The sequence below is a fragment of the Lycium barbarum genome, chromosome 11, assembly GCF_019175385.1.
Source record: "Lycium barbarum isolate Lr01 chromosome 11, ASM1917538v2, whole genome shotgun sequence".
NCBI lineage: Eukaryota > Viridiplantae > Streptophyta > Magnoliopsida > Solanales > Solanaceae > Lycium > Lycium barbarum.
Genome location: NC_083347.1, coordinates 52,008,085 through 52,080,173, shown reverse-complemented (window position 1 = coordinate 52,080,173; position 72,089 = coordinate 52,008,085). Strand labels below are relative to the sequence as shown.

The 72,089-nt window shown below is 39.1% G+C and overlaps 2 long non-coding RNA genes across 3 annotated transcripts; both read left to right on the top strand.

Annotated features, from left to right (window-relative positions):
- Positions 1 to 23,182: 23,182 nt before the first annotated feature.
- On the top strand, positions 23,183 to 25,936 carry LOC132619207 (uncharacterized). Of its 2 annotated transcripts, none has more exons than XR_009574613.1 (3): positions 23,183 to 23,630; positions 24,146 to 24,192; positions 25,126 to 25,936. It is a non-coding gene; the product is annotated as an uncharacterized LOC132619207 (long non-coding RNA). The 2 variants fall into 2 exon arrangements; XR_009574612.1 differs by having other exon boundaries at positions 23,186 to 23,630; positions 25,150 to 25,936.
- A 4,505-nt stretch (positions 25,937 to 30,441) lies between these two features.
- Positions 30,442 to 33,319, top strand: LOC132619209 (uncharacterized). The gene is made up of 3 exons (XR_009574614.1): positions 30,442 to 30,692; positions 31,207 to 31,253; positions 32,253 to 33,319. It is a non-coding gene; the product is annotated as an uncharacterized LOC132619209 (long non-coding RNA).
- The last annotated feature ends 38,770 nt before the right edge of the window (positions 33,320 to 72,089 follow it).

Below are 72,089 nucleotides of genomic sequence, written 5' to 3'. Positions count from 1 at the left end.
ATCGTGGAGGCGAATATAATTTTTTTTTTTGAAAAACACTAGAAAACTAGCGGTGAAATATTTTAGTAAAATTCCCAATTCTCCCTCATACGATGTCGAAACGCGACGATTCTTTTTGCCATAGTTCTGAAATTACGATACAGATCTAACGGTTCAATCCAAACCACAAAAAAGGTTGCTTGCTCAATATGGTATCCTTTTTGCTCAAAATGACGTCGAAATCGAAAACAAACACCATACAACCCAAACCCATCTAAAACTCATCGGAATCTAACCAAAATTTGTGTACAAGTCCAAAATCATCTACTAACCTAATCGAACTCTCAAAACATCCAAACGGGACTGTCTTGAACCAATCTTGATCGTGATCAACTCCAAATCCTCTCAAAAGCAAGTTTCTGAACCAACCACCTAAATCACACCCGAACCTCTCAGGAAGCGAATCAACGACTCGACTAAGTCATAAATCACATTCCAGACCTAATGGAATGTACGAAACTTCAAAAAAGACTCATGTACCCTCGGTGTCGACTTTGGTCAAACTTCTTCATTTCTTAACTTAATGATTTTCAAAGTATCATTTTTCTCACCCAAAACTCATCCGAAAGCCTAGGAAATTGCACCACCCATCCATGCAAGTCATAAACATCAATACAAAGCTAATGGAACAACAAAATATCGAATCCGGGTCTTATTTCTTCCCCTGACCAACTTTTCACCATAAATAGGCATATTAAATATTAAAACCATTTTATTATTAAAAACTAACCAAACGAACTCTAAAATTAGCTCCATCAATTTCTATAGGTCATAAATAATATTTTAAATCTAACAGATCTTCATATCGCCAATCAGAGCACGTTTTCCCTAAACAAACAATTTATCAAAATAATTGAATGCTAGAATTTCTAAAGTGATACCTTCTCCCAAAGTGAACTAAATGATATCCGTTTGACTTCAAAATTTGTAAGCAAGTCAAAATAATTATTACGGAGCTTCTGGAGTAGAAGACATGCAAAACAAGGCATCGGTTCTCAAAAGACCGACCGGGTCATTACATCATCCACCACTTAAAGACACGTTCGTCCTCGAACGTAAAGAGAAGGAAGGTATCTGAACTATAGAAAAGCTGAGGATATCCACTCCACATGTATGATTCGGTCTCCCAGAATAACTTCGACACCGGATGATGCCTCTGTTTAACCTTCACTGAAACTAACTCTGTGAACTATAGAAAAGCTGAGAATATCCACTCCGCATGTCTGATTCGGTCTCCCAAGTAACCTCCTAGACTGGATGATTCCTCTATTTAACCTTCACTGAAACTAACTCTTTGGATCTTAACTTCTGAATCTGCCTATCCAAAATGGCTATTGGCTCTTCCTCAAAAGTCAAATTCAAATTAAGCAACACCAAAACCCATTGAATCACATGAGTACCATCCGAATGCTACTTCTTGAGCATCAAAATATGAAATATGGGTCAAATACCCGACAACAACAGGTGGCAAACCTAACTTATAGGCCACCTCGCCAATATGATGAACAATCTCCAAATCAAGAATCTTCCGATCGATATAACTCTTTTGTCTACTCTGAGCTGTGAGAAGTCCTTCCTGAGTCAATTTGACCTTGTCCAAAGAATCCTCCAATAAGTCTGTACGCCACAGCCTAACCTCAAACTCATCAAAACAACAATTGGAGAACGACATCTTCTACCATATAATATCTCAAGTGGTTCCATCTCAAAGAACTCTGTCAAAGGAAAGAACTAATCCCAATGACCACCAAGGTCAATCACACAAGTCCACAACACATCCTCAAGGACCTGAATATTCCACTCAGGCTAGCCATTTGTCTAAGGGTGAAATGATGTGTAAACTCCGCCCGAGTTGGAAGTAATTTGATCCGGTACAAAAAGTCGACTTAGTCAAACGGTCCACAATGACCCAAATAATCACCAAACCCCAAGTCCATGGTAATCCTACCACAAATTCCATAAAAATCCTCTTGTTCACTTAATTTGTCAAATCTTCCTTTAACTTAGCTCATTCGTATGATTCTCACAACTTTGATCTGACTCCACTCTAAATACCTGATTTTGATTATGACTATAACTCTGAACGCAATTGGTTGATTCCAAAGTTATCATCATAGTCGCCACGATCCTTTAGTTGAAGCCGTAACCCGTTGCCCAACCTGTACCAGTAGGGTATCCTGATTCTACTTATCTTTTATCCACACCTTCCAAAGTTGTCTCTAGTACCAGTAATCTGTACAAAACATGATGTAACACACCGCGAGTCTACATCATGACTCCTTCTGATCAGAAGAGAATTTGTTCTTGTAATAAGACAAACCCAAGCATTTCCACAAAAAACTAACCTTATCCAAGACCGATTGCACTAATTTCAAATCGTTTAGTTTTGTTTTGACGAGCTGAAACTATTGAGTCAACATTCTTCGTCCAATTCTTCTTAATCCTTCAAATAACATGCTTTGCCTAGTGATAATCATACCGTGCCAAATCTGTAGAAATCAATTGATCACCCCCAAAGACTTCTCATACCCATTTGTTCCTCCTCAAATATCACTAGGTATCCGCGTAGACCATTAGAATTTCCCGTAATGCTATCAATAAAATATTAACAAATGTCCTTGTAAACTCCAATAACGCTCGCGTAAACCTACCATCCCTCTATCCTAAACCGAAATCCATCAAATCTTCAGAGACGGGCTACTAGAATAACCACAAATCCTCTTAGTAATATATCCATAAGCCACCCGACTTCAAATAAACAACACTGACCCGGTTAAACTACACCATTCCCTAATTGTCACAAATAATTACCCGAAATGTTTCAAAATCTTTATAAAATGAACAGTAAGCCATCTACTCTGTTATTCTTGAATCCTCAACCTTGTGTTGTCGTTCCCAACCTCAAAAGCTAAAATTTCCCCGAGTCGTCAATCGTGCACCGATGAACTATACCTTATGACTTTAAATCTTCATGTTTGGCAACTCGCACTAGTCACCCAAATACCATAAACTTCATGGAATCTAATTACATTGAACTCTCCTCCTTATACTTTCACGAAACTCGCTAATCACCTCAAACACTCCAACGTAAGGCCTATGGAACCATACTTGACCCTCCACAACTATGAACCCTCTGAGCGCAATACCTTATTACACCTTTAGTAAATCCAAAATTATCAAATCTTACCATCCATGTGCCTTACCACACACAAATACTCTCAAGTCATTCATATTTGATGTACTCAACCATACTATCTAACCTTCATTTCGACACAATCTACTACTATCGACAAAGTCTTTGTCACGACCCAGCTAGGGCCGCGACGGGTACCCGGAGCAATTACCGAGTACCGCTTACTCTACTGCTTGTCTTGCTCATTTACTCTTTTATCAATTTTACATACCGAGTGTAGGAAAATCATATTTTATCAAAACATAAATACTTTATATACATTTGCCTCTCGGCCATCAAAATCATATACATACATATGAAAGCATCTTGTGAGACCATCTAACCCACACTGCGTATCTACGAGCCTCTACTAACATAATGAATACATAGACGAAACAAGACTCCGTCATGCCCAAAATATGCATATATGAATGTACGTCAAAAGAATAGCCATAAGAACCTCCGAACAATGGAGTGCTATCTATCAGCTGACAGCTACTGAGGACCTGGGCCAAGCTCTCCTCCCTGTCTACCTGTGGGCATGAACACAGCGTCCGAAGAAAGGACGTCAGTACGAATATTGTACCGAGTATAAGAGGCATACATAATGAAAGGAACATCAATAATATGAGGATAACATCAACATGAGACATCTGGATCTGACTGATAATCACAAATGAAGTAATGCATGCTATCTTACTCATACTCATCATCATAACATGTATGCATCATATGCAAGCTGCCCGTCCATGTCGGAACGGTGTGATAATCAGTAACATTAGCCCACGTCCAGGCCTCCCGCGTCTGTGGTACCATCTCATGCCGCCCACTAGTGGTGTCTGCCCACGCCCGTAGGTCGTGCTGTATCCGTATCGCCGCCCGCCGAAGCGGTGTCTGCCCGGCCAACTAGGCCCGGTGTGAAATGCTCATGACATGCTCAATGTAAATGCTCATAGTAATATGCTTATCATAAAATACTTATCTTATCATAATGCGTATATAAGACTCATGATCAACTTTACTCTATCGGGGTGACGTAAGGTCGTGATCCCCCGATTACATTATGGAACCATCATGGACATTCCGTCTCACCTTGAAAGGACTAGTACATAAGGTGAGTGTAGGCAAGGAATAACATCATCATCATTCTAGTGTCATCATATCGCATAACTTATCTCATATAGATATTCATAGGCATAAGCTTTTAACGTCTTAGAATGTAAGAACTCATGAAAGGAATAGGGATTCAAGCTAAAAGATTCATGCCATTAGAAAGAAGGACTAGCCTCACATACCTTGGTCGTTTAGCTAAGATATCGCTCACTTGTTCTCTGTCGATATCACTTCGTTACCTTCATAAGAGAATTCGTATCAACATTAGTAACTGACTATAAGAACGCGTCGCTAATTCTAGGAGAAGTCGGACAACGCTTCCTTCGCTCATACCACCTTTCTCATGTTCTATATCAACTCCCAATATTCATAGTATTATTCGCAATATCATAATCAACAATCGTCATTTACATACATTTGGCAAAATCCACCATTTTCCTCCAATTTTCCCTTATTTCTACTTCTAGCTCATCCTTGCGTTTTCATGCATTTAATGCTTGTTTCATGATATAAACATCATTTATAACGTATTTTTATTCACAACACTTCAATATTCATAGTTCAATTCCACTATCATTCATTTATGTCACTATTCACTCAATAATGACCCATTTCTATGTTCTTCTACATTTCAAGTGTCTAGGCTTTCCAATACTTCAAACAACATGGAAAAATCATGAAACTTACCTTGGATGATGGTTGAACAATCCTTAAGTTGAAATACTTCACTTAGCCAAAACCCTAGTTCCACCTTCTTTGAAATTTCTTCACTTAGATGATCCTTTATTGTGTTCTTACACTTGATTCCATGAAATTAGTGTTGTTGGTCTTGATATTCCCTTTAATTCTCTTGAATTCTTGTGGGGGAATTATTTGGAATGTTCTAGAGGTCTCTTGAGTTGTTGGATGAATAATGAAATAATATGAAGTCTAAGTCCCTTTTTAAAATCACAAAATTTGGTCTTTAATGAATTCTTGTCGAGATGAACAGTGGTCGTAAACCACCATATACGGACCGTATTTTGATTTACAGTCCATCCACTGTGGTCGTTTTTAAGCATCCCAGAAACAGAAAGCTTGGCTGGGGATTATGGCAATTTACGACTGAGGTTTATGGGCCGTCCTCCAAGTCGTATTTAACCATTTTAAAGACAGAAAGTTTTGGCTGATGGACATGGCAGTTTACGACCTGGTTTACGGACCGTAAACCAGTTTACGGGCCGTAAACTGGGTCGTATTTAACCATATCATCACTGGGCAGAACTTGAGATTTTTGGCAAGCTGAAGGACGATTGCACTATACGGTCCGTAAATCACTTTACGGGCCGTATAGTGCCACATACGACCACTGGACAGAAAATTTTCCGCGACTTTCTTATTTCCAAAAATTCTTAATTAGCCATTCCCGACTTAATAAAACATCATTCACTCAACTTTTCATCATTCCACTCATCATACAAGTACGGAGGAATTTCCGAGGTGTAACACTCTTACCTCAAAATTATGACTTCAACTTTAAATTGTAGAGATTCCTTCTTGTCAATCAACTCTAGTTTGTCCATTCAAGGATGCCATGATATTACCCATCTTGGTATTGCACAAGTTACCTCCACATCAATTTTCAATTTCAAAGTCCCATTAGCACTTGCCATGCACTAAGTCAAATTGTCCAGAGATTCCCTTCCTCAACAATACTTATCACTTTGCACCTTATCTGAAGGATGTAATATAATGTCACCATAGCCTATACATGATTCAAGTAGTCACGTTTCTTCAAATTCACCCAAACCCGCTCGTGGAATAGATCAAAATATCATAAATCCCTTAAAATATCTAAGTCAATCATGGAGGTTGTAGTAAACCACAACCTTGGGCGTCTAAAAGTTTCCCTTGCCTCACTCGAACCTTAAAACTAAACATTCCTCTAATCTCAATGTATCGCGTATACAGTACCCACATTTCTTCTCCAAATCAGGCACGACAACCGATAACTCTTCAAGTAATTAAATCTTCACATTCATTCATCGCTAGGGTCACATCTATTAGTCGATCACTATTCCCCAGAAGCCTACAACGTAGCCAAATTTATCAATCAATTCATGTTCCTTTAGCATTCATTTCATAAACATAGTAGTCTCACAAAATCACAAACTCATAGATCAAATGACTCCTTCTTATCACTATAACCCCGAGATATCAAGCGAACCTTCAACCCGACTTTTGCTAAAACACTACACCCGTCTATTCCCACAAGATTCAATCATCCATAGAGACTTTTTCCCAGATGAGCACTTCCACCACTTGTGCTCGTCCTATAACTGAGAATGATCCATTTGAATTACTTTCATTACATTCCTGTTTCGCCGAGTAACTAAAGGCTTTTCACACGCACCCCAATACGAAGTCCTACTTCCTCATTCATATCACAAAAGGTCATCTTTCATGTTTATAAGCTTTCCAAACTTCTCTTCATAGCCTCATCAACTATTCTTCTTGTCCGGTCCATTGCTTCATCCAAATTTTCCTTTTGTCTTCAGAATTATTAGTACGTGTCCCATCTCATTGCATCTCACGAACTCTTTATGTTGTGCCTAAACCTCTCAAGTGTAATCCTCAATGCCACAACACTTACCACCTAGTTATTCCACTAACCGTACCGTTTAAAATCATCAAATATCTCCCATAACTTGTTCTACCATAATGTACATCCTTGGCTTCCAAGAACCTAACCACTGAAACATGGCTATCTTATAGTCATTTGCGCTATCACTCCCATTTCCTAGGGATATCACTGAATTAGAGAATCTGAATCATAACCGCACTCAATCGAGTCTTCAAGTCATAACTGAAATATGAACTGCATCATACGCCTTCATTACATTGTCACATCTCTTACTATACCATGTGACGTTGCATTCACCAGCTCATGAACGAATCCTAGAATGTGTCCTCACCATTGGTGAGATATTAAAATAATGATGTTTAGACCTTAAACGAATCACATACACATGACTCTACTAGACATTTCTCTTGTACTTATGAGACCGGTGAACCCAAAGCTCTAATGCCAATTTGTCACGACCCAAATTCCAAAGCCGTGAAGGCACCTACCCCCACTCATAGGTGGACCATCCACAACCAATTAAGCTAATTTTAATAAGTATATTCTGCGGAAAGAAATTAAAAAAGTCATTTAAGGGTCATAAACTAAGTCTCATAATCATAAATATGCGGGATAAGTACAACCACCCAAAACCTGGTGTCACAAGTACAAGAGCTTCTAGGATAGTAAATACAAGTCTAGAATATAATCCGAATACACTGGCTGAATAGAAGATAAGACAGAATAATGTAAAAGAGAAAGAGAATCTGGTGCCACGAATCTGCTAGCAGCTCATCCCGAATCCTCCAAGACAGGTTCCACAATGATCAATGAAGACTTGAGCAACATTAGTTCTAAGGAAAGACTCTGCACACAAAAAAAAATGTGCAGCAAGTGTAAAGCGAGTACGGGAAATAAATGCATACTCAACAGCATCGCCGACTGATCCTAACGAAAACGGACACAAGGGTTGGCCTACGATTACTACTTCCACACTTAACTGCTATTAGACCACAATAGCTATATTCTCAATAATCTCAAGTTACAAGCCTAGGTAAAAGCTTCTAATCCACAAGTGTGTCAAGTTTCCATTAAGCATTTAAATCAGGCAACAACTCAAGTAAATCAACAACCAAGAAATCAATGAGAGAATGTGCTATGCAATGCTATGAAATGCAATGCAAGACCTTTCCATCTTCGGCACACACACGGTCCTTCAATAGGGACCGTGACCCATAGGGGACTCGCGAGGTCTATATACCACCCGAAATTATTTCCCTTCGGGTTTCTTACCCATATTTGGCTCTCAATCACATAATCTAGCTATTCTTAGGCTCACATTATTTGTCACTAGCCAATCAGGCTTATATCAATCATATCACTCGGCCAATTGGCCCATATACTCGCGTCAACCGTTCGGAATCATTTTTCTTCAGACCCAACATATGTATCCTCAAGTGTAATATGCATGAGATACCATATGAAAGCATAAATATGATATGCACAAAATAAGAAATCAATGCCAAGCAATAAAGACTCAATCCTTAGCCTCTTTTCCATTTTAATAACGAGTATTTCAAAGTGATAACAACATTTAAGCACATGAAAGACAGGTAGAAAGCATAGATGCAATAAAAAAAAGGCCTCATATCCCAATCACAAACGCAAATCAATCTACGCTATCAGCTAATGCCCAAAGCATGGCATTTAGACTGGACTATACAATGGAAATTATGCAAATACCCTTATCATGGCACAGATACCCGATACAAGGTCTTGTCCCCTCATAAGTATCGAGACCCCCTTAGTTACCCCCATTAACCCCTATTTATTAGTCCAATTAAACCAACCATGACACTTGAGTTAAGGTTCATAGTCTCAACATGCCTGATTTGAAGTCCGAAGCTCAAGCGATCACCACATAGCCTTGCCCTTATTTAAAGTCTTCGAATGATCCCAAACTATTCAAATATGAAATATACGTAAGTACGCGAGTCCGTAGACAACCATATTGTATGATAATAATTTGGGTCCAAAAAGTCACCCAAAAAGCCAATCTTGAGCCTCGGAGGTCAAAACTGTAATTTCATTGCAAAATCAGGTTTGATATAGTAAAAGTAGTACTCTACGAGTTTAAACAAGTCCAATGATAACCATATTGCTATACTTTGATTTGGAACCCAAAAATGAACCCAAAAAGGTAAACCTGAGCCCGAGAGGGCCAAACTGGAATTTCATTTCAAAACTGATATATCCATAGTTTAATTAGTCCAAATTCAGAAAACCCATTCAAAAAGCCATCATCTTGATCCTCAAATCCATACTTTACCACTTTTCAACTTTTGGGTTAAAACCCCAATTTTCCCCAACCAAACACGGATAAAAAAAGATAACCAATGGAAATAATCATGGGGAAACACCAAAATAAAGGTTAGAAACTTACCCCCTCGTTGAGACGAGAACAACTTCGCGAAATCACCTCAAACGGAGCTCTATGCTCAAAATACTAAATATTTTAGATTGCTCGTTTAATACACTGTCCAGGCATTTTCTTCTTTGTGATCGCAATGACACATGTCGTGAAGGACAATTTTTTTTTTTAGAAAACTAGCAGTGAAATATTTTAGTAAGATGCCCATTTCTCCCGCATATGATGTCAAAACGCGACGATTCTTGTAGCTATAGTTCCAAAATTATGATATTGACCTAACGGTTCAATGGAAACACAAAACAAAGGTCTTTTGCTCAATATGCTACCCTTTTTTCTCAAAATGACATCGAAACCTAAAACAAACAACATACAACCCAAACTCATCGGAATCAAACCAAAATTTGTGGACAAGTCCAAAATTTGTGGACAAGTCCAAAATCATCTTACGAACCTGTTCGAACTCTCTAAACATCCAAACGGGACCATCTTGACCCGATCTTGATCGTACAACTCAAAATCTAGTTTCTCAACCAACCACCTAAATCACACCCGAACCTCTCGAGAATAGAACCAACGACTCGACTAAGTCATAAATCACATTCTGGACCTAATGGAATCGATGGAACTTTGAAAATGACTCATGTATCCCCGGTGTAGACTTTTTTCAAACTTCTTAATTACTTAACTTAAGGATTTCGAAAATATCATTTTTCTCACCCAAAACTCATTCGAAAGCCCAGGAAATCGCACCACCCATCCACACAAGTCATAAACATCAATACAAAGCTAATGGAACCAACAAATTTTTAATTCGGGTCTTATATCTTCCCCTGACCATTATTTCACCATAAATAGGCATATTAAATACTAAAACCATTTAATTGTCAAAAAACAACCAAACGTACTCTAAAATTAGCTCCGCCAATTTCTATAGGTCATAAATAATATTTCCAATCTAACGGAATCATCAGATCACCAATTAGAGCACGTTTTCCCAAAATAAATAATTTATCCAAATAATTGAATGCCTAAATGTCTAAACTGAAACCTTCTCCCAAAGTGAACCAATTGATATTCGTTTAACTTCAAAATTTGCAAGCAAGTCAAAATAATTAATACGGAGCTTCTGGAATAGACGACAAGAAAAACAAGGCATCGGTTCTCAAAATGAGCGACCGAGTCGTTACATCGAATCAATGAGGTTTTAGCTCACAACAAAACTCGATCAAATTCAGGTTCAAAACTAACTCAATGCCAATTTCGTATTCAAAGTTGAATCCTTTAAGATTTTTAGCAATGGCTTCTTACATGTAAATTCAATCTCGAATTCTAATCCCTAAATACCAATGAAAAAAGACGAGCACCATGGAAATATATCCAGCACCACCCACTTCCTGTAGACCCACTACCAGCCATTCTCCTTTGTTCTTCTCTCTTCGCCGATCTCATAACCTCTAAACAGTTTGAATTCTGGCCAAGCACTAAAAATGTTGACAAAAAGTTCATGTAAACCCTTCGGAGTCTCCAGATCTATTATTTCATCATTCTCGTTGTTTAAAAGTGGTCATGCAATGTTAACATGAGAGAATATGTAATGGTGGTGGAAGAATGGTGGAGAAAGAGGTTGAAGAAAAAAAATCAAAATTAAAAAAATAATTGCATTCTCATGCGCCCAAAATTAAGTGTAGTTCACGTATTGGGCCACCTCAGTGGAGAGTGTCTAATAGGAACATATAGGTCTTAGTATAAGTGTCTAAAATAAAAAAAAATAAAAAGGGACAAGTTTAAGGGGCTGCTTATGGATTCAGCTTTCAATATATGTAGCTCATAAAATCAAAATAAGTGACAAAACATCATATGTATCTAATTAAACGTTGATTTTTCATCTTTGTAGATCTAGAAAACATCCATCATCTTGAACTCGACAATGTGTCACGCCCCGAACCTAGGTCAGGGCGGACCGACATCCCGTGCCTGAACTTGATCGAGGGAACCACCTTCATGACTTGACATAACGTGAAACATACACATGTGCAGAATATAAATCATAAACATGTTTTATATACTGAAAGTATAAGTCATGAATAGGTTAAATATGCATAATCTTGTAATGATCCGATTGGTCATTATAGTGCAAATGACCCTTTTACCCCTGTTGACCCTTCCCTAGGTCACCGGGCGGGTTTTAGAGTGACTTTTGGAGGTTTGAGTCTCAAAGTGGGATCCGTTTGACCCAAAGTTGACTTTTGGAAAAACAGACCTTTTTCGAAATTTCATTAATTTCGCGAGGTCCGGACAGTCATTTATGACTTAGTAGTGTGTTCGGTTTGATTCCCAATGCACTTGGAAGCGTTTTGGAACTTGAGTTGGGAACTTGGCTTTAGGCCATTGGGGGTTGACTTGGTCAAATAGACCTCCGTTGGGAAATTCGAGGCCATAGGTGAATTCGTAGCGCTTTCTTATGTAATATATATATATATATATATATATATATATATATATATATATATATATATATATATATATATATATATATATATCTGTGTGTGTGTGTGTGTGTGTGTGTGTGTATGTGTACATGTTTGTTGGGTATCTGTAGGGCCTCGAATGATAGTCGGATTCGGGATGAGATTGGTCAAAACCAAAATATTTTGGTTTTGTTGTAGGCGCTGCAGCGGTTCCTTAACCTCTGTAGCGGTCACGCCTGGGAGACAGCTATGGCAGACTGGGGAATTTGGCTGACCAGCTGCTGTAGCGGGTTCCTCTCAATTGTAACGACATGCTGATTTTTAATGAAGGCCGCCATGGCGAGCCTTGTGGCGTCGTAGTGCATGTGCTGCAGTGGCTTCTTGACCGCTGCAGCCATAGTCGGGCAGAATAATTTCTCTTTCCTCAAGTTAAGTCCCTCAAACCCTATCACTTCTTCTCATCACTCTTCTAAGCACCCTTTTGGGGATTAGAGTTATTGTGGACTGATTCTTCTTAGAGGTGAGATCTATGACCCTAACCTTTGTTATTTGCCTTTATAGATTCCTATTCCATGCTTAGAGTCACTAGAATCTAGATAGAGAAGATGAGTCTTGTGCTAAAATTCTTGAAATGGGTATAGACTTCTAAATAAAAATTGGTGGTGAAATTGAATAGAATAACCATAGAGTTTGATAAATTCCTTGTTGTTAAGTTATTTCTTCCATTATTAATGGTTAATTTAAGGATTGAAGAATTAGGGTTCATCCCCAAATTTGGGGGTTTTGCTTTAAAATATGAATTAGGCTAAATCTTGAGTTGTTTTAGCAAATGATTAGTAGGTTTGATCACCTAGAGCTTGAATTGCATGTTCCATCTTTCAATTTCCCGTTTTACCCTTCTGGTCCAATTTCCCCAAATTCCTTGGGTTAGAATTTGATCTAGCTAGAAGTGTAGCAATATGGTTGTCATTATTCATGGTTTTTAATATAGAATTCGATTATGAATAGACTTTGAGTACTTGGAGGCGTTACAGAAAGGCAAGGCCAAGGTGTGACAGTTCGAGGCTCCTGTTCGGCTTTCCAGGTAGGTTGCGGCTTACCTTTCGATTAGACTTCGGTTAGCGGATTATATGTATAGTTAGTGATTGTTGGAGGAAGCATGTAAACCTTCGGGTATGAAGTTGGGATGGATGACTTAGGTTGGTACTGTTGTGATTTATGGCTTGTTGCCTTATTGTGTTCCATTGTGTTGTTGCTTATTGTGAGTATTTGGCTTGCCGCCATGAAATTGATTCAATAGAGTTGATGCTTAGTGATTACTTGTGTGTTCGAAAATCATATTTATCATGAATGAGGTTGTTGGAAAGGAAGTAAGGATTATGACATTGTTATTGATTGTGAGATTCATGTCCATGTGTGCCATCATTGATTACATATTCTTTTTTGTATTATTATCATGCATTTACTCATTCATATATATTGTTGGGATCGGGTTGCGCGCCACAACACTAACTGGGATCGGGTTGCACATACCGCAACACTGATTGGGATCGGGTTGCACGTTCCACAACACTGACTATTGGATCGGGTTGTGCGTTTCACAGCAGGTACATGGACTTAGCGGTCCCCCATGAGTCAAGAATGCCGAGGCGACGAGATAATCCGCTCGAAGCGTGTGTGTATCATTGCATATGCATTGCATTCATCTCATTCTTATTATTGGTATTGTTTGGAACTTGTTGATTGATTCTCGGTGATACTTGTACTTGGTAGTAGTTTTGAGATGTGGATCAGAATCATAGCAGACTTAAGTTGTTGGACTAGACTTGGTGGTTTGGTATTGATTATCGGTAATTGGATTGTATTGATTATCAATATCTCTCTATTATATATGATTCTCTAACTGTCATTGGCCTATGATGCCTACTCAGTACGTGTTGTGTACTGATTCTACCTTGTTGCATTCTTTCTGAGTGCAGATTTTGTGACCGGATCGACTTCTGCCCCCTGTGACTAAGTTCCGAGGTTTTTGACGAGTATTCAACGGTGAGCATTGTTTGGATTCGCTGCCCGGATGCCTCTTCTTAGTTACTTGTCTTATTTGCTATTCTGAGATAGTATTACATTATCGGACATGTATCATATTCAGACTTAGAGTATTTGTGGTAGTGGCTCTTGTACGGCATTAGACAGTTTCCTTGGGATTGATGTATTATTTCCGCACTTATTCACTATCTTTATAATCTATGTTGAGACTTATATTAAGTTGCCTTGATTAATTTATTGTGTTGAATGAATGAATTAGGAAAGGGTTCGCCTACCGAGGTGGAAAATGGTAGGTGCCCGCACGATTCCCCAAGTTGGGGCGTGACAAATCTGATTAAGCCTCATAAATAAAAATACTAAAAGTAGTTTCAAAACATAAGCGTGGCGTAGCCACCTTGCTAAATAATATCTGGACATCTGACATGACATGCTAGTCTACGAAGTCTCTGACATGAACATGAATATTAACTAACTATTTATCTGGACATGTCCCCAGCGTACCTTAACCGTCTAACATGACATGACATGAAATAAAAGATAACGCCTCGAAGGAAGTTGGGCTCACCAACAACTGATACAAACAGTCAATCCTAGGAAAAGTCTTGTCGCCCTATATATCTATACCTACATCATTAAATGCTGGCCCCTAAAAAAAGGGACGTGAGTACTGTGGAATAGTACTTGTATGTAAATCAACTGAATGAAAAACAGTAATGGGGTGCTTGAGGGAATGGGCAACCCAAATCAATAACATCAGTCATAAGGTAATACTGAACTTAAACTGAAACTGAACATGACCATGAGCATAATTTGACATTAATATAACAACATGACTAAATCATTTCGTTTGGGATAACCTTAGTATAACCGACATGTAACCACCACGTGAGCACGTGGCGTCTTATCTCTGCCCGATCAGCTAAGAAATCTCGTATTTTGGCGGGATACGATACATGACATGACTGGATCCATAAATAACCTGCAATGTGTAACATGAAGGGATTGTACGAACCAACGGAATAACCCTTAGCCTAAGCTAGCATACTTAGTTTTAGGTGTTAACCCTCTAAGTAATCTGTACTACTCCAAAAATATGAACATGAATATTTGTGGCATATGCGCCCATGGTTTTCATAACATATGTCATAATATAGTTCATAACATGTATACATAATATAGTTTTCATGTGACATAAAATCATGGAGAATTTATAGAATGGGGCAATAGTAGTTCATAAACATTTTGTGTTTCATGCTTGAATCTCATGGAATCAAAAGTATGAGAATTCATAGATTACGTAAGCAGTTCATGATTTTCAAAATGATATACATGAATGAAATATGAAGTTTCATCGTTTAACATATAAGAGTGTTAAAGCTTTTCATGAAACTAGGGCATAATTCTGCTTTCAATGAGAAGTTCGTGATAATCATGGAAGAACATAGATTGGGGAAAACATTTATGTTCCCACAAGTAGAGATACATACATTAATCTTTCCAAAATTCCAAGAAAAATCCAAACTTTTGAGGAAGAACTCCAGTTCCTTCACTTGAACATTTGAGAAGGATTTTCATGAAAACTTCTAAGATTGTAGTGTAGAATGTTGTTGAGAATCCATGTATTAGTGTTAGAATTACTTAGGAATGCATGAGAGGGAGTTATATTGATGTGGGACGATGAGGATAGGAGAGAAAAGTCATGCTAGGGCTTGGAGAAATGAAAATGTCAATGAAAATTTGTGAAAAACGCAACTTTAAAGAAAACTAGACACAATCTACGGTTCAATATGCTGGGGCATATTGTGCTTACGGTCGCAAATATTAAGGTATATTGAAACATAATGTTGAAAATTGGGTCTAAAATTTGGTTCAAACTGCGGAGGGATATAGGAAAAAAGAAAGAAAGAAAGAAATTGGTACCACACATAGACACATATCACGAGAATCTATCAATATCAATGGTTCCACATATGGACACATATCACAAGAATATATGAATATCAATTATGCCACATATGGACACGTATCACAATAACATGAATAAATCACTTCCTTCCTCTTTACAAGACAATGCCCAATAAATGAGAGATACACTTGCACAATCATGATAAGGCAACTCAACCTCAAGTCTAGTATCACAAATGCGGCAACAAGCCAATAGATCACAACAAGGCAACAAGCCAAAGTCAAACAACAGTACCAACCTAAGTAATCCATCCTAACTTAATACCCGAAGGCGTAACATGCTTTCTCCAATAATCACTAGCTTTACATATGTTTTGCTAACCAGAATCTAACCATAAAGTAAGTCGTAACCTACCTAGTAGCCGAGCGGGATCCAAGAAAAATCACACCTTTGCTTTACCTTTTCGGAGAGCCTCCATATACTAAAAGTCTATCCATAATCGAACTCAAAGTTAGAAAATAGGAAGAACAATACCCATATTGCTAGGCTGTCATGCCCCGAACCATGGCCTGGGCGAAACACGGCACTCAGTGCCATACTGCGTGTGACCAAGCGAACCACATGGCTTGCTGAATCATCATGAGGCATATATGAGCTGAATCATCATGAGGCATATAGCAGAATCATAATTTATAGATTATGAGGCGTGGGGAAGAACAATGATGTTCCCACACGTAGATAGTAACTCTATATACCTGGTAATGCTCCAAAACTTGAATTAAAGACTTGAACTTTGAAGAAGATTTCCAAAATCTGAATCTTGAACCTTGAGATGGTTTTTCTTGAAAACCCTAGGTTAGGAATGATGATTTCTTGTTTAGATTACAAGGATGTATTTTAGAATTAACTTGGAATGATTAGAATAGGCATACCTTGGTGTTCTTCATGATGGGAGAGGCTAGGAGGTCGTTCTAGGGCTTGAGGATGTGAAGAATGAAGTGAGAAAGCCTTAAAACGAAGTTTTAAAATTGCTGTCGGACCTGTTTTACGCCCCATTTTACAGCCTGTAAAAGTTTTACGGTCCTTAGATCCCACCGTAAATTAATTATAGTGATTTGGGCTTTCTGGACCAGTTTTACGGCCCAAATCTACGGCCCGTATAAATTTTACCGCCCGTAGATTCCACCATAAATCTGCAGAACACTGTTTTAGTAAAACGGGCATAACATTTTGTACAGATGTCTGTTTGACCTCCTTAATATACCGTTGGAAAGGTATTTCAAAGATCAAGAACATTGAAGAGGAAATGTTCCCAAATTCCTTACAGTTTTTTCTGTATACTCATTTTAATTGAGACATGGTGCTAACTCACTTGAAAACACACTCTGTGGGATAGCTTCCAACTTTCCTTTGCTCAAGGACTCTTCTCATGTCTTGATTGGGTTTCAAACACTATTTATACGCTACTCAAATTGGGTTCATTATACCCCCATCTTACGAGTCAAATCTTAGCCCGAATGCACGAGGTGTTACATAGGCTATCTTTCGAATCAAAATCAACTATGGAAAAGAGGGAAATGGGTCCACAAGGGTAAAATGGGTATTTCGAAAGTGAAATTGGTGACTTAACGTTCTACAAGTTCAATTCCACTATTCAATTGCTTGATTAACCCAAGAATCGGTCAATTACATCATTCAAGTCCAAACGCCCAATTTGGGTATAAACCCTAACTTTTAATCTCCAATTTCATCAACAATAATGGAAGATTCAAGCCAATTAGTTACTAAATCATCAAATTCCATGCTTAGATTAGTCAAATCTACCAACAATTCTCATTTAGGAAGATTTTAACTCAAATAATGAAATAGACATCAAAACCCACCTTTCCTCTTAAGTTCTATAGAGATTACAGCATGGATTCAAGCTTAGGGAAAGATAAAGGAATGGATTTAAGGTTATGGAACTTACCCACAAGAGAAATCAACCAAGAACTCTCCAGATCGCCTCAAAGGATGCTTAGAAACAATAAATGAAGTGATAGGAAATGGAGGGTTTCAACTAAGCATTAAATAAGAAACTGGTCCCGTCATTCACTGCAGCAGGTGGACTGTCCACTACAGCGGGCCCACCACCGCCGTACCCATTCGCTGCCACAAGTCTGCCACAGCAGGCTACCAGCCGCTGTGGTGACTCTCCATAATTCCATCACCATCGTCGTAGTGGACCAGGGCCTTCCCACAGCGAGTCCGCTACAGTGCATCTGGTGCCGCTACGGCAGACACCAGACACCAGAAAATCCTGGTTTGTCACTATCTCAATCCTGAAATCCGATAATCACCCGAGACCTCACAGATACAAATCAGAGATGCATTCACTCATAAAATAATGCTACGGACTCACTCGCGGTCTCGGAATTCCCAACGGAATTTTGTTTGATCGGGTTAACACCCAATGGCCAAATACTAAGTTTCCAACCAATAACCTCAAACACTCCCAAGTGCCTTGGGAACCGAACCGAACATCCCACCTAGTCACAATCGACCATCCGGACCGCACAGAATTGATGGATTTCTGAAAAAGGTCTGTTTGCCTAAAAGTCAACCATTAGTCAAATGTTTTCCACTACAAGGCTCAATTTCGCAAAAGACATCATAAACCTCGTCGATCACCTCAGGAACTGTACCACCCATCCCTGTGGGTCAAAATGATACTAGTCGCTCGTCCAAATGGATCGTTACATCAGATACCAATTAAAGTCAACGGGCGTAAAAGGGGTCAGAATTGCTATAACGACCAAATGGATCGTTACATCAGATACCAATTAAATAATCGCTCGTCCTCAAGCGACAAGGGAAGAAGCGGGGGAAAAGTACCTGAGTCAGCAAACAACTGGGGATATCTAGAATGCATATCAGACTGAGTCTCCCATGTGGCCTCCTCAACAGGACGATGCTTCCATTGAACCTTAACAGAAGCTATCTCTTTAGACCTCAACTTTCTAACCTTCTTATTTAAGATAGCAATAGGCTCCTTCTCGAATGACAAATTCTAGTCAAGCAACACAGAATCCCGAATGATATAAGACCGGTCTGAATGTTACCTCTTCAGCATAGAAACATGGAAAATCGGATGACCACCTGACAGGCCTGGTGGCAAGGCTAACTCAGAAGCAACATCACCCACACGACAGAAAATCTCAAACGGACCAATGTACCTCGGGCTCAACTTGCCCTTCTTCCCAAACCTCATAACACCCTTCATGGGTGAAATCTTCAGAAGAACCTACTCACCCTCCATAAACTCTAGATCGCGGACCTTCAGGTCCGCATACATCTTTTCTCAACTCTGAGCTGGCAGAAGCGTTTCCTGAATAAGCTTCACCTTGTCTAAAGACTTTGTAAGCAAATTTGTACCCCAAGGTCGAGCCTCAAGAGCATCAAACCATCCAATAGGAGAATGAAACCTCCTACCATATAAAGCCACGAACGGCGCCATATCAATACTCAAATGGTAGCTATTGTTCTACGCGAACTCTGCCAAGGGTAAGAACTAGTCCCAATAACCACCAAAATCAATAACACATGCTCTCAACATATCCTCGAGCACCTGGATAGTCCGCTTGTACTGACCATCAATATGTGGATGAAATATGGTGCTAAGGTCTAACTGAGTACCCAACTCTTCCTGCAACACCCTCCAAACTTGGAGGTAAACTGAGTCCCTCGATCGAAAATGATAAAAATATGAACCCCGTGCAATCGCACTATCTCTCGGATATAAATCTTGGCCAACTTCTCTGCATGATAAGTAATATGAACTGGGATGAAATGAGCAGACTTAGTCAATCAATCAACAATAACCCAAACTAAATCGAACTTGCCCAGGGTCTTCGAAAGACCCATAACAAAATCCATGGCAATTCGCTCCCATCGCTCCCACTCCCACTCGGGAATGGGCATCCTCTGAAGCACCCCACTAGGTCTTTGTTTCTCATACTTGACTTGCTAGCAATTCCCACACTGAGCAACGAAATTAGCAATATCTCTCTTCATTCGACCACACCAGTAGTGCTGCCTCAAATCACAATACATCTTAGTCGCCCCTGGATGAATAGAATATCTGGAGCTTTAAGCCTCCTTCAATATCAATCGAATCAGACCACCCACACGAGGAACACACATGTGTCCCTTGATCCTCAGAATCTCCTCAGCATCAAGCATGGCCTCCTTGGCCTCCTCTCTCAAAACCTTATCACTAATCTTACATAACTTACCATCCTCGCACTGCTGAGCACTAATCTGCTCAAAGAGAGACGGCCTCGCCTCAACACACGCTAAAACTCTGCCCGGATCTGAAATTTCAAGTCGCACAAGACTGTGAGCCAGAGTCTGGACTTCCATGGCTAAAGGATGCTCAGAAGTAACCAACCAAGCTAAACTACCCATATTCATTGCCTTACGACTTAAGGCATCAGGTGCCACATTAGCTTTACATGAATGGTAAAGTATAGTGATATCATAATTTTTCAGATGCTCCATCCATCTACACTGTCTAGAATTGAGATCCCTCTGATTGTACACGTGTTGAAGGCTGCTATAATTGGTATACACCTCATAATGGACCCCATATAGATAATGCCTCCAAATCTTCAACGCGAAGACTACCGCTGCCAACTCCAATCATGAGTAGGGTAGTTCTTCTCATTGATCTTCAATTGCTTAGAAGCATAGGCAATGACATTGCCCTCTTGTATCAACACGGTGCCCAAACCAACACGAGACGCATCATAATAAACTGAGAAATCCTTACCCTCCACGGATAATTCCAAAATCGGAGCAGTAGTTAACAGATTCTTGAGCTTTTGAAAGCTCTCCTCACAAGCATCGGACCACTGGAAAGGAATCAATTTCTGAGTCAATCTGGTAAGGTGAGAAGCAATAGAAGCTATGAATCTCAGTCACAGTAGTGGGCCTCGCCCAATCCCTAACAGCCTCAATCTTCTTGGGATCAACCATAATCCCGTCCCTTGACACCGCGTGGCCCAAGAATGCTACAGAATCAAGCCAGAACTCACATTTTGAAAACTTGGCATAAAGCTCTATCTCTCTCAATAACCCAAGGACAATCCTTAAATCACGCTTATGGTCCTCTCTACTCTTTGAATACACCAAGATTCATCGATGAATACTATGATAAAGGAATCCAAGTATGGCTTAAAAATGCCATTCATCAAGTCCATGAAAGGTGCTGGAGCATTTGTAATCCCAAATGACATAACAAGGAACTCGTAATGACTATAACAAGTCCTAATGGCTGTCTTCGAAACATCCTCGGCCCGAATCTTAAGCTGGTGATGGCCTGACTTCAAATCGATCTTCGAAAACACAGAAGCTCCATGAAACTGGTTGAACAAGTCATCAATGCAAGGAATATGATGCTTATTACGAATGGTGACCTTGTTCAACTTACGGTAATCTATGCACATCCTCTTCGTCCCATATTTTTTTTCACAAATAACACGCGAGCGTCCCAAGGGGAGATGCTCGGTATAATGAACCCTTATTCAGAAGATCCTACAATTGCTCCTTTTAACTCTCTTAACTAGGCAAGTGCCATCCTATATGGCGGAATGGAGATAGGGCGAGTGCCCAGCTCTAACTCAATGCAGAAGTCAATATCGATATCGGGTGGCATACCCAGCAAATCAGAAGGGAATACCTCCATGAAGTCGCATTCAATAGGTACAAACTCAAGGGGCAGAGAGTCAACACTAGTATCACGAACATAGGCTAAGTAGGCCAAACACCCCTTGTCGATTAATTTCTTCGTGCGGAGATAAGAAATGATCATCTTCAGAGCGTGGATCGGAGTACCCCTCCACTCAAGTCTAGGAATCCCAAACATAGCTAAGGTGACTGTCTTGGCGTGACAGTCCAAGATCGTGTGGTACGGGGACAACCAATCATACCTAATATAATATCAAAATTTACCATATCTAATAGGCAAAATACATCAAATGACCCCTGAACTATACCCGAAAAGTCGAGTTCATACTCAAACTAATCGGGTGACCTATTAACTCCCTGACCATCTTAAAAGTGAATTTATTATCACCCTAGAATCTGATGTGGTCACAGAAAAAATTATAATTAAAAAAAAAAAGTGAAATGAAATTTTAATTAAAAAAACTAATTTTTAAATTTTAATACTGAAATGAAAAATTTTAATTAAAAAAAAATAGATTTTAATTTTTTTAAAAAAATTCTCTCCTTCTTCTCCATTTCACCACCCACACCCTCACCCGCACCCCAAACCCCCCTTCTTCTTCTTCATTTAACAAGCATCAACAGCCCCCCCCCCCCTCCTCCACCCTCACGCCACCCCCACCCCCAGCCTAAACCCTTCTTCTTCTAAATTTGACCACCACCACGCCGCCCCCTCCACCTTCTTCACCATATATATCACCACCACCAACACTGCTATCACTCCCAAACCACCACCAACACCAGATTTCAATAGCCACCACTTCCACTGATTTCAATAGTCTCAATCAATTTTATCTACCATTACCTCCACTGATATCAATAGCCACCACTAAACCCACCACCACCAAAATCAAAATACCACTACCAATTCCTTTTCTTCACCGTTCACCACCAACCCATAACCACCAATTCCTCTCCTTCGCCGTTCACTACCAATTACACTGTATTTTGACTTTGATTTGAGAGCAAAGACTTTTTTCTTTCAGTTGCACTTCTATTTTTAAAATTTTTCTTTTCATTTTTTTTGTTTCTAAAAAGATTCTTGAATTCTGATTTGGATTATTCTGCCTATAAGGTTTGTAGGACAAGAATCTTCATTGTCATCATATGGAAATAGTGTAATAAATCTTGGCCGGAATTTTTTTCCGGCAAGCTTCCATTTTTTCCGATCAATCTTCAATTTCTTTTATTTTTCTCTCTCACTTTACCCTGTCCTTAATATTACATTGTTAAAAATCATCAATAATGATTTGTGTTATACCCCGTATTTTCATACGTCGAATTGTTCGCAAGGAATCGACGCGGGTTAAGAACGGAACCCCAATTTCTTTTAATTTCTAAATTTGTATTAATTGTTAGAAATTTTATTTAGTGTAAAAAATATTATTATTTGAGGTTAGGAATCAATTAATTGTGTTTAGATTATTAAGTGGAATTTAGTAATTAATTAAATTAATTAAAATTAATTAAACTAGTGGGCCCCACCCGATTTATTTATATATATATATATATATATATATATATATATATATATATATATATATATATATATATATATATATAATTATTACGTCTATACATACAGTATGTCAGTAGAGGAAAATAGTTTGTATTCTTTAAGATAGGAAGAATAGAGTCATATCAAGTCATTTATAAAGAACACATGCTAACTGTTTCATATAATATTCATATCCATTTGAGAGCAAAACTCGTATTCGTGGATATTATGTGGTTATCAAATGATACATTAATTGATACATTCTTTACATCAATTAGAGATGCACGCTCCCTCTCTCCATATATATAATTTACATATTTATGATTTCCATTAGGTGACACCTAGGGGGACACGTGGGGAACCTAGGGGAAATATATAAATAGTGTGAGAATGACTCACAAATCATTCTTCATCCGTGATTAGCAACTACGAATACAACAAAAAAACTTAAGAAAATTTTGAAGGATTCTCGGCCAAGTTGAATCTTGCCGAGAATTGAGAAGTTGAAGGAGGAAATTGTATATTTCAAATTGTTGTATATATTCAAGGATTCCAACGTGAATTGATTTTCGGAGTCAAGTTGAGAAAGGTAAGAATTGATCTCTTTTTATACACATTTTGGAGGCAATTTTAACATGTATAAGTTTATGGATATATGATGGAAATAAAAAGTTGTGGATGTTGATGTTAAAAGATGAATTGAGCCGTGTAGGGGCTGTTCTAATTAGGCATGGAAAATTTATTTTAAGTTGCATTATAGTTGTGATTATCATGGATTATATGGCGAAGGGTTTGGAAAGTTAAAAATTGAAATTGTGTTGATATGAACATGTTGTTGTTCTTGTTGAATTGAAGGAATTGGAAATATAATTGTATCCATATATTGTTGTTGGTATTTTTGTGTCAACAGGAGAGAAATTGGAAATTTGGGATAGGTGAACATATAGGGGAAGTGCTGCCGGATTTTCGCTAAATTTTAGATAATAGAAAATCTTAAACGAGAATATGTATAAGCTGGAATATAGGTTCGATAAGAAATAGGCCATGGATTTGTAAACTAGATAATATAGTTACTAACAATAACGTTACTCTTATATTAAATAGGCTAAAAGAGCGACGAGGCGAACGGATTTACGAATAGCCTCTAACAGGTATGTAAAGTCTATCCCTTCTTTCTTTTGGCATGTCCTAGATATAAGTAAGATATAATATGAGCCTTGGGGTAATTCTACTCTTTAGCTCCAAGCATGACTCATGATTTTTATTCGTTTCTTGATGTTAGAACTTTTAGGATAGTCGAGCTATTGTCTCGAGTCTATTATATGATTGACTAATATATGATGTATAGAAGTTCATACTCATAAGGAATTCCATAATTAGAGGTGTACTTGACTTTCATAAGTTATCTCATGTTAATTTGATACATGTATATGATTTCTGAAACGTTCCTTGTTATAATTTGTTTAGAAAGAACTAATTATGATTATTATCCTGATACTTGAGAGCTGATTAGTTTACTTATCTATTGAGTCTCAAAGATGATTTGTATGTATATGGTTGTTTATCACTCTGCTCGTGCTTACCGTTATATCCTTCACTGAGTCCCGGGCCAGGACATGTTTTCGTGCGCAGATCCACTGCATTATTCACCGAGTCCCTCACTAGAGGGCCGGGACACGTTATATATATGTATGTATATGATGATATGATGACATGATGATATGAGGATGGCGGCCGGGATGGCATATGATCATTTATTCACCGAGTCCCTCACTAGAAGGCCGGGACACGTTATATGTACATGTGTATGATGATTTTATTTACCGAGCCCCTCACTAGAGGGCCGGGACACGTAATATATATATATATATGCTTATATATAGTATGATTATCTAGTTATGCTATTAAATCCTATAATGGTATGAGTATGATGTTGACACATATGATTTATGTTCAAAGGTAAGTCTTATGGTTTTCTGGTTATTGCACTGGGTCCTACACTCCTTGTCACAATATGATCCTATTTACTATATTTCATGCTCTACATGCTCAGTACATATTCCGTACTGACCCCCCTTTCTTAGGGGGGCTGTGTTTCATGCCCGCAGGTATAGACGCTCGTTTCGGAGATCCGCCAGCCTAGGATATCTATTCAGCTATTTTGGAGTGCTCCTTTGTTCCGGATCCTAGCTTTGTGGTATAGATCCCTTTTGTTGTATATATATGTGTTTGTTCAAGGTACGGCGGGGCCCTGTCCCGTCATATGATATTGTTGTTACGCTTAGAGGTCTGTAGACATATGTGTGGGTCTGTATATAGTTGTTGTTTCGTTGTGTGGACATGACTTATGTGTGGGACGTACCCATTCGTAGTGGCAGCCTTGTCGGCTTGCGTAGATATATATATATATATATATATATTTGTTGTGGAAGGTGTGTATAATGGTAGCCTTGTTGGCTTATGTATTACTGGGACGTTCCCCTATATATGACAACCTTGCCATCTTATGTGCGATATAATCTGTTGAAAGTTGTAACTCCTCAGGAGACAGGTGGCTATGACATGCATATATGCAACAGCTTTAGAGTAACATCTTGTCTTTATATATATATAAGTTCTTGTCATGCTAGCTGTAGCTGATTATAGTTAATAGGTGTATACGAGTGTCCAGCTCGGGCAATAGTCACGGCCTACGGGGTTGGGTCGTGACAAAAGTGGTATCAGAGCAGTTCATCCTCGGAGTGTCTACAGACCGTGTCTAGTAGAGTCTTGTTTATCGGTGTGTTGTGCACCACATCTATAAACAGGAAGCTACAGGACATTTAGGATGTTACATTTCTTTCATATCTAAGATCGTGCGATAGAGCTGAGTCATAGGAAATGATATTCCTTATACTAACCTTTGATTTCAGCTGAGGAACGACATCGACAGAAGAAAGCGACCGAGGATATTGATAGTTACACGGTACACAGGTAAGTTACGGTGTGAAAAAGGCATGTTGAATAAGGTTAAGAAGTGTTACGTTATAGGATGGATTATGAACAGGATGTAACATGAATACCATAAGGATTGCTATAGAAATGAACAAAGCCTAGCGAGGGAGTAACTAAAGAATATGATATGATTAGTGTGAAACGGAAAAGCAAATATAGGACGAATAAGAAAGACTTACAAAGTTCCATAGGGAAAGTGCAGAACAGAAGTCAAGTGGTAACGAAAGTGAAAGCGAGCACAGGAAGAGAAGCAGTTAAGTGAAAAAAGAAGAGAGGAAGAAAGCGAGTGGGATTATAGTGTAGTGATGTATTACGACGTGTATAGCTGAGGAAATGGGTAATATAAGCGATAGAATTGTGAAAGACCGAACTAAGGGAAGATGAGCAACGAGACAGAATGAATTCCAGAAATGGCTGGTAAGATAAGAACAAATAGAGATGAGCGGAATATGTTTGTAGTGTTTTCCGAAGGGTACAGGAGTAGCATGAGATTCCTCATGCACAGAATAAAGGATGGACGTAAACTGGAGAAATGAAAGGGGTACTAAAGGAAGCACATAAGACGGACATAAATAATTGAGTACGAGTATGAAATAAAACAGGAAAACGTGTAGCTACAAACTTAAGGTGTATAATGAGAAGGCGATAAGACAAGACCACTATTAAAACGAGTTTGATATGATTTTAAGTAAGTTGGAAGACGGTACCGAGCACACAACAAGGAAAAAAAAAAAGAGGGCATAAGGCATAAAGGGGTACTGCTTGTACACGACTTCACCTCTAAAATAGCGGAAATCCTTAAGGGACAAAGACGGTAGGCTTGAAGAACAAATGGTGTATTATAAATTCATCAAAGGAAACAAATGATATAGGTTGGGATAAAGATAATATTTCAAGAAAACTTTGGACACTTATTATTAGAATATAAGTGCTACCGAATGGAAGAATTGAAACGACTATAAGCACTAGTAAGTTACAGTAGCAAGAGACACCTAATAACAAAAAAAAAAAAGGACTTGTTGTATCATTACACAATCACTTACACTAAAATAAAAATGTAATAATGAGATACCACAACAGGTGTGTGTACGTAGTAACAAATAAGAGTGGATAGTAGATGTGCAGAATATATACACAAAAAGTAGAAGGCAAAAATTTGAAGATGAAAAATTAAGAAGTGATAGTATGACAAAATAGGTTTACATGTACACGAGGGATTAGAAAAGATATGTGGTATGATATTAACGTGTGTTGGATGTGTGTTTATGAATGTTATAAGTGAGTTATTACCACATAGTTTAAAGTTGTGGATTAGTGCAGCAGACGTAACATTATGTAGAAATGTGTTACTGGAGTGTAGACGAGTGGAGTCTGTTGAACAAACTAAATAATACAACTAATATTACAATACATGAAAAATAATGAATTAGTAAAAAAAAAAGTTATAAAATGATGAAATAGAAATGTGTATGTGATTATTCATAAAGTTAGTGTAAGTAGTTAAAATTGCAATCAGAGTGTTAACCATAAAGTGTACATATATATACAGTGAATAAATGATGACAAATGGAATAAATGACTCGTATTAAATGCAAGTTATGGATGAACGACATTGTGAAAATAATAAGACGAAAAGATGTATGACAAAAAAAAAAAAAAAAAAAAAAAAAAACAAAGGTAAGAGCAAACAAGGAAAAGTAAAGCAATAAATAAATAAATGAAATTGAGTATAGGTAACGGAGTTTAGAACACAATATAAAGTAATAGTTACGTAGTGCAATAACAATGATAAAAATCAGTGTGTTACATAACAGCACAAGATAAGAAGAGTAAGAGTGATATGGGTAAAGAGAGTGACACACAAAACGTGAATACAATAAGTTATAATTTGATAAAATGAGGTGAAAAGTGGAACATACAATATGATGTGTAGAAGTGAAACACATAGATCGTTTGGTGTTATTGACATATGGTAGGAAGAACAAACTAAGGAGAAAAATGTCAAAGATAAAGGATAAAGATTATTTATTGATTGAAATGGATAAGCACAGAGATGAGAATTTGAATTAGGATGACAAAGTGTGAGGAAGGAGTCACACAGGAAAAGCAGAAAGCAGGATATTGTACGACGTGGTTTGTGACAATAGTGAAGTAAAAAAAAATGAAATGACTACTAAGTGTGGTGATATCATTGATGACAAGTATGTGACAGACATAAAGAGCATTTAGGTGAGGAACACAATATAGCTGTGATACAACATTGAACGGAAACAATAATGTGATTAACAACAAAAGGAGAGCAAGTAATAAATTATGATTGCACAATTGAGAATATGTATTACTACAGAAAAATAAAGTGACAAAAACAAAACATTGTGTTGATGTTAACAACACTTGTGGAAATGGATTGTGAAATGTAGCGGTCACCAGCAAAAGAACACAGTACAGTAAAAGTAAAGGGAATAGATATACACAAGGTTAGAAAATAAATTAACAATATCAGTGGACACAGAAAGCAAAATACCACATGATGTAAAATTGTAGATATTGAAAATAATACAACACGACATAGATAGCTAAATGGTGTACAGATAATAGAATGAATTTGTCACATATTACAATGGAAGAATAAGCACAGAATGATGATTGATATTGACATGTGGTGCAATTGGTAGCAGATGGAACATGATTAGAAAAGCAAGCTGATAGTGTATGTTAGGTTGAGAAGAATAGAAGTAATGTTAAATGATTACACAAGGACTTGAGCTGATGACAATACAAATAACAAAAAAAAAAGGGTTTATTAAAGATGAAAGTTTGTGCTACCAAAACATATGGACTGCAACAACAGCTTACACAGAGTATAATTAGTACTGAGGGCCAAAGCCATAATTAAGCCTTGATATCAATTGAAAGATATAAGAGAAGAATATGAGGTCTGCATAAAGACTAGGGAGGCAACGCTAAGGTATTTTCTGAGCTGATCCGAGCATCTACACCTGCTCATGTACAGATTGCAGTAAGATGCGTGATAGGAGAGCTAAGAGAAAATTTGAGCAAAAGGGGCGATAAAAGAATTTGAGCCGAAAAAAATAAAGAAATGACACGAGAAAATATGCCTAAAGTATTGCCAGTTACATTAAGAGAAATTACGAAATGATGTAACCGAGACAATTAGAACAAGCGGGTTACTGATTACTAAGAGACAGTAAAGTTGTGATATGAGGGAACCCTGGCGCTAATTGATAGCCAACCCTGAAGATCAAGATCGAGAAGTAAAAACAAATGAAGTTAAAGACCTTCAAAAGAAAGTCAGAAAGTGACACATGACGCTGAGGATTCCAGAATACGGACTGTCATAGCGGAATAAAGCAAGGATATTGGAGTACAAAAATGTTACCCTCTGCGAAATTTCGTTTTACTCGTAAAACCTGCGAAGGGTTTACAGGTTACCAGGGGCATGCAATACTCCAGGGATACCAAAGTTTAAATGAACCGACGAGGGTCGTCTACGCGTTATAAAAAGTTTATTTAAAGATTGAGAGGTAAGATAAAAGAGACGATACCTTAAGGGGATAGCTATAGGAGAAACACAAGAAGAAAGTAAGATTTCAGCGGAAGAGCTCGCAATACACTAACAACAGACTGCAAAATAAAGAGGAGAGTAAAGACAATGACGTGGAGTTATTACCTCAGGAAGCAACAGAAAGAGGAGATGTTACCGGGATGACTATGTAAAGACCTGGAATGCGTTATAATAAACTAAAGCGAGTCGACGAACGGAAGGGGTATGTGAAGGGCATAATAAACTAAGAGGACACCTGAGAAAGTATTGGGAATTCAGGATCAGTTTAACATTCGAGGACGAATGTTCTGAAGGGGGGAAGAATGTTATACCCCGTATTTTCATACGTCGAATTGTTCGCAAGGAATCGACGCGGGTTAAGAACGGAACCCCAATTTCTTTTAATTTCTAAATTTGTATTAATTGTTATAAATTTTATTTAGTGTAAAAATATTATTATTTGAGGTTAGGAATCAATTAATTGTGTTTAGATTATTAAGTGGAATTTAGTAATTAATTAAAATTAATTAAACTAGTGGGCCCCACCTGATTTATATATATATATATATAAAAAAAAAATTATTACGTCTATACATACAGTATGTCAGTAGAGGAAAATAGTTTGTATTCTTTAAGATAGGAAGAATAGAGTCATATCAAGTCATTTATAAAGAACACATGCTAACTGTTTCATATAATATTCATATCCATTTGAGAGCAAAACTCGTATTCGTGGATATTATGTGGTTATCAAATGATACATTAATTGATACATTCTTTACATCAATTAGAGATGCACGCTCCCTCTCTCCATATATGTAATTTACATATTTATGATTTCCATTAGGTGACACCTAGGGGGACACGTGGGGAACCTAGGGGAAATATATAAATAGTGTGAGAATGACTCACAAATCATTCTTCAGCAACTACGAATACAACAAAAAAACTTAAGAAAATTTTGAAGGATTCTCGGCCAAGTTGAATCTTGCCGAGAATTGAGAAGTTGAAGGAGGAAATTGTATATTTCAAATTGTTGTATATATTCAAGGATTCCAACGTGAATTGATTTTCGGAGTCAAGTTGAGAAAGGTAAGAATTGATCTCTTTTTATACACATTTTGGAGGTAATTTTAACATGTATAAGTTTATGGATATATGATGGAAATAAAAGTTGTGGATGTTGATGTTAAAAGATGAATTGAGCCGTGTAGGGGCTGTTCTAATTAGGCATGGAAAATTTATTTTAAGTTGCATTATAGTTGTGATTATCATGGATTATATGGCGAAGGGTTTGGAAAGTTAAAAATTGAAATTGTGTTGATATGAACATGTTGTTGTTCTTGTTGAATTGAAGGAATTGGAAATATAATTGTATCCATATATTGTTGTTGGTATTTTTGTGTCAACAGGAGAGCAATTGGAAATTTGGGATAGGTGAACATATAGGGGAAGTGCTGCCGGATTTTCGCTAAATTTTAGATAACAGAAAATCTTAAACGAGAATATGTATAAGCTGGAATATAGGTTCGATAAGAAATAGGCCATGGATTTGTAAACTAGATAATATAGTTACTAACAATAACGTTACTCTTATATTAAATAGGCTAAAAGAGCGACGAGGCGAACGGATTTACGAATAGCCACTAACAGGTATGTAAAGCCTATCCCTTCTTTCTTTTGGCATGTCCTAGATATAAGTAAGATATAATATGAGCCTTGGGGTAATTCTACTCTTTAGTTCCAAGCATGACTCATGATTTTTATTCGTTTCTTGATGTTAGAACTTTTAGGATAGTTGAGCTATTGTCTCGAGTCTATTATATGATTGACTAATATATGATGTATAGAAGTTCCTACTCATAAGGAATTCCATAATTAGAGGTGTACTTGACTTTCATAAGTTATCTCATGTTAATTTGATACATGTATATGATTTCTGAAACGTTCCTTGTTATAGTTTGTGATGATATTTAGAAAGAACTAATTATGATTATTTTCCTGATACTTGAGAGCTGATTAGTTTACTTATCTATTGAGTCTCAAAGATGATTTGTATGTATATGGTTGTTTATCACTCTGCTCGTGCTTACCGTTATATCCTTCACTGAGTCCCGGGCCAGGACATGTTTTCGTGCGCAGATCCACTGCATTATTCACCGAGTCCCTCACTAGAGGGCCGGGACACGTTATATATATATATATATATATATATGTATATGATGATATGATGACATGATGATATGGGGATGGCGGCCAGGATGACATATGATCATTTATTCACCGAGTCCCTCACTAGAGGGCCGGGACACGTTATATGTACATGTATATGGTGATTTTATTTATCGAGCCCCTCACTAGAGGGCCGGGACACATTATATATATATATATATATATATATATATATATATATATGCTTATATACAGTATGATTATCTAGTTATGCTATTAAATCCTATAATGGTATGAGTATGATGTTGACACATATGATTTATGTTCAAAGGTAAGTCTTATTGTTTTCTGGTTATTGCACTGGGTCCTACACTCCTTTTCACAATATGATACTATTTACTATATTTCATGCTCTACATGCTCAGTTCATATTCCGTACTGACCCCCCTTTCTTCGGGGGGCTGCGTTTCATTCCCGCAGGTACAGACGCTCGTTTCGGAGATCCGCCAGCCTAGGATATCTATTCAGCTATTTTTGAGTGCTCCTTTGTTCCGGAGCCTTACTTTGTGGTATAGATCCCTTTTGTTGTATATATATGTGTTTGTTCAAGGTACGGCGGGGCCCTGTCCCGTCATATGATATTGTTGTTACTCTTAGAGGTCTGTAGACATATGTGTGGGTCTGTATATAGTTGTTGTTTCGTTGTGTGGACATGACTTATGTGTGGGGCGTACCAATTCGTAGTGGCAGCCTTGTCGGCTTGCGTAGATATATATATATATATATATATATATATATATATATATATATATATTGTGGAAGGTGTGTAAAATGGTAGCCTTGTTGGCTTATGTATTACTGGGACGTTCCCCTATATATGACAGCCTTGCCGGCTTATGTGCGATATAATCTGTTGAAAGTTGTAACTCCTCAGGAGACAGGTGGCTATGACATGCATATATGCAACAGCTTTAGAGTAACGTCTTGTCTTTATATATATATATAAGTTCTTGTCATGCTAGCTGTAGATGATTATAGTTAATAGGTGTATACGAGTGTCCAGCTCGGGCACTAGTCACGGCCTACGGGGTTGGGTCGTGACAATTTGTAAATTCGGTGTTGGATTTTGTTGGTGGTGGGCTGGCGGCAATGGTGGTGGTTTAATTGTCACACCCCGACCTTACTAGGGTGTGATGGGCACCCGACCCCACATCCGGAGCCGAGCGGACCCACAGACTCTTATCACACACATAATTTTTTTTTTTTTCGAATAACACTAAAATGTAAAATATAACTTTCAGAAATATTTCTTTTGTTGCGTTCAAAGTACATAAAATCTGTAGTCAAACAAAGCCAATCGCATATGACGTATCGGCTGACGGAGCCGCTCACAGACTGACAACCAACACCCACGACGCTGTCTGCAAAGCCTCTAACACAGATCCAGAAATCATAACAGACAAACTCTGACTCGGCAGCACTCCGGGCAAATGGAGTTTGCCATCTCCACTGGAACATCTTCTACAATAACTTCAGCTCATCTGGGAGTACCTGCGCGGCATGAAACGCAGCCCCCCCGAAGACAGGGGGGTCAGTACGGAAAATGTACTGAGCATGTAAGGCATGCAATACAGATAACAGAACCATAACTAAGAAAGACAGGACCAAAAGATAAGTACATTACTCAAAATGACAGACGCTAATTTTTCAGACGCAAATCATACATACCTCTCATATATCAGAAGGGGTACAGAAGGTAAACTAACCGATCAGAATACCAAAATGCGCATTTTTGCAATCACAGATCGCATGTCCGAAGAGGTGCAGAAAATACAGAGCGCACCGGTGAAGTCACACGTCAGACGGAGCACAGAACATACAGAATAATCAGATAAGATCATCTTTCGGACGAAATGCCGAACGTACAGAGTATTCAGACGTTGTCATATATCGGACGGGATACAGAACGTACAGAAGGCTCAGATGATATCATATGTCGGACAGAATACAGAATGCATAGAATACTCAGATGATGTCATATATCACATGTGCGTCTAACGTGTCCCGACCCTCTTGTGAGGAACTCGGTGGACAGACTCATTAATGCATGTCAGGATCATAGATCATATATACGTATAACGTGTCCCGGCCCTCTGATAAGGGACTCGGTGGATAGGATCATGTATAACAGAATCATATGTCATATATGAAAATAACGTGTCCCGGCCCTTTGTTAAGGGACTCGGTAATATAAAATCATGCATATCAGAATCATGTACCAAATATACATAACGTGTCCCGGTCCTCTGCTGCGGGTCTCGGTGAATAATCATCAGATGCCATCCTGGCTGCCATCCCCATATCATCATAAACACATACAGATAACGTGTCCCGGCCTACAAGTAAGAGGGACTCGGTGAATAATGCAGTAGAATGCGCACGAGAACATGTCCTGGCCCGGGACTCAGTGAATCAGAATCATACCGTAGAGTACGCACGAGAACATAACATGCCCTGGCCCGGGACTCAGTGAAGAGATACATTGAGCTATGCACGAGCAAAGTCATGAGAAACCATATGCACATAAGTCCAGACTCGAGGAATACGTACCCTTACCGCCATTCGAAGGCTCGGAGATGAATTTCGGATTCTTCCGAGTTAGTATCGGAAAGTTATGAGCGTTTGTAATACAGAAACCTCTTCGGACTGTTTAAGCGATCAGGGATCGTACATGAAGGACATTAAAGCTTACAAGGAACATTCCTATTAGGATACTCGGATCGAACGACTCATATCCAGCTATACATAGCAGAATACTTATATCAGACGTTCACACCAGCAAACTCATATCAGAATTACCATATCGAAATGCTTATACCAGAATACTTAGATCAAAATACTTATGTCAGAACACACATGTATATATATATCAGAATATTTATTTTCAAGTATTTGTATCAGAATACTTGTATTAGAATATTTCCATCGGAACGCTTATAGCAAAGTATCCAAATCAGATCATTCGTACCGAAGCGTTTATGTCAGAATGGCCAAACCAGAATACTCATATCCGAGTTTCCAAATACTTATAACAAACTCTGAACATTAGCCAAAGGTTTCCATTAATTAGTGTACAGAAATGAGACAAACAGAACAATGTACAAAGGTCTCGGGGATTGTGGGCCCACCTCGGGTCAAAAGAGGTGGCGTATCCAATTTACGTATTTTACACTTCGTAATATCATTCGTGATAGTTTTAAGGTAGTCGGGTACCATTTGTTCAAGTTCTAGGTGTCTAGGCAACTTTTCCAACCATAGGCAACATAATTGATTCAATTTCACTGAAAGAAAAAGGGGCAATTTCGGACGTGGATTCCGAAGAGCAGAGTTGTCCCCGAGGTCCAAATTCAAGCCTAGTATATCTAGGACATGCCAAGAGAAAGAAAGGGTAAGCCTTACATACCTTTTCCGCTTCTTAAGCTTCTCCAAATTTGAATCCCGTTTTCTCCAAAACCTACAAATGGTCATGTTTACCAAATGTAAATCACAAGCTTTAAGAATTCAATCTTAACCAATCCTTATCTTAATTTTTCAAATGAATTCACTTATATTCTGCCAAAATTTCGGCAGCATTTCCCCTGTAAATACACCATCCCGAGAATATGGCTCGGCCCAAATATCAACAACAATCCGAGAATGAGACTCGGCCACATTATTAACAACAATTCCAACAATTATTCAAACCACACTTTCAATACTCATAATGATTCTATACCACCCGAATCCTCCAACTTCAACAAACAATATCACCAACACACTTTTATCTTCAAATTCATAAACTTCCTCAACAATACACACATTATTCAATACACACATTATTAACATTATACTCATAAATAAAGAAACGACACCAAGATCATATTAGCTTCCAAATCAGCCCGTAACCATTCTAACATCAATTTAAACCATCAAATTCTCATTTTCGTCGTAGAATACATATCAACAATAATCAAATTATCACATAGAAATTTATTCATCCTTCCTACACAACACACATGGCACACGGCCAAACTCCAACTTTTACATCTTCAACTAAAAACATCACACTTCCATTTCCAATATAAATTCCATAACAACAACTAGAATGCTACATAAAAATTAGTTAACCTTGCCTACACACCACATACATACACACGGCCTACACCCATTTTCCACAACTACAACTAAAAATCATCAAGCTTCCATTATCCATATAGAACTCACAACAACGTCAACCAAAACACCTAGATGAATAATTGAATCATAGTCTCTACACATGCACACATATTCGGCCATACATATATATATATATAACCATCATGCAAACTTCCATATTCTCATGAATTTTAACCATTTCTACATTCCATAACATAAACAAAACCATTCATAACATAAAAAGGGGATGAATTCTTACCTTTCCTCCACAACTTCTCCACTTAGCTAAAGTTGGAATTTTGCACCAAAGAGTGATTCTCTTGCCTCAACAATTATACCATGTTGAAGAGCATCCTTGAATTAGTAGAAATACATGAAGATTCTCTTTCCCACATAGCCACACACACACACATTACACGGCCACAATGGCCATTTTAAGATTTTATTTTTGAACACTTTGGCCCTTCAAGAACTCTCTTGAACACCTTGTGAAATTACCATTTTACCCCTAGCCTTCCACATTATTTTCATTGTCTATTTTGCAAATTTCTCTTTTTACCCTTGGCCTTTCCCAATATCTCCATACTACCAATGTTCATAAATAATATTCCTAACAGCTTGCACATTAAAATAATTTTTGAAAATGATCTTGTCCTTAACTTGCCACGACCTTCTCGCATTATCCGAATGTATGAAATACGGGATATAACATTAATGGTGGGATGATTTAGTGATGAAGAAGACATCATTATTGTAGCAGTTTAATAGTTAATTAGGGATTAATTAGTGTAAATATAATTAACAAAAGAAAAATCAAATGAATCAAGAAAAGGAAAAGAATATCATTTCTTTTTAGAATATTTCCACGTGGCGCTGATGTGGTGCTGACGTGGCACTGATGTGGCGGATAGTGTGTAACACCTTCCCTTGTGTAACTGGTTATGTGCGTCTCAGGGTGGTATTAAATTCACTTTTTAGATGTTCAGGTGTGTAATAGGTCTCCTGTATAGTTTGAGTGTTAACTCGACTTTTTGAATATAGTTTAAGTGTGAATTCAGTTATTTTACCTATCTAATATCATCAAGTCTACCCATGTGTCATACCCCCTGAAAGTAACTAAGCAAGATCGATGACTCGATCAACCACAACAGAATCTCAAACCTAAGTAGACAAATAAATAGGTACTCCAAGACGGTCACAAGTCAAATCCCAACCAACAGAATGATAAGTAGACACATAAGAATAAGTAGAACTGAGATCAAATAAAACTGAAGCGACCCGGTGATGAACAAAAATGTTACCTGAGATCACAGCATCAGAAGCCTCGGCCCCAGGCCTAACAGGAAAAGCATTGCAATGCGCACCACCACAACCCCTCTGGCCAGACCGGGTTCCTGCCCTGGAGACCTGGGAACCACCCCTATTGGACTGATGTCCACCCCTGGATGAATACTAGCCACCGCGGCCTAACTGAGTACCGCCACTCGCTAAAGAACCACCCAGCTAATAGAAGATGCCGGAGTCTTCAGGGTCAGGAACTGGGAACCCTGCTGAGTCCTACTCTAAATAGATCTAGTACAATCTTTCATGATGTGACCAGGGTCACCACAAACATAATATGCTCTGGGTGCTGGATGCTAATGTATAGAAGCTGGTGGACCACCTCGGTCGGCTGGTCGACAGAAGGAACCTCCCTTAGACTGCCCGGCCCCATAGCCGCTCTGTCTAAATAGGCCACCAGAAGATGCTTGCAATGCGGACTAAATGGGATGGCTTGGGGCTGACTGATAGGTCCTGGAAGACTGACCCCCACCTCTATAACTAGAACCACTATATCCGCCATGCTGACGAGGCTTGTTCTCACTAGACCCTCCAAATGATCGAGCCTTGGCAGACTCGAGACTCACGGGATGACCCACAACTACTTGGAAGGAAGACCCCATGGCCATAATGTTACATCCGACATTTTTGCTTATTCGAAAAATTCAAGATAAATTGACTTGTGATGAATAAGGCCACAATTGGACCTTACTTGGTAAGAATGTGTGGGTTATGAATTCAATGGTGTGGAATTATGAAAGGTAGCCAAGGGCAAAATTGGAATTTTGGAAACTTGCCCCATGAATTACAATAGTTAGCCAACAATTTTGGGCTCAAAAATTAATAAAATGAGGCCCAAATAGGAGAGGCCCAACCGGCCAAGGGAAGGGACCAACCCATGGAAATTATTTTATGATATAATTCATCAATTATAGTGGATAAATATCAAGAAGCTTCAAGAGAAAGCAAGTAAAACAAAGAACAAATAAGAAAGAGAAAGAGCAAGACCATTTCGGGTTTGAGAGAAAGAAAAGAAAGAAAAGAGAGAAAACAAATTTGGAGCCTAATCCTTGAGTTAAAAATTCAATTGTTGTGGGATTATTGGTAAGCACCAAGTTCTCTACAAGTTGAGATAAGTATTGTGGCAAGAAAGCAATTTTATCCTCCAAGTGAAGAACTTGAAGAAAGGTGAGGATTTCATGCTTTTGTCATCTTATGAATGGTATATGTATGTTGTAGTATGTGTGAATGAATGAAAAACATGGAAATTTTGTCTGTTGAAAACTATGCATGTTGGCCGAATACATATGTATGTATTACATGTCTTGGATGATTTGAATTCATGTTGTAATTTAGTTGTAGTATGGTGAAAATTGTATTAGAAATGAAAGTGGAGTGAATTAAGGAAAATTGGAGAATATTGTAGGTGGCCGTGTGGTTATGTGATATTGGAAGGAGAACCAAATCTTGTTAGCATGTTAATTGTGTTGTTACGGCTTTGTGAAGTAGATGGAATGATAATGGTTAAGCTAACACGAAGTATTTGTTGGTTAAGTTGTTGTCGGAAAGTATGTTGTTTTAGCATGATTTCATGAAAATTATGATTAATGGTATTGAACTTGGGAATATGGGAATGTGTTTATGAACTTGTATGTTGAAGGTTAGGAAAAAATTGGAAAAAGTAGTGGCTTAACGGAAAGTTTGAATGTTTGCATATCCTTTGTATATTGTGTGAAAATGATATGATACGCCTCCGATGTGTGTTGTAATGGTTTTGATGGATGATGAATATGAAAATAATGAGTTTGGTTTGGAAATGCAAATTTGAAACGAAAAATGCTTCGTTATGTCGAAAGATGGCTAATGATGCCATAGTGCATGTTTTAATGTCTATTGATGTTTTGATGTCCTTTCTGGGTTGTTGTGTTGATGAATTGAGCCGAGCTAAGTCTCGGGGATGTCTTATATACAGAGGAAATGCTGCCGAAATTTCGGTAGCCAAGTATAACCCAAAGATTAAAATGTCAACTTTCATGAATAGTAACTGGTAAAAGTGACCATTTGCAGTTTTTGGACGAAACGGGAATTGAGATTTGACGAGCGTAAGGCGCAATCCAGGTATGTAAAGCCTACCTTTCCTTCTTTTGGCATGTCCTAGTCATACTAGGTTAAGATCGGACCCTCGTGGATAATTCTGCTCTTGGAAATCCGAGTTCAAGTTTGGGCACTATTCATTCAGCGCAATTGAAACATATTCCTTATATTTGGTTGAAAGACTGCTCAAACCTTCATAACTTTTGCTACTGTGTCCGAATCTCTCCGAAAATTTCGTAGATGGCTTTATGGAGCCGAAAGTCTGTGATTTGTGTCCGCCGCCTCGATTTGACTCGAGGTGGGCCCGCAAGCCCCGAGGCATCCCGTATTTGATTTGTTTGACTCATTTCCGTCCGATATGAAAAGTTATCGTTTGCCTATGACTCAAAGGTTCGTTTGAAATTTCCTATATCGTTATTGAACGTTTTGTACTATGAATGATACTAGATTTTCGGAAAATGACCTGTGAACTGTTTTTCAAAGGTTTTGCAGTTTGGAACTTCGTAACTTCTATATATTAATTTTGATCGACCTGACTCCTACTCCGAGCCTTCTGGTGTCGGTATATGTCCATATGTAATTATGTGTCGAGTCTGGTGATTTACTTTTAATATGCATATGGTTTCTGCACTACTCCGTTCGTGCCATTCTCTATGATTTCGTTCGTCGGCACCCGGGCCGGCTTTGTAATCGTGCGCGCTATACCATATTCGGAAGTATGATGTGCTACGGTTTCCGAGGCCTCGCCATAGGGCCGGTTACCGTCTATGGAGTTATGATGTGATATGGCATTTGATATGTTCTGATGATGTGATATGTGTGTGATACGATTTGTCTGGAGACTGTACGGAGATTTGAAAAACTTCTGGAGTATGATGTGTCGTGGCACCAACGTCGGGGGTGGCCACGTTCCTAAGCCCTATACATGATTTTAATTGCATTTGTGCATTTATCTTCCGCACAGGTTTGATTTGCTACTTTGATGTTTGTGTTTGTTCCTTCCGACTCCAGTTATGATTGGGATTTCTGTACCTTCTGCTTTACATACTCAGTACTTCTCCCGTACTGACCCCCTGTTCTTCGGGGGCTGCGTTTCATGCCCGCAGGTACAGAAGCTCATTTGGGTGATCCTCCGGTTTAGGCTACTTATTCTGCTATTTTGGAGAGCTCCCCTTGATCTGGAGCTTAACTTTTGGTACATACCTTCTGCTATGTGTGTATTCTGTACATTTGTGACTGTGTGGATACGGCGGGGCCCTGTCCCGTCATATGTTCGTATGTTCCGTTCTGATTTAGAGGCCTGTAGTCATATTTATGGGTCGTGGGTCCGGTGTGTTCGTGTGTGGTTCTGTTTTACGTTCTTAAGCGGCCCGTATGCTATTATGGCCAAGACGGCCCATAAGTTTGTACGTGTGTGTGTGCATTTGGGCGATGTATATTCCGCCACCTTTCTGATTTTGATATGACTGTTCTGCACGGGCGACCGCTTAAGATAAGTGTTTGTTCAATGCTTGTGTGACGTCTGCTATTAGTTTTCAGTTCGAATAACGTATGTTAAGTCTAATTGAGTCTTAATATGATGATCTGGTTTGTGAGTCTGTTTGGGGTGCCTAAGTAGGGTGCCAGTCACGGCCCACGGGGTTGGCTCGTGACACATAAGCTGAATAAAAGTAATACGAAGTGAAAGCACAAGTCCATAACGAACCATCTCTGCCTTTGTCAGAATCAACTGTGCTGCATATCCAGCCAAAACCAAAAACACGGCCTCATACTCTGCCACATACATACCTCTCTTCTGCAAAATGGTGAACTCATCCCTGCGGTGATCCCTCAAAGTACGCGACACGTTCTTCTCTAAGAAGGCCTAGTGGAACTGTGCCCAGGTGAGTGGAGGTGCACCAACGGGTCTTCGCTCAATAAAATACCTCCACCACGTCTTCGCGTCTCTACGAAATTGAAAGGACACCTAATCCACACCGTAGGACTCCACGATGTTCATCTTGTAAAGCCTCTCATGTATATCCATGATGAACTCGTATGCATCCTCGCTAGGCCTGCTGAAGAACTTCGGTGGCTCCATATTTACAAATCGAGTAATGAGGTCCTGATCCCTAACTTTCAAGACCTGGCCTGCTGGTGACCCAGGGGCACCCTCACGGGCCGGTATACAATCAATACACGGGACTATGGCAGCAGTGGGCTGCATCCCTATAGTTTGCCCCTACTCAGAAGTTCGTACTCTTGCTATGGTATGGGAATCACCTGGAGTATGGCACCGTCCACGACATGCTTGACATCGAGATGATGGAGGATATAGGCTATGGTGTTCTGGAATACTGGGTCAGACATGACCTCGGGATGGGTCTGGGCTGGCTCCATATATTCCCCGGCTGCCTGCTCTCTCGCTGACTGTCGCTCTGGTACATGCTCTGGAGAAGCTGATCGTGCTCGCCTCTATCCAGCCGCAGGGGCCCTGCCCCTGGCTGGTGCAGCTCTACGGCTTCTAGCCTGGCTTGACCTCTAGCTTTTCCTCATCCTCTAATGCAAGCCCCAGTAGAGGGCTCGGGCACCTCGTCCCTCATGATCGTAACTCGTGTTCTCACCATCTGTGAGAGAATAGAAATGAATTAGATACCATTTCGAAAGTTCCAGATACCAATTTGAATAAAGTAGCATGAAAGAATGAAAGAATTCAAAGTTTTTTAAATGTCCCATAGCCTCTCGAAGATAAGTAGGGAGCTCATCGTACCCATCCGCAAGACTAATAGCTATGCTCTTGAAGTAATAGATCGGGTAATCTAGGGCTCTGATACCAACTTGTGACGTTCCAAATCGGGCAATGTGCGGGCACCTTCTATTTCCCACCTTGGTAGGCGAATGCTTTCCCAAATCATTCATTCAACCACAATAAAGTAATTAAGACAATCGAAATATAAGTCTTAAACGTAGATAATAATAAGGATAAGCAGATAAGTGCGGATAATACAACAATCCCAAGGAATGTAGTCTAGGGCCGTACAAGAGCCACTAGTATAATACTACAAATCTGAATATGAATACATAGTCTGAAAGTGGAATATTGTCTCAGAACATCAAAGTAAGACAAGTAAATAAGAAGAGGCATCCGGGCTACGGATCCACCTATGTGCTCACCCTGGATACTCGTCAGCAGAGCCTCCGGAATAAGCCACGAGGAGAGGAAAACGACCTTGCCACATACTCTGCACTCATAAAAGAATGCAACAAGGTGGTATCAGTACAAACACTATGTACTGGTAGGTATCATAGGCCGACAACAATTATCTAACATACATAAAGGAAGAAACTGAAAGATAAACATGCTCACAACCAATTATCAATCAACACGGTCCAAGAATAGTATCACAAGTGCAAAAGATCAACAATCGAATCATAGCCTATGGTGAAGCACCTAAACACAAGTCTGCCAACGATAAGTACAATCCACTAATCCTATTAATGGATGCAAATGAGATGATAATGATGAATGCATATGCAATGCAATGATAAAATATGTTGCGGCGTGAAACCCGATCTAATATAAGTATAATACATGTCGCGGCGCGCAACCCGATCCAAATGTTTGAGTATGAATGCATAAGTAATCCTTACCAACATAATACTCGAATGGGTAACATACTTTATCCAACAATCACTAGCTCTACGTATGCTTTGCTAACTGATGTCTAACCATAAGGTAAGACGTAACCTACCTGGTAGCCGAGCGGGATCCACGAAAAATCACACCTTTTCTTTACCTTTTCGGAGAGCCTCCAAATACTCAAAATCTATCCATAATCGAACTTTAAGTTAGAAAATAATAAGAACAATACCCATATTGCTAAGCTATCTTTCGAATCAAAATCAACTATGGAAAAGGGTAGAAACTGGCCCACAAGGGTAAAACGGGTATTTCAAAAGTGAAATTGGTAACCCAACGTTCTAGAAGTTCAATTCCACTATTCAATTGCTAGATTAACTCAAGAATAGATTGATTACATCATTCAAATCAAAACCCCCAATTTGGGCATAAACCCTAACTTTCAATCTCTAATTTCATCAACATTAATGGAAGATTCAAGCCTATTAGTTACTAAATCATCGAATTCCATACTTAGATTAGTCAAATCTACCAGTAATTCTCATTTAGGAAGATTTTAACTCAAATGATGAAATAGACATCAAAACCCACCTTTCCTCTTAAGTTCTATAGAGATTCTAGCTTGAATTCAAGCTTAGGGAAAGATAAAGGAATGGATTTAAAGTTAGGGAAATTACCCACAAGAGAAATCAGCCAAGAACTCTCCAAATCGCCTCAAAGGATGCTTAGAAAAAATAAATGAAGTGATAGGAAATGAAGGGTTTCAACTAAGCATTAAATAAGAAACTAGTCCCGTCATTCGCTGCAGTGGGTGGACTGTCTGCTATAGCGGACCCTCCACCGCGGTACCCATTCGCTGCCACGAGTCCGCCACAGCGAGCTACCAGCCGCTGTGGAGACTCTCCATAATTCCATCACCAGCGCTGTAGCGGACCAGGGTCTCCACAGCAGGTCTGCTACAGCGCATCTGGTGCCGCTACGGCGGACATCAGTGACCAAAAAATCCTGGTTTTTCATTATCTCAATCCTGAAATCCGAAAATCACCCGAGACCTCACAGATACAAATCAGACATGCATTCACACATAAAAACACGCTACGGACTCACTTGCGGTCTCGAAATTCCCAACGGAGGTCTGTTTGACCGGTTCAACACCCAATGGCCAAATACTAGCTTTCCAACCAATAACCCTAGACGCTCCCGAGTGCCTTGAGAACTAAACTAAACATCCCACCAAGTCACAATCGACCATCCAGACCTCTCGGAATCGATGTATTTCTGAAAAAAGGTTCGTTTACCCAAAAGTCAACTATTGGTCAAATATTTTTCACTTTAAGGCTCAATTTTAGAAAAGACGCCATAAACCTCGCCCGATCACCTTGGGAACTGTACCACCCATCCCCGCAGGTCAAAATTGTACTAGTCAGGCTTGGGTAAAGGTCAATGGGGATAAACAGGGTCAAAAGTTCTATAACGACCAAACGGGTAGTTACATATTCCTAGGAAATGGGAATGATGGTATAAAGGACTACATGATCACCATGTCTTCAGCGGTTAGTTGCTTGGAAGGTGAAGAAGTGTATTTATGGAATAGATGGTGATGGAAAGAGAGTTGGGATTTGAATTGGTATGGCTAGTGAAATAACTAAGTAATAAGTGTTCCGGCTTTGAAGATTGCACTCAAGGAGGTTTGACATATCAAAGATGATTTACTTGGGGTGTGATTGGTGTGGGAATGCTTCAACGTCATCCAAATTTATTATGATAGTCTTACGACGCGAGTGTATCAACGACAAGTCAGCAATTCAGTAATGGAAGGGCACATATATTGGTATCTTGAAGACAAGTTTAAACTTGGGAGGATTAATTGGTCATATAAGATAATAGTCCTCATGTTAAGATTGTGAAGAGAAGTTGGGACAGGACAAAGGCATGGAATGTGATCGTTTAGTGATGAGGTTAGAAGTGATGGGACATGTTATGAGGTTCATATGAATTTTTTTGTTTCAACCTACGAGGTTGAGGTGTACTAAAGAGAATTTAAATAGTTCAAGTTTGGTGACAGTTCGGATAAAATGGTAAAGTATTCATCTGAAGGGAGCACAGGGTGTGCTAAGTCTGATGATACATGCGAGTAGAAGGCTAAGTAGAGTTCAACAGGAGGAGTAAAGTCAAGTGGTTTGTGGGTTCTCTATGAAAATGGTTGTTGGCCTTAGGACAAGTAGGGAAAGTCACCCATGGAGAGTGAACCATTATGGGAATAGGCAATTGTGATCTTTTCAATAAAGGGCGGGTTCATAGTCCATTTTATATTTCGAGATTGGTGATAAAAGGGATCATTTTTGGGCCGAGAGTGTAGCATTTTTTACCCTTTACGCTTGTTGAATTTTCTTCTAGCATCATTAGAGTGTGTTTGTGTTACACCTCGAAAATTCCCCGTGAACGTACAATGAATAGACTAACGAAGAGGACGAGTATACAATGCTTTAATAAGAAGGGGATGACGTTTGATGACCCTAAGTAAGATTTCAAAGGCAATTGCAATAAGAGATAGGTTATGCCCCACAATGACTAATCATAGGTTTTGAAAATGTTAAAAGTTGCAGATTTGCATTTTGTCCTAGTTGGTCATAAAATGAAATACGGACCGTAAAGTGGTATACGGCCCATAAACTACCATGTCGTATTTCAACTTACAAAACTTTGACTTTTTGCCAAATGTTCAAATGGTTAACAACGACTTGGAATACGGACCGTAAATCCAAATACAGCCCGTAAACCGTGATCGTAAATCACCATGACTTCAGCATACCTTTCTGGTTTTGATATGCTTAAATACGACCACGAAATACGGCCCGTAAACTGGAATACGGACAGTAAACTGGGTTTACGACCACTGTGCACTTCAAATACTCTTCATTCTGGATTATATTTTAAGTCATTAAAAGGAGACCCAAGCTCATTAAATTCATTTCATCTCCACGATATTACTCTCTGGAAACCTCTAGAATACTCACCACATCTACAAGAAAACAAAGGAAATCAAGGATCAATATCAAGAACCCAAGTGAATCAAGTGTATGAAACTCATCAAAGCTCATCCAAGTTAAGGAATTTCAAGAGAAGTAAACTAGGGTTTTGGGTGCAAGAAGAACAATACAACTCAAGGCTTGTTCCTACAACATCTAAGGTAATTTTTATAGTATTTAAATGTTATTTAGAGTATAGAAGAGTTGAAACACTTGAATTATAGAAGGATGTAAAAAATGGGTCATGAAAGTGTGAATAGTAGCATTGTTGAGTAAAGGGTTGAATGGAGCCATGATCATTGATAAGTTGTGATTATAAAAATGTTATGAATGACATTTAGAACATGAAATAAGTATTATACACGAGGAAACGTGATAGTAAGCTATAACCATAAATGTGGAGAAATAGAAGAGAAATGGTGGATTGTGGCCAATGTATATAAATGATGATTGTTGATTGCAGTGTTGTGGATGTTATTGTGAGCGTTTGGGAGTTGATATAGAATATGGGAAAAGTGGTATAAATAAAGGAAGCACTGCCCAATTTTCCCTAGAATTAGTAGCGCGTTCTTATAGTCGATTAACTAACGATAGTGCAAATTCTCTCTTGAAGGTAGAAAGGTGATATCGAAGGAGAACAAGCAAGCACTAGCTTAGTTAAACGTCAAAGGTATGTAAGGCTTATCCCTTCCTTCAAAGGCATGAATCTTTCAAGTTTTCCATGATCCTCCTATACGATGGAACTTATGAGTCCTTAAATGTACTAAACTACATTTGAGCATGATAATGATGATGATGAGCTAGAGTATAGAGATCCGATGGTTCATGATACAACACTAATGATGTCTTTATTGTTAACACTCACCTTATGCACTATTTCCTTCGAGGTGAGGCAGGATACTCATAAATGTTCATAATATAATCGGGGGTTTACGACCTTACGTCACCCCGACATAGTTATGGTTGTCTTCAAAGCTTAATGTATGCTTCTAACGATGAGTGTGAAATAATGCTAAGTCATGATATGTCTATAAGATAATGAATAGTGCTAGCTTATAATATGCCTATGTTATGTATGGAAGTTGTCGAGCTATGATAAGATTATGATACGTTCATGAGATGTGTAATAGTGATGGGTTATGATTGATTATGTGATGATATGATTCCACCGCGCCAAAATGGCTGGGCATGTCACCGCTATGGCGGGCTGCATACGATTCCAACGAGCCTAGATGGCCGGGCATGTCACCACTAAGACGGGCTGCGATGTTACACCGAGCCTAGAGGGTCGGGCATGATCACCACTAGTGGGCGGCATATGATGGTCACCCGGACGCGGGTTGACGATGAGGATTATGATGTGATGATATATGTGAGGTGATGATATATTTGATGTGATGACATACGTACTATGATTATGTAAAATATGATATGTGTAAGGGATGTAACTGCCTATGACACTTATGCAGGTTATATCTTCCTCTTATGACTTATGATCCTTCTATTGTTTTTATTTCATTCTTGCCTTACATACTCAGTACAATGTTCGTACTGACGTCCGTTTTCTATGGACACTGTGTTCATGCCCACAGGTAGACAGGGAGGCGAGCTTGAGCCAGACTCGTAGGAGCTCTTAGCTGATTGAAAGCACTCCTTTCTTCCGGAGGTGCTTGATTATTCTTTTGTGTATATTTGTATATGTTGGGCACGACGGGATCCTGTCCCGTCTACATGTCTAGTACTCCAGTAGAGGCTCGTAGATACACAGTATGGGTTATGTGGTTTCACGAGGTTGCCATTATGTATATGTATACACCTATTATTTTGATAGCCTAATGGCTTATGTATATAAAAGAGTATTTTTATGTTCTCAAATGAAAAGATGATTTTCTTATGCCCTTAGCATAAATTGATAAAGAAATGTCGGATGGGTATAATGAGTAGTAGAACGAGTGGTGCTCAGTGGTTAGCCCCGGGTACCCGTCACGATCCCTAGCTGGGTCGTGACAGTTTGACTTGTGGGGATGGGTAGCACGGTGCCCGGAGACATCGGGTGAGACTTGTTTGATTTCGATCACGTTAGAAGTTCTATGTTGAATATGTGAAAAATGTTTGACCAATAGTTGACTTTTGGGTAAACAGACCTTTTTTAAAATTTTGTCAATTCCGTAAGGTTCGGAGGAGCGTTTATGACTTCGTGGGGTGGCTGGTTCAGTTCATGAGGATTTCGGGGGTGATTTGGGTACTTAATTGGAAACTTGACTTTAGCCGTTTGGGGGTTGACTGAGTCAAGATGACCACTGTTGGGAATTTTGAGGTCACAAATGGATTTGTAACATGTTTTTACTTATGTCTGCATGTTTGGTTTGTATCCTGGAAGTCTCGGATGGATGTAGGGATTTTGGGTTGAACTTGGTGAAAATTCGATTTTGCTGGTCTCTGGTATCTTGCCTCAGCGAGCATTATTGTGCCTCTGCGGGTCTGCCTCAGCGGGATTTGGCCCGGACGCGAGTTCTGAGTCTTTTAATGAGGTTCACCGAGGCGAGATTGCGTAAGAGGACCTTTTACTGCGGAAGTGAATAGCGCTGAATCAGAATTCTCTTTTTATTCCATCTCCAAAACCATTTTGTCCCTTTACTAAATTCATGAACTAAGAAGTTCTAAGGGAAATTTGAGAGGCAATTGGGATTGAATCTTCATAAGGGTACTTTCCTGTATTTCCTTTTATGTTTATGTCTTGACTAACGATAGAATCCATGGTAGTTCTAAGGTGAAATTGGAGAAGAGAGGTTCATAAACCTAAAGTGTTGATCATCTTTTCTCTTCTATACTTATTGGGTTTTAATGGTAATCCTTGTAGATTCATGCCATTTAATCATTGGGAAACTAGTTCTAAGCTTGAATTTTACTTCTACTTCAAGAATCAAAGTCATGAAAAGTTAAGGTTTATTCCCAAATTGGGTTTTCTTTCAAATGGTAAAATTGATAGTTAATGGAGTTTATTTAACGAGTGAGGAGTAGTATCAAACTTTTATAACGTTGAGTTGTCGATTTTAATCATGAAATCGTTATTTTGCCCTTGTGGGCCCGATTTCCTCTTTTAAAGTTTGTTTTTTGATTCGAGTAATCTATGACAATATGGGTATCGTTAGTTGCCTTTTCTAACTTAGATTACGATGTTGACTAGATTTTGATTATTTGGAAGCTCCTAGGAAGGGCAAGGCTCGAGTTTGATTTTTCGTGGCACAAGCTAAGCATTGAGGTAGGTTATGACTTACTTTAGTTAGACTTTGATTAGTGAAACGTATGTATGCGTAGAATTGATAGGATAAATCATGATAGGTCTTCGGACATGATGTTGGGATGGATATATATATTTAGGTTGGTATGACTTCTGATTATGTGGGCTTGTCATCGTTATTTTATGCATTTTGACATATGGTGTACTTGTTTATGTGGTTGGAGTGATGTGATGTGATAGATTTACTATGAGAGTTGAAAGTCGATGTTGATTCCATTTCCATGGTTGTTGTGATTCATGCAAGTCTTGATGTGGCTTATGGTGTTTGTGACTTCCATAGCATGTACATTAGCATTTACTGCATTTAATTTAGCATTCTTGCATTCATACACTCATACATGATGGAAATGGTGTGGAAATGGTCTGATGAAAGAAATAAGGTACTAATGATGAAAGATTTATAGCAATAATGATAAGAAAATATGGCACTTTTTGATAAAAGCATTATGTGAATTCGTGATTCGAGGTTTGTTCCAGAGCAGAAGGTATTCCGTGATCTGAGTTTTGTTCCAGAACGGAAGGTATGTGAATCCGTGATCCGAGGTTTGTTCCAGAGTGGAAGGTATATGAATTCGTGATCCGAGGATTGTTTCAAAGCGAAAGGTATATGAATCCGTGATCCGAGGTTTGTTCTGGAGCGGAAGGTATGTGTGCTCGTGATCCGATGGGACATTTTGGAGAGAGTGGTACATGAACTCCATGGGTCCCCCGCGGGTTATGACTGCCGTGACGTCGATATTTCATCCGGAGCATTTGTGTATAGGTTGAGATACTGGCCATTGCATTGTATGACGTCTATTTCATTTCATTGCATACATCCTCCTCACATTTTACATCGATAGACTAGATTTGTTGGTTGTGTTTGTGAATGTGGTTACAATGAGGCAATATTGGAAACTTGGCAGACTTGGATTTAGGTGCTTCACCTTAGGCGATGATTCGGTTGTGTGATCTTCTAGGACTTGAGTGGTTACTTGTGCCTATCTGTTTATCTTTTTGATTTGTGCTTATATGCGTGAGCTAATCTTACTTGGCGTATGATGCTTACCAGTACTAGGGTTGTACTGATACTACTCTTGCTGTACTCTTTCTTGAGTGCAGAGTTTGTTACAGGATTCACGTCTCAGCTTCATGGGTGACCCCAAGGCCTTTTGCTAGGAGATTCCAGTGTGAGCATTGCTAAATTTGCAGCCCGAAATCCCCTCCCTTACTTATATATCTATTTGATTCCATAGACAGATTCTATTCATGTAATTCAAGACTTATTATTCCTTAGAATTAGTGGCTCTTGTTGTAGTTTAGACCAGATTTTGGGGTTATTATTATTTACGCACTTATTATTGATATAATTTGAATTTGTCAGCTAAATCATTATTTACTTCTATATAATTCTTATAAACGACTGAAATAATTTGGGAATGGTTCGCCTACCTGGGGGACAACGTAGGTGCCATCACGATTCACGAATTGGGTCGTGACAGAGAGCTTGTTGATTTTGTGTATATGCTACAATTGTTTGATGTGCAATGATGATGAGTGATACTAGGATGGCATCTTCCAAGGGTTATGGTGTCATAAGTGGGATGAACTCATTAGGCTGTCTTAGAATGAGTCTACTCTATTTATGTAAAGAGTGTTAAAGAAATATGAATCGGTCGGTATGTTTGCCTACACCGTAGACTACCAGGAGTACAGTGATAAACTAATGAAAATGAATCTAGCGATTGACAAGCGTGAAGATCTTTTACTTAAAGAGTTATCGACGGTTACACCTAATGTTGGAGAAGGGATGTGGGCATTGTACATGTAGCTTAGGAGTCGACATGTTTCTACAATTGCTGGTGATACGACTCTGTGGATTTGATGAAATAGGAGGGAGAATCGCATGATTTGCTAGAAGCATTATTTGTTCGACGAAAAAAGGAAAGAGGTGGTTCTTTGTTGGAAAGCATCGCTTAAGTACCCTCGAGTGAGATGTCATCAATAAGAATATTTAAAGTGGTAGGTCAATAGTGAGTCTTACCTAATTCAAGTTTTGAAGTGCCTATCGGAAATCGAATTAAGGATCAGTAATGCCGATTGAAACTAAGAGAAATGAATTCACTATGGTTTCTTTTGTGTGTTGGTATTAGATTCGTGGACTTGTAAGCCAAGATAGAAGAAGGATTCTTGAGTTAAGGGATCTTTGGCATGGATACTGGTATGTAATCGTTTGAGAATGTTAGTCGGATCGTGTAAATAGTAAGTAAGGATGTCCTATAGATTATGGACCAGTGCAATGGTTGTTTGGGATATTACATCAGCAATAATTAATTTTGTTGAAATAGCCAGAGTTGGTTGGTATCAGTGATGCAATTGACTTGGTTTAGTTTTCAATTTTGAGGTTCAAGCGAGGCGATGGAAACTCATAGTTGTTCGTGTTATGGCTTTACTGCTATCTCCATGGATCGGCTTAGATATTTTGCAAGAGTTTTGATATTTTAGTACATCGCTTGAGTGGGTTTGAGTGATTTTCGATTGATTTCGAGTGTGATTTTGAATGGGATATAGAAATTGAAAAATTAAAATAAAGCGATTTTTCGTTCTCAATTTGAGAGGATTAAGGGTTATCTTCAGGCAAAGGATTTGAGTTTGAAGTGATGGGATTACTTAAGTCAGGTATGAATAATGGTGGTGTTATCTTACATCATTTAGATGGGGTGTAATTCTTAACTATGCTTGAAGAAGGAGGTCTATAGAATTTCAATAAGTGTTATGGCGAGGTACCATAGGGTTTTGTGATTGGCTACTATAAGGTGAAAATTTCAAATGACTGACGTGATAAGATTGATGCGAAGTCAACTTGCATTGTACCAAGATGAGTAATTTCATAGCATTCTTGAATGAATGAGCTAGAGTTGTTTAACAAAATAGAGTCTTGAAATCTCTTTAGTTTAAAAGTTAAAGTAATATTTTTGAGGTGAGACTATGTTTGTGATAGTAGTCTATGTCGAGGCGTTGCTGGCTAGATAACATGGTTGGGTATTTTTGATAGGAATGACTTGGAGAACCTGTGCATGGAAAGGCGCGTGATTTGTAAGTTTTTATACTTTTGGGCTTGCTAAAAGCATAACAAGGTATTTTACTCACAGATTGTATGGTTGTGAAAGGTGGAGTATAAGGCCATAGGACTTGCATTAAAGTTCTTGGAGTGGTAAACGAGTTAAGCGAAAGAGCAAGAAGGAGGATTCATTGAATTTAGATCCATTGAACAAGAAGGTATGAATTGAGGAACATAGAGGTTTAAGTCATAAAGTAGAGTTTCTCAGTACTAAGTTGATGACTTGGGTAAAATTCATCTTTTAAAGTCTGGAATGACAACAGGAGGTTGAGTATTCACAAGCAAAAGATTAGAATTAATCACCACAGACCTATGAATGGTCTACAATTGGTTTTGTAAGGGTTTGAAGTCAATTCGGGTGACTATTGGAGGCGTTCGGGGAGTTGTACACTTTACACCGGGTCATAATTGTTCATGTAATGCAGGGTGGCTTATGGGTAGATTACCAGAAAAATTTAAGGTTATTCTAGTAACCCATTTTCGAAGATTGATAGATTTACATTTTACAATAGGGGTATGGCAGTGTTACTGGGTCTTATTGAAGTTTGCAAGTGGATTGGATCATATTTTACTGATAGTAGCTATTCGGAAAGTTCCAATGGGCTGTGTCAGAACTTGGTGATGTATTGAGGAGGTACATTCGATTATGGGAAGTCTTAGTGAAGTAATCATTAGGGTGATGCGTATTGTTGTTTGAAGATTTAAGAGGAATTGGTCTATGGATTATGACTCAGTAGCTTCAGCTCGATGAAAAAAAACGACCGGATTTAATTAGCGCAATCGGCCTTGGATAAGTTCAGTTTTTTACAAAAATTCTTAGAATTGGCTCACAACAAGGACAAAGTTTGTTCTGGTCAAAGGGAGTCATGGTTAGACATGCGGCGTGTGAAAACATGTTTTCTAGGATTTTTTGGTGCTAAAGATGACTTTGGAAGGTAATGATAAAAGATAAGTGGAACCAAAGAATTTTACCAGTAAAGGCTGGCAATGGATTGCGGCTACAACTACGGGATTGTGGTGCCTATGATAAAATTTGTGGAAACAATCAATTGCATTCAGAGGTGTGTTTATAGTCAAAATCAGGGAATTCGAGCGAATTCAGTTCAAATATATGAGAAATAGTTGTGGAAGAACTTTCAGGTATAGAAAAGTGGAGATCTAAGTTTTTGAGCTAAGTTAAAGGAAATGTTGACTGGTAAAGTGAACAAGTTGCCCTATTGGCATGACTCTTGAATGTGGAGGCTTTCATGAGGATTATGATAGAGGTTCTTTAGCAACTTAGCAACTTTGGTACTTTTCTTTATGTAATGACCCGTTTGGTTGTTATAGCCTTTTTCAGTGCTTTTGACCCCTTTTCGAGCTCGTTTAGCTCACATTTGACCCGAGGGGACCATTAACACACTTCCTAAGGTCTTTGGTTATGATTTGGGTGACTTTGTGGGAAATTTGGGCTTAAAGCGAAAAAGAGTAGACTCATAGTTGACTTTTGGGTAAACGAACCTTTTTAGGGAATCTGTCAATTCCGAGAGGTCCGAATGGTCTTTTAGAACTTGTGTATATATCTGGTTCGATTCCCAATTCACTAAGGTGCATTTTGGGACTTGGGTTGGAAAATTGGTTATGAGATATCTGGGGTTGACTCGGTCAACAAGACTTTCGTTGGGAATTCGGAGGCCACGAGGACGTTCGTAGCGTGTTTTTATGTATATCTGTATCTATGGTTCGTGAGCAGATGGTCTCGGGTGATAGTCGGGATTTCGAGTTGAATTAGTGAAAACTTGGGAGTTTCTAGTGTCTGGTGCCTGCTATGGCGGCACCAGGACCGTAGCAGCGGTACCGCTTTAGTGGTTACCCTGCCACTGTAGCGGCTTTTGTATTTGGGCAGGACCGCGGAAGCTGGGCCGCTGAAGCGCTAATGTGAGCGCGAAAGCAGGTGACGGGTAGTTAGATTCATTAAATGTGTGTTAAAAGCCCTAAGTCATTCATTCATTACCACTCCGACTTTAGAGCTTTTTGGGAGCATTCAAGGTTGTTCTTCATAGAAAATTATTGTGGTAAGTTCTTCTACCTTCTTTTCCATTCCTTGTTCCATTAATCACCTTAGGAAATCCATTAATCATGCTAGTTTCATTAAGAGCTTGAGGATTAAAAGAGAGTTCAATGGGTTCTTCATTCTAGGCTATTAAATCTAGATTTATTGATTGGGTTAGCTTCATTAAGCATGGAATTGATGATTAGAAACTATTATTGCATGATTCCTTCCTTATTAGTGTGTAATTTATGAAATTGGAAGTTAGGGTTCATACCCAAATTTGGGGGTTTTGCCTAGAATGCGAATTTAAGTGATTTGTTAGTTCTTCTAGCTTATAATTGATGGAAATTGATCACCTAGAGCATTAATTTCATGGTGAGACCTATAGATTACTAATTTCATCCCTTTAGTTCATAAAACCTCATTCCATAGGTTGAGATTTGGGTCTTAAATAGTAGAAAGGTTGAGTGATGTTTCTTCTTGATTCTAATTTCATGATTCCGATAAGATTAGACTTCCATTATCTCAAGGGAAAGACTAAGGTTTGACTATTGGAGACTTTGTTGTTCGGCTCTCCAGGTAGGTTATGGTTTACCTTATGGTGAGACTTCGATTAGCGAAGCGTATGTTTAGATGATATTTTCGGAGAATGCATGTAAACCTTTGGGTATAAATTTGGGTTGGATATTGTCTTAGGTTGGGCCTTGTTGTGTGATTTGCGGGCTAGCCACCCCGTTGCGTTGTTGACTTATCTTGTTCTATTTATTTATTGGCTCGTTGCCACTTTAAGGAAATGCTAATGTGCAGAGTGTGTGGTATGATCCTATCTCCAGGATTGATTCAGCTAGCTTCGAAGACATATGATTTTGCGATATTCTATTGAGTGGATTTGAGGATTGATTACGGTATCGATGATCGTGAATTGAAAAATTAAGGAATTAAAGAGTTAAGAAAAGGCATAGTTGATCGAGAATCGGTAAGAATAAGGTATATTTTCGGGACTACTTGGGTCAGTATAGATGATGGTGATGTTGTTTAGCATGTTTTAGATGAGTGTGATTGTTGAGTATGCTTAAAGAAGGAAATCTACAGTAATAGACTATGTGATATGATAGAGTTTTGTGGGGTTTTGTGATCAGCGACTAGTGATAAGCATATTTCAGTGAACCGGCATACTGAGGTTTATAAGAAGTGGCTTGGTGGTACACTGGTGGCTAAGTTTCGTAACATTCTACAGTGGATGAGTTAGCGTGCTTTAAGAGAAAAGATTTGTGGAACCCCTATCATGTGAGGACTAGAGTTATAGTTTTGAGGTAAGACCCTACTCGTGGTAATATATTATGTTGCAAGTAATATTGACTGGACAGTTTGGGTAAACGCTTTTGGTTATTAAAGACATGGGGGTAGTTGTGTGAGATTTAGAGCGGCAGTTGTAAGATTGGATACTTTCAGAAAAATTATGGGCATATCGAGGTGATACAATAAGAGGTTTGATGGTCAAGGGTTATATTAAGAGACTGTAGGTTTCGGCGTCAAAAAGTTCGGGGTATCGAATTTGAGTGTCAGGTAGAGGTTGAGAAACCTAAAGATTAGAATCGTAAGGTATAACTCCTCGGTACTAAGTTGATAACTTGGATAGGACTCATCTTGTAGAGTCGAGGGTGATAGACATGATTTGTTATGTGTGAGGAAAAGATTATAATTGGCCACCACTGATGTGCGACAGCATTGTGATGGGATTCGAAAATTTGGAGTCAATTCAAATGACTATTGGTGATATTCGAGAGTTGTACATTCATTCAGGGTCAGCATTATTCGAGTTAAGCTTAATGGTCTATGGTTATATTTCCAGGAAGATATTTAAGGATTCGATGCGTTTCGGCTCAGATTTGAGGTATGACAGATTTACCAAGCTTTGTCAGGGTTTTCTAATGGATTTGATGATATCTTTTGAGAAACGTTACTTGATAGATTAATGGTTTACAATGAGCTTAGGGCAGATTTGAGGAGGAACTGTTGTGCGAGAGGACTTTATAATGACTAGTTGGGTTCGGCGGACTTTGCTCGGCGTGATATTCAGTGGTATGGTTCCTGTATTGTGATTTGAACGTTTAAGAAGACTTGAAACTAGCCAAGTTGGCTGTCAGTAAGATCAGTTTTGATGGAATTGTGTAGAGAACTCAAATGAATCAAGGATTCTTTCTGGTAAGAGTAAGTCATGGTTTCAGGTTTGTGGTGTATGTGTTCATGTGTTTCTAAGAAATCGTCGTAACGACCCATTTGCTCGCTATAGCTCTTTCAGTGCTTTTGAACCTTTCCCGAGCATTTTTAGCTCACATTTGACCCGAGGGGATTGTTGGCACGCTTCCCAAGGTCTTTTGAATTTGATATGGGTGACTTTGTGGCAAATTTGGGCTTAAAGCAAAAACGAGTTGACTCAAAGTTGACTTTTGGATAAACGGACCTTTTTCGGGAATCCGTATATTCCGAGAGGTCCGGATGGTCTTTTAGAACTTGTGTGTACATTCGGTTAAGTTCCCAATGCACTCGAGTGCATTTTGGGACTTGGGTTGGGAAGTTAGTTTTGAGGTATCGGGGGTTGACTTGGTCAACGAGACCTCCGTTGGAAATTCCGAGGCTGCGAACGCGTTCGTAGCGTGTTTTTATGTATGTCTGGATATATGATATGTGAGTAGATGGCCTCGGGTGATAGTCGGGATTTCGGGTGGAATTAGTGAAAACTTGGGGAATTCTGGTGTCTGGTGCTCGCTATGGCAGCAACAGGACCGCGGCAGCGGTACCACTTTAGCAGTGACCCTGCCACTATAGCGATCTAGTACGATTGGCGTGGACCGCTGAAGCGCTAATGTGAGCGCGGAAGCGGGTGATGGGCAGTTAGATTTATTAAATGTGTGCTAAAAGCCCTAAGTCCTTCATTCATTACTGTTGACACCTAATTTTTGACCTTCCATAATTTACTTTAATTACTCAGAGTCCTTGAAAAATAAATAAAATAAGACATGCACCTTAAAAGGTTTAAGTAATTTTTTATAATGTTTTGCTCCTTTAAATTGGTGAAAGGTCTCTCATATAACAACAAAGTTGTTTAGAAATTAATTGGTATTTTCTATGACATTTATAAGATACTTACTTGATTTAATAAATGAAAAAAAGGGCTTTTTTTAAAAATAATCATTATTTAATTGTCAAAAATCAAAATTGGCAAATATTTTATTCCCTTTAATACAGGGTGTTTGAGTAATTTAACTAATTGATCAATTCACCGTTTAATCTTTAATTTTGCTTAATTGTGGGATTTGTCAAAATTTATTTATAATTATCAATGAATGTTTTAATTAGTTAATTAAGTGATCCTTATTGCAAATTGATGCTTAAAATATTTAATTATTTTGTTATGGCCACAATTAATTTGACCAGTTCATGGTTCAAGGAAATTGGGTCAATTTTGTAAAATTAGCCTTTTAATGGCCTTGATTGAAACAACCAAATTCATTGGCTTAAATTTGTCACAACCCAACCCCGTGGGCCGTGACTAGTGCCCGAGCTGGACACCCATACACACTCACTTACCAAATCGGCATACCAATGACTTATCCATATTCAGCGTACATTGATTTATACAGATACGAAGAGCAGAGGTCATCTTAAGCGGTCACATATAACAAATGTATCACACGGAAGCCGGCAAGGCTGTCGTAAAACATATCGCCCAAAAACATATACATACATAAACAAACATACGCACAAGCCGTTAAGGCTGTCACAGCAAATGGAACCGCTTAAGACGCAAAGCACATAGACATAACTGAACAATAATGACCCATGACTCACATACATGTCTACAGGCCTCTACGAATAAAAACAGAACCATATGACGGGACAGGGCCTCGCCATGCCCCCAAATAGTCATATATATACATAAATATGTGCAACAAACAGATCTGTACTAAAAGTATGGGCTCCGGATCAAGGGAGCACTCCAAAGTAGCAGAATGGGTATCCTAGGCTGGCGGATTACCGCAATGAGCGTCTGTACCTGCGGGCATGAAACGCAGCCCCCGAAGAAAGGGGGTCAGTACGAAATATGTACTGAGAATATAAAGCATGAATTACAGTAATCAAGATCATAACGGAAATAAGAAGTATGGAAAATGAGTACAAAAATCAGTATACCAAAAAGCTCGTTTTTGAAACACAAATAACGCACATATAAAAATCATGCATAAGGCTCAGGAACGTGGTCGCCACTCCGACGCTAGCGCCACAACACATCATACTCCAGAGGATTTCATATCTCCGTACAACCCCGAAACACATCATAACATCATAGCACATCATACGCCATAACACATCATAACGCCGTATATAAGCGGTACCCGGCCCTCTAGTGAGTGGCTCGGCGAACCGTAACACATCATACTGCCGAATGTAACATAGTGCGCACGATGACAAAACCGGCCCGGGACTCGGCGAATAATATAATAGCAGTATGCACGAGCAGAGTAGTGAGAAACTATATGCACATAAATCAATTTTAAGACTTGATAGACAAGTATACTTACCGACACCTGAAGGCTCAGAAACAAGTTTCGGGTCAATCCGATTTAGTATAAGAAAGTTATGGGCGTCTTACCACAGGATTCAAAGCAACCGGAAACCGCCTACGAAAGTTACAGACCTTATACGCTTTAGGACTCCCTAAGAACGTGTCGGAGCGATCCGAGCTCGTCTGTGAAAGTTAGAGCCATTGTTCGACATAAATCTTTTAGGAATAAAATTCTTTACACATATCTATTATCCAACCATACAAAAGACACAGAGACCATAGTTCGATTATATTAGGAATACTAACATCAAGAAGTGAATCAAAATCGTCGGCATGCTCGGATCTTATGAATGGAATTACCCCGAGGCTCATATCATAGCTTACTTGCAACTAGGACATGCCAAAAGAAGGAAAGGTTAGGCTTTACATACCTTGCTCTCTTCCTAAGCTAATCCCAACTCAAGTCTCGGGCACCCCAAGATCTACAATAACGTCATTAAATACCAAACGTTAGCTACACTTACTTAGGAATTCAATCCTAAGCTAGTACTTGTCTACAAAAATTTGGCAGCATTTCCCCTGTAAATTCAACAACCCCGAGAATTCAACTCGGTAAAATCATCAACAACAATACCAACAACCATATTAACAACATCAACGATTAATTCAAAACGCATTCTAACATTAGTAACCCGCTGTAACACAATTCGACGGCATTCCATTTACATTCACTTCAACAACATACAATCAAACCAACACCAACGCTCGCATACTCAAATACTAATCCGAAGTCATTTAAACAAGATTCAAGAACATTCCAAACAATCCGCACAATATTCAAAACAATCCAACCAAAACTCCATTCCACCCGAAACCTTCCAAATGCAACAAAAACAACAACAACACATTTCCTTCTTTCAAATTCAAGAGCTACACCAACAATTCACATGCTAGCAACATTATTTCCATAAATACAAGAAGTGATATTATAGTCACATTAGCTTCTAAAACAACTCTCCAACACTTACAACTTCAACTAGAATTATTAAACCTTCATTTTCATCATAGATTCCATTACAACAACAACCAAAATACTAAGTAAAATTGATTCATTCTCTTCTATACCACACAATAACCACACGACCACAACACTACATATACACGGCCACAACATACATCCATATTTTCATGAATTTCACCCATTTCTACATACTACAACATACACAACCATCCATAACATATAAAAGAAGATTAAATCTTACCTTTTTCCGTTAACTTCTCACTTGGCTAGGATTATGAACTTGCAACAAAGAGGGGTTTAATTGCTCCAACAACTATCCCACGTTAAAGAGGGCTTTCCAATTAGTAGAGATGCTAGAAGAAAAATATTTTTGTTCAAGGTTTTCAAGGGGGTCAATATGGTTAGCTATGGCCGAATGGCCTTCTCCTTTTTTTCTCCTCTCCAAGTTTCTTGAATTGTCTTAAGTGTTGAAGATGAAAAATGATAAATGGGTCATCTTTATTCACTTAAATTAAGCTCCCATGTGGGCCTTGGCCCACCTACCTTGGACGGCCACTTGGCCCATTTAGTTCAAGACCATCGTTTTTTTGTTTTTGTTTTATAAATCATGAAAAATTATTTTCCAAAGTCCAAATTTGCCCTTAGCCTTCCTCAATATTTCCATGAGCCATCTTGCGAATTTTCCTTTTTACCCCTAGCCTTTCTTAATATTTCCACATCAAAATTTTCATAAACAACTTATATATTAAACAAGATCAAAATATAACATTGCCCTTAACTTGTCGCAATTACCTTAAAATATCCGAATGTGCAAAATACGGGATATAACATCCTCCCCCTCTTTAGAACATTCGTTTTCGAATGTTAAACTAGTCTTATAGGGTCTTACAAAAATTTCGGGGAAGTTTCTTTTTTTTTATGGTCATCACATATAATTCATTCACCAATCAATATAACCAATTAAGGAATTTAGATTACCTGTAGGTATAGGAAACAAGTGAGGATACTTCTTCTACATCTCTTCTTCAGCTTCCCAGGTCATTTCCTCCCTGTTATTGTTCCGCCACAATACCTTAACATAAGCCACATCTTTGGTACGCAGTCTCCTCACCTGACGATCCAAGATGGCTATCGGCTGTTCTTCATAGGACAACTCCTCTGTCACCTAGATATCTTCTATGGGAAATACTATGGAAGGGTCACCAATACATTTGCGGAGCATTGATACATGAAATACCGGATGTCCTGCTTCCAAATCGGATGGTAAGTCTTACTCGTAGGCGACCTTGCCTATCTTTCGAACAATCTAATAAGGTCCAATATATCTCGGACTGAGCTTTCCTTTTCTGCCGAATCTCATTACACCTTTCATAGGTGACACCTTAAAAAATACCCAATCACCAATCTGGAACTCCAAGTGTCGACGTCGATTGTCTGGATATGATTTTTGTCGACTCTGGGCTGCTAATAACCGTTGCCGAATGAGTTTCACCTTATCAACTGCTTGCTGGATCATATCTGGACCAATTAACTTAGTTTCACCCACATCGAACCAACCGATCGGTGATCTGCACTTCCTGCCATATAGGGCTTCATACGGTGCCATCTGGATGCTGGAATGGTAGCTATTATTATAAGCGAACTCAATAAGAGGCAAATGGTCATCCCAGCTACCCTTGAAATCAATAACACAGGCCCATAGCATATCCTCTAGTGTCTGAATAGTACGCTCGGCCTGTCCGTCAGACTGAGGATGGAACGCTGTGCTAAGACTCACCTGAGTCCCTAATCCTTCCTGAAACGACCTCAGAAGTTAGCTGTAAACTGAGCACCTCTGTCGGATATAATAGATGTGGGAACTCCGTGAAGTCTTACTATCTCCTTAATATATAACCGGGCATAATCCTAAGCCGAATAGGTGGTCCTTACTTGGAGGAAATGGGATGATTTTGTCACCCTATCAACAATAACCCATATGGAATCATACTTCCGTGGGGTGCGTGGTAAACCTGTAATGAAATCCATATTAATTATTTCCCACTTCCAAGATGGAATTTCCTTTTCCTGTAACAACCCACCAGGCTTCTGATGCTCGATCTTAACCTGTTGGCAATTTGGGCACTGAGCAACGAACTCTGCGATGTCTCTTTTCATGCCATCCCACCAATATAAGCATCTGAGGTCATGGTACATTTTTGTTGATCCCGGATGAACAGAATACCGAGCATAATGTGCCTCTCCCATAATCTGCCGCCGCAGCCCTGCAACGTCAGGTACACATAACCTACCTCTATATAATAATACTCCTTCAGGTGTAATCTCGAACTGAGTCTTCTCCTTATCAAGGGCTGCATCTCTGTACTGTACCAGAATAGGATCCTCGTATTGGCGTCGTTTTACTTCTTCCATAATAGATGATTTAGCAACTTCTCGAATAGAAACCCCAATATTTCCAGAGTTAGCCAAACGGACTCCAAGACTGGCTAGCTGATGAATTTCACGAACTAGTTCTTTCCTTTCGAGCTGCACGTCGGTCAAGCTGCCCATAGACTTGCGGCTAAGTGCATCTGCTACATCATTGGCTTTCCCAGGATGATATAAAATGTCAACATCATAATCTTTCAACAACTCGAGCCATCTCCTTTGTCGCAAATTCAGCTCCTTCTGCTTAAAGATGTACAGAAGGCTTTTGTGATCCGTATAAATATCAACATGAATCCCATATAAGTAGTGCCGCCATATCTTCAAAGCATGAATCACCGCTGTTAATTCCAGGTCATGAGTAGGATAATTTCTTTCGTGCGGTCTGAGCTGCCGGGAGGCATAGGATATAACTCTGCCATGCTGCATTAATACACAACCTATTCCAACACCGAAAGCATCACAATAAATAACATACCCATCTGGCCCCTCGGGAAGAGTTAGAACTGGAGCTGTAATCAACTTTTCCTTCAGCAACTGGAAGCTTCGTTCACAAGGATCGGTCCACTGGAACTTTGCTGCCTTCTGAGTTAGCTTCGTCAACGGTGCTGCAATCGAAGCAAAATTCTCCACAAATCTCCTGTAATACCCTGCTACCCCAGAAAACTACGTACCTCAGTCGGCGTTGTAGGCCTAGGCTAATTCTTTACGGCCTCGATCTTCTGTGTATCAACCCGAATACCATCAGCTCCGATGATATGCCCCAAAAATGCCACTGAAGTCAACCAGAATTCACACTTGGAGAACTTAGCATATAATTTCTGTTGCCGAAGTGTTCGGAGTACTGTCCTCAGATGATCCGAATGCTCTTCTTCCGATCGTGAATAAACCAGAATATCATCAATAAACACGATCACGAACATGTCTAGAAACGGCCTGAATACCCGATTCATCAAATCCATAAACACTGCTGGGGCGTTGGTCAGCCCGAAAGACATTACCCTGAACTCATAGTGCCCATATCGGGTCCTGAACGCAGTCTTTGGAATATCTGCCTCTCTTACCCGCACCTGATGATAGCCCGAGCGCAAATCTATCTTCGAGAAACGTTTAGCACCCTGCAATTGGTCAAATAGATCATCAATCCGGGATAGGGGATATTTATTCTTTATGGTCACCTTATTCAGCTATCTATAATCAATGCACATTCGTAGCGACCCATCTTTCTTCCTCACGAACAATACCGGTGCTCCCTAAGGTGATGTACTGGGTCTGATGAAGCCTTTCTCTAATAAATCCCTCAGCTACTCCTTCAATTCCTTCAGTTCTGAAGGTGCCATTCTGTAAGGAGGAATAGATATAGGCTGAGTATCTGGCAGCACATCTATCATGAACTCTATCTCCCGTTCAGGTGGAAGACTTGGAAGCTCGTCCGGAAATACATCTGGAAATTCATTGACTACTGGGACTGACTAGAGAGTAGGTGTTTCTGCCTTAATATCATGTACGCGAACCAGATGATAAATATACCCCTTCTGAATCATCTTCCTGGCCTAGAGGTATGAAATAAACTTACCCCTCGGCGATGCTGTATTTCCTGCCCATTCTATAACTGGTTCCCCTGGAAATTGGAAACGGACTACCTTTTTCTGGCAGTCAACGTTGGTATAACAAGAGGCTAACCAATCCATGCCTATAATAACATCGAATTCAGTCATATCCAGCTCTACCAAATCGGCCTTGGTGCAACGGCCACATATAATTACTGAACAATTTCTATATACCTGCCTTGCTATAATAGAATCCCCGAACGGTGTAGCTACCTCGAACGGTTCTATCGGTTCAGGTGTTATCCCAATTTTACTAGCGACAAGGGGATAAATATATGATAAAGTAGAACCTGGGTCTATTAATGCATATACATCTCGGGAGAAGACCAATAATGTACATGTAACTACATTTGGTGACGCCTCCTGATCCTGTCGGCTGGCCAAGGCATATATGTGGTTTGAGGGACCGCTAGAATCAGAAACTCCGCCACGACCTCTATCGCGGCCTGCTGGTGTCGGCATACCCCGCCCCACAGGGCGCATAGCTACAAAAGTGGAAGATGAACCAGCAGCTGATCCCGTAGGCTGAGCTGCACCACCGGAACTACCCGCCAACGGACAATCTCTCAAAATATGGCCTTGGCGGCCACAAGAAAAACAGGCACCCGTAGCTCGATAGCACTCCCCTGGGTGAGACCTCCCACAATGAGAACACCGAGGTATGGGTGGCCTCGACTGACTGGAACCTTTGCTCATCTGCGAACCCGAAGCCCTGGAACTCTAGCCTGCTCTTGAGTGCCCTGCACCATCGAATCGTCTACCCGTGGACTGTGGATGTGTACTCTGGGCTGGCTGAGGAGGATATCTGATATACTGCTGCTGAGGCTGCCGGCCTCGAGACTCCCCAGAATAACCAGCTAATCTAGCCCTCTTGGGCTGCCTCCTATCACGATGTCTATCGGGTTGGCGCCCCCAATGTGGATCCTCCATTCCTTGTGCGTACGCCTGCACCCGAGCAATATCCATCCCGGGCTGGGATGCCACCGCCATACAGTTATCAACCAAATAATGATCCAACCCCATAACGTATCGATGCATCCTGTCAGCCATATCAGCTACAATGGTGGGTGCATATCTGGCTAGGGAATCAAATTCTAGGCTGTACTCTCGAACACTCCTGCCCCTCTGTCTCAACTGTAAGAATCTATCAACCCTCGCTCGCCGCATTTCTGGAGGAAAAAAGTGGCCGAGAAAGGCTGCGGTAAACTCATCCCACACTGCTGGAGGAGCACCCTCGCCTCTAGACAGCTCCCAGGACTCATACCAATTAACCGCTACATCACGCAATCGATGTGAAGCCAGCTCGACAGACTCAGTCTCAGAAGCTCTAACTAACCTCAGCGTACGCTGCATCTGTCGAATAAAATCCGGGGGATCCTCCTCGAGCTTGGACCCGTAGAACTCTTGGGGATTACAAGTCAAGAAGTCACGAACCCTCAAGCTGTCATGTCTCTCTGCATAATCACCTCCCAGTCCGTGTCTGCGAGCCTGCCCCGCTACTAGTCTAGTCAACAACTGTACTGCATCTCTCATCGCCCTATCCTCCGCTCCTGGCTGAGGAGCTGGAGGCTTGGGCGCTGGAGCCTCTGGAGTTACTGGTGGAGCCGCCTCCTGATCCATAGCGGCAGCGGCTGCTGCTCTAGGCTCCTCTGATGATGATGGCGTAGCAGAGCCCGCTGACTGGGGCATAATCTCGGGCATAGTCTGGGCACGGGCCCGAGTAACTCTCTGAACCTGACTGGTCTCTCCTGCCACTGCTTTGCCCTTCTGGGCAGCTGTCGTCTTCTTCGGAGGCATCACTGTAAGCATAACAATCTGTTAGAAAGGAACCATCCTAATAATACAGCTCTATCGCACGATCTAAGATCAAAGGAAAGGTAACACCCTAAATGTCTGGTAGCTTCCTATTTATAGATGTGGTGCACAACACACCGATAAACAAGACTCTACTAGACACGACCTGTAGACATTCCGAGGACGAACCGCTCTGATACCACTTTTTTCACAACCCAACCCCGTGGGCCGTGACTAGTGCCCGAGCTGGACACCCATACACACTCACTTACCAAATCGGCATACCAATGACTTATCCATATTCAGCGTACATTGATTTATACAGGTACGAAGAGCAGAGGTCATCTTAAGCGGTCACATATAACAAATGTATCACACGGAAGCCGGCAAGGCTGTCGTAAAAAATATCGCCCAAAAACATATACATACATATACATACGCACAAGTCGTTAAGGTTGTCACAGCAAATGGAACCGCTTAAGACGCAAAGCACACAGACATACCTGAACAATAACGAGCCATGACCCACATACATGTCTACAGGCCTCTACGAATAACAACAGAAGCATATGACGGGACAGGGCCCCGCCGTGCCCCCAAATAGTCATATATATACATAAATATGTGCAACAAACAGATCTGTACCAAAAAGTATGGGCTCCGGATCAAGGGAGCACTCCAAAGTAGCAGAATGGGTATCCTAGGCTGGCGGATTACCACAATGAGCGTCTATACCTGCGGGCATGAAACGCAGCCCCCGAAGAAAGGGGGTCAGTACGAAATATGTACTGAGTATATAAAGCATGAATTACAGTAATCAAGATCATAACGGAAATAAGAAGTATGGAAAATGAGTACAGAAATCAGTATACCAAAAAGCTCGTTTTTTAAACACAAATGATGCATATATAAAAATCATGCATAGGGCTCAGGAACGTGGTTGCCACTCCGACGCTGGCGCCACAACACTTCATACTCCTGAAGATTTCATATCTCCGTACAACCCCGAAACACATCATAACATCATAGCACATCATACGCCATAACACATCATAATGTCGTATATAAGCGGTACCCGACCCTCTAGTGAGTGGCTCGGCGAACCGTAACACATCATACTGCCGAATGTAACATAGTGCGCACGATGACAAAACCGGCCCGGACTCAGCGAACGATATAATAGCAGTATGCACGAGCAGAGTAGTGAGAAACTATATGCACATAAATCAATTTTAAGACTCGATAGACAAGTATACTTACCGACACCTGAAGGCTCAGAAACAAGTTTCAGGTCAATCCGATTTAGTATAAGAAAGTTATGGGCGTCTTACCACAGGAAACCGCCTACGAAAGTTACAAACCTTATACGCTTTAGGACTCCCTAAGAACGTGTCGGAGCGATCCCAGCTCGTCTATGAAAGTTAGAGCCATTGTTCGACATAAAGCTTTTAGGAATAAAATTCTTTACACATATCTATTATCCAACCATACAAAACACACAAAGACCATAATTCGATTATATTAGGAATACTAACATCAAGAAGTGAATCAAAATCGTCGGCATGCTCGGATCTTATGAATGGAATTACCCCGAGGCTCATATCATAGCTTACTTGCAACTAGGACATGCCAAAAGAAGGAAAAGTTAGACTTTACATACCTTGCTCGCTTCCTAAGCTAATCCCAACTCAAGTCTCGGGCTCCCCAAGATCTACAATAACGTCATTAAATACCAAACGTTAGCTACAAGTACTTAGGAATTCAATCCTAAGCTAGTACTTGTCTACAGAAATTTCGGCAGCATTTCCCCTGTAAATTCAATAACCCCGAGAATTCAACTCGGCCAAATCATCAACAACAATACCAACAACCATATTAACAACATCAACGATTAATTCAAAACGCATTCTAACATTAGTAACCCGCTTTAACATAATTCGATGGCATTCCGTTTACATTCACTTCAACTACATACAATCAAACCAACACCAACGCTCGCATACTCAAACACTAATCCGAAGTCATTTAAACAAGATTCAAGAACATTCCAAACAATCCGCACAACATTCAAAACAATCCAACCAAAACTCCATTCCACCCGAAACCTTCCAAATGCAACAAAAACAACAACACATTTCCTTCTTTCAAATTCATGAACTATACCAATAATTCACATGCTAGCAACATTATTTCCATAAATACAAGAAGTGATATTATAGTCACATTAGCTTCTAAAACAACTATCCAACACTTACAACTTCAACTAGAATTATTAAACCTTCATTTTCATCATAGATTCCATTACAACAACAACCAAAATACTAAGTAAAATTGATTCATTCTCTTCTATACCACACAATAACCACACGGCCACAACACTACATATACACGGCCACAACATACATCCATATTTTCATGAATTTCACCCATATCTACATACTACAACATACACAACCATCCATAACATATAAAAAGAAGATTAAATCTTACCTTTTTCCCTTAACTTCTCACTTGGCTAGGGTTATGAACTAGCAACAGAGAGGGGTTTAATTGCTCCAACAACTATCCCACGTTAAAGAGGGCCTTCCAATTAGTAAAGATGCTAGAAGAAAAATATTTTTGATCAAGGTTTTCAAGGGGGTCAATTTGGTTAGCTATGGCCGAATGGCCTTCTCCTTTTTTTCTCCTCTCCAAGTTTCTTGAATTGTCTTAAGTGTTGAAGATGAAAAATGATAAATGGGTCATCTTTATTCACTTAAATTAAGCTCCCATGTGGGCCTTGGCCCACCTACCTTGGATGGCCACTTGGCCCATTTAGTTCAAGACCATTTTTTTTTTGTTTTATAAATCATGAGAAATTATTTTCCAAATTCCAAATTTGCCCTTAGCCTTTCTCAATATTTCCATGAGCCATCTTGCGAATTTTCCTTTTTACCCCTAACCTTTCTTAATATTTCCACATCAAAATTTTCATAAACAACTTATATATTAAACAAGATCAAAATATATCCTTGCCCTTAACTTGTCGCAATTACCTTAAAATATCCGAATGTGCAAAATACGGGATATAACAAAATTAATCAAGGTCATTAATGCAATTTAATTTTTAAACCTGCTAATTAGGCCAAATATGGCCATAATTGAAATGACCAGCTAAATTAAAATCAATTAAGGCCAAATTTGTCCATAATTGAAATAATTAGTTGGATCAGAATCCATTAGGGCCCTATTCGCAATTTTAGGCCCATTAACACAATTTTGCCAATTTTTAAACTATTTTAATAAAATAAAATAAAATAATTATGTCCTAATTTTATCTATAATTAAAATATTATCAATTTTAATCTCGAATTATCTATATACATATACCAGGTATACATATATATGTATACACGAGATATACATATACATGTATACACTTAGTATACATATATATGTATACAAAAGAAAAGAGGGCCCTTTTGATTTCTTAAAATCTGGACAGAGTCCAGCCCAACCCAGGCTGAGACCCGGCCCAAATCATTTAAACGTTAAAGGGGTATACCCCCTCCCCCCCTTTATTTTTCATTTCCTCTTTAAAAAAAAACCTACCTCCCCCCACCCTGTTTCCCTCTCTATCTATTTCTATGTAACCCTAATCACCGCCTCTTGTTTCCTTCCTCTCTCTTCGCCAAAAATGGCAAATTTGCAGAGCATAGCAGATGTACGCAACTTTTATATATCTATTGTGGTGAAAACATTTAATGTTTCACTCGAATTCGCAATTTTAAATCCAAACATGGTAATGAATCGTATTTTTTGCTTTATTTTACTTTATTATGCTCTGATTTACATGATTTGTTATTGTACCTTGGTTGATTTATATTGGTTGGGTTTGAAAATGTTGGATCGAACAAAATGAGGTTCAGATCTGGCTGTTCATACGTTTGAGGAGTCTTTTAAGACATAAATCTGATTTGAAGTTTAATTTTTTAGGGAATATGTTTGTCCCACATCGTTTAATCGAAGCTTTAGACGATTTTTAGGGTTCTATAAATAGAACCCCAATACCCTTTACAAAGAAAAGTGGGAGAAGAGGTCTTTTTGGGAGAAAAAGTCTGAGTCTTTGAAGGTTAGAAGTTTTAAAAAGTTTCAGAGGTTAAAAAATTGGAGAAATTTAAAGAAAGGCTGAAAACTTCGAATTTCAAGCCTCTATTAGTAAAAATTTTAAGACTTCACTAGTTTGAGGTCTTTCTGAGTTTAAATTTTTTAGTTTTTCTTTTGTTTTGAGGCTTTGTATCTGAGTGTGGTCTTGGAATCACAAAAGGGCTTCCAAATTCATTTTTGACCAAGGCTCCACCATTAAAAGGTAACATTTTATCCTACCTATTTATTTTTGGTACTGCTGAGTAGTTAGTTTTCTATGATAGTGGTTTGTTGATGTGGTTGATTGCTGTGTTGCCTTTGGTTCAATTAAATGAATGAACTGCTTGGGTGCTGCTAAGATTTATTAGTCTGTTTAGATGTAGGGATTGCTTCCTTTATTTTTCAATGCATATGTGTGACATTAATAAGCAGTTGTTGATGTCATTGAATGTATGAGATTCAAATAGTGTATTGTTGTTTCTACAGATATGGTGGGAACAGACTTCATGTATTCTATTGGATATTGAGATTTCCCATTTTTTGACTGTTCAATAATTAAGTATAGTAGGAATATGATTATATGAATTATGATAGTAATCTAGAGAACTTTTAAACCAACACTGATCCTATTTGAATGATCATTAAAGTACTGTGATATCTATTTGAAGCATTTGAGGTAGTTGTTTTTTTTTTTCTGAATAAGACTATGACTTTTGGTTTCCTAAATCTGTTTGTTCATGGGCCTGTATACTTGTTTAATGTCAACTAAGTGACATGAGTTATGATTGGGATAAAACATAGAAAGGTTCATGATCAGGTTACAACAAAGATTAAGGAACCTAGGCATGTTTATGGGGGTCCTTGGTCTGTTTGCATTTGTGTAGGTTTGAAACTCTCCAAGTTTGCTTGAATGTGCTAGAATAAACTATATGTAATGTAATTCAAAGATGAAAGTAAAATCGAATGTACTAACTAGGAAGTGCGTCTCCCAGGGGTAAATCTGAAATGATCCTTCAAATTAAAACTTAAAGTAAGACGATCTTAATGTTATGAAATAACTATAGAGAGCCAAGTCACTCTCAGATGAACTCATCTATTCAAACAATTCTGAATAGTTCTATGTCATGCTTTAAAGGTAATTTTGAAGCAGCAATATCTTAGAATGTGATAGAGAAGTCTAAAGAATGAAGTTTTGGGATTCAAGCTCATTCATGAGATAACAGATTTTTAAATGGTTCATTAGGAGTTAATAAAGGTACATAAAGTTGTACAGGTCATTTTAAATGAAGTAGAATACCTATGTGCCACTAGCAGGATTATGCGCCATGATTGTTTTATCTTACTAGAGTTTAGACTTGACAATCATATTATCAGAATTTCCTCTTTTATGTATCTGGTTCATGCTTGAAATTTCAAAACGGAGTCTACGAGGATTAAAAATATGGTTTGAGTCCTAATGAGCCATAACTACTTAAAAATTATTAATCAATTGGAAAGGGAATTGTTTTCAACCTGGAGGTTGATGTTCAATCTGAATTTAAGCTTTTAAGTGATTTAAATGTTCAACTTTTTTCAAATTTTAGTGTCTAAAAGGATTCAACCTGACTTTACATAGTTAGAATTATAAAACTGAGTTGATTAGAAGCTGTTAACTTATGTGATCAATTAGGGGTCCAGATGAAATTTAGTTTAAGGGGGTAGTGTCAAACCACTCTTGTCCATAAGTTTTTGGTGATTGAAATTTGGGTATGGGAATAAGGTAAAGGGGCCTCGGGTTGCTTTGGCAGAGTAAAAGGTGAGCTTAGGCATGAACTGAAGGTCACCAGTGGGGCTTTTGATCCCTTTTTACTGGAAGTAAGGATCAGGAAAGGGATGGGAAGGTGATGACCTCACCCTATCATGTTCCTCTTTCAGGACCCTGAAGCTTCCTTGTCTTCCTAGACCTTGTTCTCATGACTGTGAGGGGTTCATTGAGACCTGGGGATTGGTCAAGGGTGGTTTGTCATGCTTTGGGGGAATTTCTTGAGATCTCATGTTGCTTAAAACTAAGTTAAATAAAGGGGTAAGTGTTTGTTACATCTTTTTCATGA